The sequence below is a fragment of the Oncorhynchus nerka genome, linkage group LG27, assembly GCF_034236695.1.
Source record: "Oncorhynchus nerka isolate Pitt River linkage group LG27, Oner_Uvic_2.0, whole genome shotgun sequence".
NCBI lineage: Eukaryota > Metazoa > Chordata > Actinopteri > Salmoniformes > Salmonidae > Oncorhynchus > Oncorhynchus nerka.
This window is the reverse complement of record NC_088422.1, coordinates 25,863,254-25,935,342: the sequence shown is the minus strand read 5'-3', so window position 1 is coordinate 25,935,342 and position 72,089 is coordinate 25,863,254. Positions and strand designations below refer to the sequence as shown.

The window sequence follows — 72,089 nt, the reverse complement described above, 5'->3', positions numbered from 1 at the left end:
AACGGTAGTGTACATGTCAGTACATACACACAACAAGTAGGTCACATGGGGGAGAGGAGTTGTGTCGTGAGGTGTTGACATCAGAATGGGATGAGATATTCTGGCTGGGTTTGCTTTATGTGGTTGAGCTAAGTCTTCCATAGTGCAAATTCAGAGGCCCAAGAAAGAGAAGCCAACCCAACAAATGAAATACGCATTCCCTTCACTGTTAGTTCAGTAAGTTCAGTAGTTAGATGGTTGCTCATTGTGTAAAGTCTTTGTTTGTTCCCAGGGTTATTGAACTGTATTGTGTTTCAGAGATCCTCCCCTCATGCAGCCTGTGAATTATTGAGCTGGTTTGGGAAAGCCAGGTGGCTCAACATGAGGAGTATATTTTTAGCCTGTAGTCTCTTGATGGAGGTCTGAGAATGAGGTCTTTCGGGGGGACACTCCCAGTTCTCTCCATTCTCTCTTCCATACTCACCCCCACTCTCTTCTTTTCATCCAATCCCTCCCGTTCTCTTCCTATCCCCTACAGTCTTAGAAAAAAAGGTGCTATCTAGAACCTAAAATCATTCTTCAGCTGTCCCCGTAGGAGAACCCTTTGAATAACCCTTTTTGGTTGCAGGTAGAACCGTTTTGGTTCCAGGTAGAACCCTTTTGGGTTCCACAGAGGGTTCTACCTGGAACCAAAAAGGGTTCTACCTGGAACCAAAAAGGGTTATCCTATGGGGACAGCCGAAGAACCCTTTTGGAAGCCTTTTTTCTAAGAGTGTACTCCCATCTCTGCCATTCTTTCTCCCGCTCCTCTTCTCTTTTCACACATTTTCGAACTATTATTTGTTTCAAATGAGAGGGTATAATGGAAGAAGTAGTGTTCTGATATCAGAATATATGCATCTTGTATGGAATGAATATAGTTCTTCAAGGTATAAAAAAATTAAATATTTAAAATCTGAAAACCTTGAGTCATAAGGTGTTCCTCTATATTCCTCTATACTTGGGGTGGCAGGTAGCCTAGTGGTTAGAGTGTTGGGCCAGTAACTGAAAGTTGCTAGATTGAATCCCTGAGCTGACAAGGTAAAAATCTGTCTTTCTTCCCCTGAACAAGGCAGTTAACCCACTGTTCCTAGGCTGTCATTGTAATTAAGAATTTGTTCGTAACTGACTTGCCTTGTTAAATAAAAAAAATACTAATTGACACAGAATGTTAGCGTTATGGGAGTCTGCCTATTCTGCCTGTGCCTCTTTGTATGGAAGAGGAGCTGTTAAACTTGCAATGGAAATGCCCACAAGAGGCCCTTGGAATAATTCATCGATGCTTTGATAAGGGATAATGGAAGTGGTTAGGTACAATTTCTATACGACAGATCTTTTTAGTGTGAGTATTCACCATCCACAGAGTCCCCCTCACTACTTCATGCCCATCTTTCTCTCCTGTTGCTATCTCTCTCTCTCTCTCTCTCTCTCTCTCTCTCTCTCTCTCCTGTTGCTCTCTCTCTCTTTCGCTCTCTCTCTCTCTCTCTCTCTCTCTCTCTCTCTCCTGTTGCTCTCCCTCTCTCTCTCTCTCCCTCTCCCTCTCTCTCTCTCTCTCTCTCTCTCCCCCTCTCTCTCTCTCCCTCTCTCTCTCTCTCTCTCTCTCTCTCTCTCTCTCTCCTGTTGCTCTCCCTCTCTCTCTCTCTCCCTCTCCCTCTCCCTCTCTCTCTCTCTCTCTCTCTCTCTCTCTCTCTCTCTCTCCCTCTCTCTCTCTCTCTCTCTCTCTCTCTCTCTCTCTCTCTCTCTCTCTCTCCCTCTCTCCCTCTCTCTCTCTCTCTCTCTCTCTCTCTCTCTCTCTCTCTCTCTCTCCCTCTCTCTCTCTCTCTCTCTCTCTCTCGTGGCTGACCAGTGCCCATTCATAATTCAGCTCCTTCCATAATGTATCCTTTTCACTCAATACTCAAATTAAATCAAATTGTATTTGTCACATGCCCCGAATACAACAGGTGTAGATTTGAACGTGAAACGCTTACTTACGAGCCCCTTTCCAACAATACAGAGTTAAAAAGTACAAAAAATGTGCTAAATAAAAAAAATGAAATAGTAACACAATAAAATAACAATAATGATGCTACACTCATTAAAAATTGTGCTATGTAGAACCTAAAATGTTCTTCGGCTGTCCCCATATGAGAACCCTTTGAAGAACCCTTTTTGGGTTCCATGTAAAACCCTTTCTACAGATGGTTCTACATAGAACCCAAAAGGGTTCTACCTGGAACCAAAAATGATTCTCCTATGGGGACAGCTGAAGAACCCTTTTGCAGACCTTTTTTCTAAGAGTGTATATACAAGGAGTACCAGTACCGAGTCAATGTGCAGGGGTACAAGGTGGTTGCGGTAGTTGTTGTAATGTACAGTTGAAGTTGGAAGTTTACATACACCGGAGCCAACTAAATTTAAACTCAGTTTTTCACAATCCCTGACATTTAATCCTAGTAAAAATTCCCTCTTTTAGGTCAGTTAGGATCACCACTTTATTTTAAGAATGTGAATTGTCAGAATAATAGTAGAGAGAATGATTTATTTCAGCTTTTATTTCTTTCATCACTTTCTCAGTGGGTCAGAAGTTTACATACACTCAATTAGTATTTTGTAGCATTGACTTTAAATTGTTTAACTTGGGTCAAACGTTTCGGGTAGCCTTCCACAGTCTTCCCACAATAAGTTGGGTGAATTCTGGCCCATTCCTCCTGACAGAGCTGGTGTAACTGAGTCAGGTTTGTAGGCCCCCTTGCTCGCACACGCTTTTTCAGTTCTGCCCACAACATTTGTATAGGATTCAGGTCAGGGCTTTGTGATGGCCACTCCAATACCTTAACTTTATTGTCCTTAAGCCATTTTGCCTCAACTTTGGAAGTATGCTTGGGATCATTGTCCATTTGGAAGACCCATTTGCGACCAACCTTTAACTTCCTGACTGATGTCTTGAGATGTTGCTTCAATATATCCACAGAATTTTCCTCTCACATGATGCCATCTATTTTGTGAAGTGCACCAGTCCCTCCTGCAGCAAAGCACCCCCATAACATGATGCTGTCACCCCCCTGCTTCACAGTTGGGGTGGTGTTCTTTGGCTTGCAAGCCTCCCCTTTTTCCCTCCAAACATAACGATGGTCAATATGGCCAAACAGTTCTATTTTTGTTTCATCAGACCAGAGGACATTTCTCAAAAAAGTACGATCTTTGTCCCTATGTGCAGTTGCAAACCGTAGTCTCGCTTTTTTATGGCGGTGGCTTCTTCGTTGCTGAGCGGCCTTTCAGGTTATGTCGATATAGGACTCGTTTTACTGTGGATATAGATACTTTTGTATCTGTTTCCTCTAGCATCTTCACAAAGTCATTTGCTGTTGTTCTGGGATTGATTTGCACTTTTCGCACCAAAGTGCGTTCAGCTCTAGGAGACAGAACGCGTCTTCTTCCTGAGCGGTATGACGGCTGCATGGTCCCATGGTGTTTATACTTGCGTACTATTGTTTGTACAGATGAACGTGGACTTGTGTCATGCACAAAGTAGATGTCCTAACCAACTTGCCAAAACTATAGTTTGTTAACAAGAAATTTGTGGAGTGGTTGAAAGACGAGTTTTAATGACTCCGAAGTTTTGACCGAAGTTAAACAATTTAAAGGCAATGCTACAAAATACTAATTGAGAGTATGTACATTTCTGACAGGCTGGGAATGTAATGAAAGAAATTAAAGCTGAAATCAATCATTCTCTCTACTATTATTCTGACATTTCGCATTCTTAAAATAAAGTGGTGATCCTAACTGACCAAAGATGGGGAATGTTTGCTAGGATTAAATGTCAAGAATTGTGAAAAACTGAGTTTAAATGTATTTGGCTAAGGTGAATGTAAACTTCCGACTTCAACTGTAGTTAGGGGTAAAAGTGACTAGATTAACAGAGTAGCAGCAGCGTATGTGAAAGAGTGTGAAAGAGTGTGAAAGTGTGTCTCTCCATGTGTGAGCCAGTGAGTGTGCATAGAGCCAGTTAGTGTGCATAGAGCCAGTTAGTGTGCATAGAGCCAGTTAGTGTGCATAGAGCCAGTGAGTGTGCATAGAGCCAGTTAGTGTGCATAGAGCCAGTGAGTGTGCATAGAGCCAGTTAGTGTGCATAGAGCCAGTTAGTGTGCATAGAGCCAGTGACTGTGCATAGAGCCAGTTAGTGTGCATAGAGCCAGTGACTGTGCATAGAGCCAGTTAGTGTGCATAGAGCCAGTTAGTGTGCATAGAGCCAGTTAGTGTGCATAGAGCCAGTGAGTGTGCATAGAGCCAGTTAGTGTGCATAGAGCCAGTGAGTGTGCATAGAGCCAGTTAGTGTGCATAGAGCCAGTTAGTGTGCATAGAGCCAGTGACTGTGCATAGAGCCAGTTAGTGTGCATAGAGCCAGTGACTGTGCATAGAGCCAGTTAGTGTGCATAGAGCCAGTTAGTGTGCATAGAGCCAGTTAGTGTGCATAGAGCCAGTGAGTGTGCATAGAGCCAGTTAGTGTGCATAGAGCCAGTGAGTGTGCATAGAGCCAGTTAGTGTGCATAGAGCCAGTTAGTGTGCATAGAGCCAGTGAGTGTGCATAGAGCCAGTTAGTGTGCATAGAGCCAGTGAGTGTGCATAGAGCCAGTTAGTGTGCATAGAGCCAGTGAGTGTGCATAGAGCCAGTTAGTGTGCATAGAGCCAGTGAGTGTGCATAGAGCCAGTTAGTGTGCATAGAGCCAGTGAGTGTGCATAGAGCCAGTTAGTGTGCATAGAGCCAGTTAGTGTGCATAGAGCCAGTTAGTGTGCATAGAGCCAGTGAGTGTGCATAGAGCCAGTTAGGGGGTCATTGTAAATAGTCTGGGTAGCCATTTGATTAACTGTTCAGCAGTATTATGGCTTGCAGGTAGAAGCTGTTCAGGAGCCTTTTGGCCCCAGACTTGGTGCTCCGGTACCGCTTGCCCTGTGGTAGCAGAGAGAAAAGTTTATGACGGGTGGCTAGAATCTTTGACAATTTTTAGGGTCTTCCTCTGACACCGTCTGGTATAGAGGTTCTGGATGACAGGGAGCTTGGCCCCAGTGATGTACTGGGCTGTACGCACTTCCCTCTGTAGTGCCTTACTGTCGGATGCCAAGCTGTTGTCGTACCAAGAGGTGATGCAGCCAGTCAAGATGCTCTCAATGGTGCAGCTGTAGAAATACTTCCAGAATCCCTTATTTTTCATGCAAATTAGCAAAAAATCTTTGTCCCTCTGACAAAAACAGAACAAACCAAACAAGCATAAAGAAGAGGAGGGTCAGTGCAGTCCGATGGAGATCAGTCAGCGCTCATTTCCATAGGCCTCTCTGTCTGATTTGATGCTCTGTGACATATTGAGTCTAATTTGTAGCCTAAAGAACTAAACAGCTGTGGCCTATTTTATTGTGCTGTGTTCCGGTGGGTGATGTCACCATTTTTGCCTTGTAAGACTGACCTGTCTTCAGTGGTCAATGTGAAGATGTCAGTAGAATTTCTCTGGACTGCTGATGGAGGAGGAAGGGCAGAGGACAGCAGGCCTGTGTAAAGGGCTCTCCACAGTGATTTCACAGTCTACGCCAACGGAGCTACGGAGCTCTGTTTGCGTCGAGTTCCAAAACTCCAGCCGCACAAAAGTACGTAAAACTACCTCCGTCGGATCCGTTGCGTGGACTGTGTAGAGCCTAGGTTTTCAATACGTCTTCGTCGTAAAGTATAAAGAGTGAGAACACGTAGTACTCATTTGTGCTTTCGATTCCTGACTGCTCCAGGACATAGCATACCTATGTGTTGTGAATGCGTGCATACAGGCCCCAGCCTGTCTGGCCAAGAGGGTGTACAGCACACCATATGTGACAGCTAGACACAACATGGCCAATCAGCTGGGACTGGGGGGGTCAGAAGATGCAGAGTTTGACTGAATATGAATGAAAATGTATGTGGGTCTTGGTAAGAAAGACTATTGATTTGAATGAAACTATGAAATAGGCCTAGTGATCCTTTACATTGGTACTAGTTACTGTATATTAATATGTTGTGTTTCTCTGTCTGTTTTACAGATGAAATGAATGGCAGTAATCTTGGTAAGTACCACAAACACTTTTTAATTGAATCTATTTGCACTTGATGTTTGAACAATCAATCATCCTGAACCTCCATTCTAACCATGTTCAGTCACTGAACACACTTGAAGTATATGAGAATGATAATACCATGTTAGAAACTGCCAGGATTCATCATCGGCACCTCATCACATAAAGCTCCCATCTGGTAAAGTAAACACCAGCACAGTTTGTCTCAGTGATTCAGAGCAAACAACAGGTAAGCTCAGCCCAGTCCAGATGTTGTTATCTCTCGGGTCATTGTGTAACAGTCAGTTCACTTAAACAGGTAGGTATGTGATTGTAAAGATGTGGCTGTGTGATTATCACAGTGATACAGACTCTTGGATAGCCTACCACCAACCAGGCATGGAGGCTTTTTACATTCCTCCCTTCCAGGTGCTGAACACAGCAATGTGACTGGGACATCATCCACGTCAGCCACTTAGCGTCCGCCTCCAAGCCCAGTCAGGGATGCACTATCGGGTGTTCCACCACCGAGGAGAGGGGTTTGGAGGGACTGAAACCAGTCAGACCAGCCTGGCTTGAATGAATCCTGAATCCCTGCCCACCTGATTAGAGGTCTCACCCAGCCAGCCAGGATGTAATGACAGAATTATGTTCTTGCCACTTCCCGTCTGCCCCGGCTGGGCTTATAGTCACGCTAGCCTGGCACAGTATGTCATTAGCTCCCCAACTGTAGCCCAACGAGAGGCAGCAGCTCTGTCATTTTACATCTAAATCACAGGGCTCTCTGGAGATCACAGCAATGCTAAATCGCTCATGTAACCGCCTACCCCTCGCTCACTTAGTATGCAGAGCTTATATATACTGTATTAACACTGCAGAATTACTGTGACATTGATGGAACAGAGGCGAAGAGATGTCAACTAGGCAAAACTGTTATTCTGGATGATATTGACCTACTGTGATCATTCCATCTAACTGATTGTAAAAATATATTGCTAATAATATTAGAATAATTTTTAGATGATTTATGGTTATCATCACAGGGATGATTAACAGGCCAGCTCAGCATCCATCAGAGCTCCAACTAATCTGCTGTGATTAGTCTAAGCCCTCTACGCCAGGTTTGGGAAGGAAGGACTGAGTGATGAGAAACTATTCTCCACTGAGAGTTTTGCTTATTTGTTTGGAATTGCTTGTCAAATGTGTAATTACACTGCCATTGGTTTGGATCCTCCCTATGGTACAAAACTGTCGTCACACGAGTCGCAGACATGCAGGATTCCTTCAATAATGTACATAGGCTCTCATGCAGCTTTTTTTTACGAGTCCTCACCTCCTGAGACCGAGTCAAGACCGAGTACAAATGCATATGATACCGAGACAAGACTGAGACACTCAATATGTTGTCGGAGACCGTGACAGATCTCGAGCACTACAACACTGATTGCAACATAATCAGAATCCTGCTATACAGATGTAGGATCTTAATTTGAGCCAGTTTGCTACAGCAGGAAAATAATCCTACACCAACAGGACATTTTTATTATTATAATAATGAACTGGTATTGTGTAGGGGTTTGATACATTTTTAAGGGTAAATCAAGTCTAAAATGTCAAAGTGGTAAATACTTTGTAATTCATTTAAGCATCAGCTGTCAGAGCAGCTTACGATCATTGCACCTGTACATAGCCCATCAGTAAATAGCCCATCCAACTACCTCATTCCCAGATTGTTATTTATTTCTTTGCTCCTTTGCACCTCAGTATCTCTACTTGCACATTCACATTCACTTGCCTTCGGAAAGTATGCAGACTCTGAGTTTTTCCACACTTTGTTAGGTCACAGCCTTATTCTAAAATTGATTCAACAGTTTTTTTCCTCATCGATCCACATTCAATACCCCGTAATGACAGCAAAAAAAACAAAAAAACTGAAATATTACATTTACATAAGTGTTCAGACCCTTTACTCAGTACTTTGTTCAAGCACCTTTGGCAGCGATAACAGCCTTGCGTCTTCTTGGGTATGACGCTACAAGCTTGGCACATCTGTTTTTGGGGAGTATCTCCCATTCTTCTCTGCAGATCCTCTCAAGATCTGTCATGTTGGATTGGGAGCGTTGCTGCAAAGCTATTTTCAGGTCTCTTCAGAAATGTAAGATCAGGTTCATGTCCAGGCTCTGGTTGGGCCACTCATGGACATTCAGAGAGTTGTCCCGAAGCCACTCCTTCGCTGTCTTGACTGTGTGCTAAGGGCCATTGTCCTGTTGGAAGATGGAGGTCCTGAGCGCTCTGGAGCAGGTTTTCACCAAGGATCTTTTTGAACTTTGCTCTGTTCATCTTTGCCTCGATCCTGACTAGTATCCCAATCCCTGCCACTGAAAAACATCCCCACAGCATGATGCTGCCACCACCATGCTTTACCGTAGGGATGGTGCCAGGTTTCCTCCAGATGTGACGCTTGGCATTCAGGCCAAAGAGTTCAATCCTGGTTTCATCTGACCAGAGAATCTTGTTTCTCATGGTTTGAAAGTCTTTAGGTGCCTTTTGGCAAACTCCAAGAGGGCTGTCATGTGCCTTTTACTGAGGAGTGGCTTCCATCTGGCCACTCTACCATAAAGGCCTGATTGGTGGAGTACTGCAGAGAGGGTTCTCCTTCTGGAAGATTCTCCCATCCCCACAGAGGGACTCTGGAGCTCGTTCAGAGTGACCATCAGGTTCTTGGTCACCTCTCTGACCAGGGCCCTTCTCCCCCGATTGCTCTGTTTGGCCGGGCGGCCAGTTCTAGGAAGAAGCTTGGTGGTTCCAAACTTCTTCCATTTAACAATGATGTTCTTGGAGGCCTTCAATGTATTTTAAATGTTTTTAAATTGACCTTTATTTAACCATGTAGGCAAGAAGAGAACAAGTTCTCATTTACAACTGCAACCTGGCAAAAAAATTAAAAATAAAGCAAAGCAGTGCAACAAAAACAACAACACAGAGTTACAAATAAACAAACGTACAGTCAATAACACAATAGAAAAGATAAATAGAAAAATCTATGTACAGTGTGTGCAAATGTAGAAGAGTAGGGAGGTAGGCAATAATTAGGTCATATAGGCAAAATAATTACAATCTAGCATTAATATTGGAGTGATAGATGTGCAGATGATGATGTGCAATTAGAGATACTGGGGTGCAAAAGCGCAAGAGGGTAAGTAATAATATGGGGATGATGTAGTTGTGTGTGCTATTTACAGATGGGCTGTGTACAGGTACAGTGATCGGTAAGCTGCTCTGACAGCTGATGCTTAAAGTTAGAGAGGGAGATTTTTGCAATCCGTTGCAGTCATTGGCAGCAGAGAACTGGAAGTAAAGGCGGCCAAATGAAGTGTTGCCTTTGGGGATGACCAGTGCAATATACCTGCTGGAGCGCGTGCTATGGGTGCCTGTTGCTATGGTAACCAGTGAGCTGAGATATGGCGGGGCTTTACCTAGCAAAGACTTATAGATTACCTGGAGCCAGTGGGTTTGGCGACAAATATGAAGCGAGGGCCAGCCAACGAGAGCATACAGGTCGCAGTGCTGGGTTGTTTTCCTAACTGACTGAGTATATTGGTTCCTGACTTCCCTAAAAGGTTGCGTATCGCAGGGGCTATTCGATGCTAATGCAGAACGCCACAGGATGTTTTTGTGCTGGTCAAGGGTAGTCAAGTCTGGTGTAAACAAGGGCTAAATCTGTTCTTAGTTCTACATTTTTTGAATGGGGCATGCTTATTTTAGATGGAGAGGAAAGCACTTTTGAAGAGCAGCCAGGCAGAATCTACTGATGGAATGATATTCCAGGATACCCGGGCCAGGTCGATTAGAAAGTTCTGTTCGCTGAAGTGTTTCAGGGAGCGTTTGACAGTGATGAGGGTGGTCGTTTGACCGCAGACCCATTACGCACGCAGGCAATGAGGCAGTGATCGCTGAGATCCTGGTTGAAGACAGCAGAGGTGTATTTAGAGGGCAAGTTGGTCAGGATGACATCTAAGAGGGTGCTCATTGTTACGGATTTAGGGTTGTACCTGGTAGGTTTCTTGATCATTTTTGTGAGATTGAGTGCAGCTATCTATTTTAGGTCACCTAACAGTACGAACTCTGAAGATAGATGGGGTGCGATCAATTCACATATGGTGTCCAGGGCACAGCTGGAGGCTGTGTAGCAGTCATTTTTTGGTACCCTTCCCCAGATTTGTGCCTCAACACAATCCTTTCTCGGCGCTCTACGGACAATTCCTCCTACCTTATTGCTTGGTTTTAAGGCTGTAACGTAAAACGATTGGGAAAAGGTCAAAGGGTCTGAATACTTTCCGAATGCACTGTATAGTGTATCTTTTATAGCCTTTAATATGTTCACTCTGTTGGCTTCATAGGATGAACATACATACAATGCTATGCTTGGAGCTTTCAAGAGCTACTTCAACATTTTGCTTCATATCTCTGTCATAATAGTAAATATACAGGTATATGTTGTTAATTTGATCACTGTTGTCGCTGAGAATTTTCCTGTGCTGCAGGAAATTTGAATGAGCCTCGTGATTTGGTCTCCACTATGACGTAGAAGTACATCTTAACTATAGACTACTGTAGCCTATCAAAATGTATTTATTGTTAGAAAGTATGAACTATTTATCTAATCTTCCTGCTGCAGAAATGTTTTACAAAACAACTGTCAAATTAAGATTTTACATCTGTATGGCTCCTTTTTTCTTACATTATTTGCTTTACTTTAGTTGAAGGTCCATGCTACAGTTGGTGACATAAGCTAATAATGAAGGTGCAGGGCCTGATTATACAATATACATTTATTTCATTTTTTTTTACATCAAGAACATGACCTCTTCCACTAAGATTCGCGTCAGCTTAACTTTGCCCTTTAGTGAGGCATGTTGTGTAAGTAAGGGCCACAACATGAATAATGTTGGTGTTTGCGAGGCAGGCAGGCTGGTCTGAGTGTAAAGCTAACTGGAGCAGGAGAATGGCGCTGTTCGGCGAGGTTCACGGCTGTTATTCTTACAGGCGATGAGCGTGAACGGAATTAATGCCATCTGACAGTTCTGGAGCAAGAAGAGGAGGGCTGGACGGAAAAGGAGGAGAGCGAGAGGAGAACGAGAGAGAGGAGAGGGGGTGTGAGAAGAGAGAGAGGAGGTATGGATGGATGGAGAAGGGGAAGGGAGGAAAGTACATTGGGGAAGTGTTGGATGAGGGAGACAAGGGAAGAGGGAATGAGCTAGATATGGAGAAAGCACGGATGAGCAAGATGGGGGAAGAGAGAGCATAAGCTAGAGAGGGGGAGGGAGCAGGAATGAACTAGATACTGTAGGAACCACCACTGTTCACCACCACAAAGAATGTCATATGGGCTCTATAGATGTTATCATGAAGACACATGAAAAGTAGACTGGAATGTAACTCCAATGCAGGCTGTCTTAACAGGCACGTTTGAAATGCTCTGAGACACTTCAACTCTGACATTTTATCACAGTCAAGCAAATCCAGTGTGGCTAGTATGTGTGATTTAGCTGAGGCCAAATTGAAAATTACTAGCCGGTCATTCTGGAATTGAGCCTCTAAGAGGATTCCTATGATAAGTCCCGAGGTGGGTTCAGTCTAGGAGATTTCTAACTGAGGTGAACATGGTCATTCATAGAATGCTGGGAATACACGTAGGGCTGAACACTGAAGATGGAGAAACAGTGGAAAGAACTATGGGTGAGGGATAGGCAGACTGAGAATAGAGGGGCAAAACAGCTTCCTAATGCTAATGAGGATTATAGAGACAGAGAAAAGAGACATGGCAGGTGAGGGAGAGACCGAGTGAGAGAAAAGAGACATGGCAGGTGAGGGAGAGACCGAGTGAGAGAAAAGAGACATGGCACGTGAGGAAGAGACCGAGTGAGAGAAAAGAGACATGATGGAAGGTAAGTGAAGGATAGACAGAGAGAGAAGAGGGACAGGAAAGCGAGCAAAACAGATAGAAAGAGAGGAGAGGGACAGGGAAGCGAGGGAGGATCACACTGTAATTTGGCAGGCTCCAGGACCACAGTCCACAGCAGACTCCTTTTGTAGGAGGAGTAGCAGACAGAGATCTGCACCCTTCTGTCTGTGAAACCTGTCATTATCATGTTGGCTGAGAGAAGAAAACAACGTATTGATGTCTCATCCTTAAAACACACAAACCCCTCTGCTCCTGAACTCCAGACAGCCCAAATGCTTGATGTCGAGACTATCTCTGTTTTTTAGTGGTTTGAGTGGGGGCCTTGCTTTATTTATAGAACACAGTGTTGTAGGCCTAACCCTACTGAATGTGGTGTAGGTAAGGATCAAGACTAGTCCAGCCTGGTTTAACATATAGAAATTGAACCATCAGAAAATGGTTTATCACATCATGGGGAAGACAATAGCTTTCCATATATTTTTACCAATCATAAACCTCCAAAGCCACACATTTAGTGAGGTAATATTATTTTATACTAGTGATACTATTCCCTATAATAGAGACCGCAATGCTCCTCTCTGAAATAAGCAGTGTGTGTTGTTGATCCAAGGCTTATGGTAAAAGCCAGACTAAAACCCTCAAACACTGTGTCTGTGAGCTGGGCTCATTCCCTGTCATCATCTGTCTCTCTAGCACGGTATACCTGTCTGCTGTAGGTTATCATAGGTTCTGTCTCTAGCATGGTATACCTGTCTGCTGTAGGTTATCATAGGTTCTGTCTCTAGCATGGTATACCTGTCTGCTGTAGGTTATCATAGGTTCTGTCTCTAGCAAGGTATACCTGTCTGCTGGAGGTTATCATAGGTTCTGTCTCTAGCACGGTATACCTATCTGCTGTAGGGGATCATAGGTTCTGTCTCTAGCACGGTATACCTGTCTGCTGTAGGTTATCATAGGTTCTGTCTCTAGCACGGTATACCTGTCTGCTGTAGGTTATCATAGGTTCTGTCTCTAGCATGGTATACCTGTCTGCTGTAGGTTATCATAGGTTCTGTCTCTAGCATGGTATACCTGTCTGCTGTAGGTTATCATAGGTTCTGTCTCTAGCATGGTATACCTGTCTGCTGTAGGTTATCATAGGTTCTGTCTCTAGCATGGTATACCTGTCTGCTGTAGGTTATCATAGGTTCTGTCTCTAGCACGGTATACCTGTCTGCTGTAGGGGATCATAGGTTCTGTCTCTAGCATGGTATACCTGTCTGCTGTAGGTTATCATAGGTTCTGTCTCTAGCACGGTATACCTGTCTGCTGTAGGGGATCATAGGTTCTGTCTCTTGCATGGTATACCTGTCTGCGGTAGGTTATCATAGGTTCTGTCTCTAGCATGGTATACCTGTCTGCTGTAGGGGATCATAGGTTCTGTCTTTAGCATGGTATACCTGTCTGCTGTAGGTTATCATAGGTTCTGTCTCTAGCACGGTATACCTGTCTGCTGTAGGTTATCATAGGTTCTGTCTCTAGCACGGTATACCTGTCTGCTGTAGGTTATCATAGGTTCTGTCTCTAGCACGGTATACCTGTCTGCTGTAGGTTATCATAGGTTCTGTCTCTAGCACGGTATACCTGTCTGCTGTAGGTTATCATAGGTTCTGTCTCTAGCACGGTATACCTGTCTGCTGTAGGGGATCATAGGTTCTGTCTCTAGCACGGTATACCTGTCTGCTGTAGGGGATCATAGGTTCTGTCTTTAGCATGGTATACCTGTCTGCTGTAGGTTATCATAGGTTCTGTCTCTAGCACGGTATACCTGTCTGCTGTAGGTTATCATAGGTTCTGTCTCTAGCAAGGTATACCTGTCTGCTGTAGGTTATCATAGGTTCTGTCTCTAGCACGGTATACCTGTCTGCTGTAGGTTATCATAGGTTCTGTCTCTAGCACGGTATACCTGTCTGCTGTAGGGGATCATAGGTTCTGTCTCTAGCACGGTATACCTGTCTGCTGTAGGTTATCATAGGTTCTGTCTCTAGCATGGTATACCTGTCTGCTGTAGGTTATCATAGGTTCTGTCTCTAGCATGGTATACCTGTCTGCTGTAGGTTATCATAGGTTCTGTCTCTAGCATGGTATACCTGTCTGCTGTAGGTTATCATAGGTTCTGTCTCTAGCATGGTATACCTGTCTGCTGTAGGTTATCATAGGTTCTGTCTCTAGCATGGTATACCTGTCTGCTGTAGGTTATCATAGGTTCTGTCTCTAGCATGGTATACCTGTCTGCTGTAGGTTATCATAGGTTCTGTCTCTAGCATGGTATACCTGTCTGCTGTAGGTTATCATAGGTTCTGTCTCTAGCACGGTATACCTGTCTGCTGTAGGGGATCATAGGTTCTGTCTCTAGCATGGTATACCTGTCTGCTGTAGGTTATCATAGGTTCTGTCTCTAGCATGGTATACCTGTCTGCTGTAGGTTATCATAGGTTCTGTCTTTAGCATGGTATACCTGTCTGCTGTAGGGGATCATAGGTTCTGTCTCTAGCACGGTATACCTGTCTGCTGTAGGTTATCATAGGTTCTGTCTCTAGCATGGTATACCTGTCTGCTGTAGGTTATCATAGGTTCTGTCTCTAGCATGGTATACCTGTCTGCTGTAGGGGATCATAGGTTCTGTCTCTAGCATGGTATACCTGTCTGCTGTAGGTTATCATAGGTTCTGTCTCTAGCATGGTATACCTGTCTGCTGTAGGGGATCATAGGTTCTGTCTCTAGCATGGTATACCTGTCTGCTGTAGGTTATCATAGGTTCTGTCTCTAGCATGGTATAACTGTCTGCTGTAGGTTATCATAGGTTCTGTCTCTAGCATGGTATAACTGTCTGCTGTAGGTTATCATAGGTTCTGTCTCTAGCATGGTATACCTGTCTGCTGTAGGGGATCATAGGTTCTGTCTCTAGCATGGTATACCTGTCTGCTGTAGGTTATCATAGGTTCTGTCTCTAGCATGGTATAACTGTCTGCTGTAGGTTATCATAGGTTCTGTCTCTAGCATGGTATACCTGTCTGCTGTAGGTTATCATAGGTTCTGTCTCTAGCATGGTATAACTGTCTGCTGTAGGTTATCATAGGTTCTGTCTCTAGCATGGTATACCTGTCTGCTGTAGGTTATCATAGGTTCTGTCTCTAGCATGGTATAACTGTCTGCTGTAGGTTATCATAGGTTCTGTCTCTAGCACGGTATACCTGTCTGCTGTAGGTTATCATAGGTTCTGTCTCTAGCACGGTATACCTGTCTGCTGTAGGTTATCATAGGTTCTGTCTCTAGCACGGTATACCTGTCTGCTGTAGGTTATCATAGGTTCTGTCTCTAGCACGGTATACCTGTCTGCTGTAGGTTATCATAGGTTCTGTCTCTAGCACGGTATACCTGTCTGCTGTAGGTTATCATAGGTTCTGTCTCTAGCACGGTATACCTGTCTGCTGTAGGGGATCATAGGTTCTGTCTCTAGCACGGTATACCTGTCTGCTGTAGGTTATCATAGGTTCTGTCTCTAGCATGGTATACCTGTCTGCTGTAGGTTATCATAGGTTCTGTCTCTAGCATGGTATACCTGTCTGCTGTAGGTTATCATAGGTTCTGTCTCTAGCATGGTATACCTGTCTGCTGTAGGTTATCATAGGTTCTGTCTCTAGCATGGTATACCTGTCTGCTGTAGGTTATCATAGGTTCTGTCTCTAGCATGGTATACCTGTCTGCTGTAGGTTATCATAGGTTCTGTCTCTAGCATGGTATACCTGTCTGCTGTAGGTTATCATAGGTTCTGTCTCTAGCATGGTATACCTGTCTGCTGTAGGTTATCATAGGTTCTGTCTCTAGCACGGTATACCTGTCTGCTGTAGGGGATCATAGGTTCTGTCTCTAGCATGGTATACCTGTCTGCTGTAGGTTATCATAGGTTCTGTCTCTAGCATGGTATACCTGTCTGCTGTAGGTTATCATAGGTTCTGTCTTTAGCATGGTATACCTGTCTGCTGTAGGGGATCATAGGTTCTGTCTCTAGCACGGTATACCTGTCTGCTGTAGGTTATCATAGGTTCTGTCTCTAGCATGGTATACCTGTCTGCTGTAGGTTATCATAGGTTCTGTCTCTAGCATGGTATACCTGTCTGCTGTAGGGGATCATAGGTTCTGTCTCTAGCATGGTATACCTGTCTGCTGTAGGTTATCATAGGTTCTGTCTCTAGCATGGTATACCTGTCTGCTGTAGGGGATCATAGGTTCTGTCTCTAGCATGGTATACCTGTCTGCTGTAGGTTATCATAGGTTCTGTCTCTAGCATGGTATAACTGTCTGCTGTAGGTTATCATAGGTTCTGTCTCTAGCATGGTATAACTGTCTGCTGTAGGTTATCATAGGTTCTGTCTCTAGCATGGTATACCTGTCTGCTGTAGGGGATCATAGGTTCTGTCTCTAGCATGGTATACCTGTCTGCTGTAGGTTATCATAGGTTCTGTCTCTAGCATGGTATAACTGTCTGCTGTAGGTTATCATAGGTTCTGTCTCTAGCATGGTATACCTGTCTGCTGTAGGTTATCATAGGTTCTGTCTCTAGCATGGTATAACTGTCTGCTGTAGGTTATCATAGGTTCTGTCTCTAGCATGGTATACCTGTCTGCTGTAGGTTATCATAGGTTCTGTCTCTAGCATGGTATAACTGTCTGCTGTAGGTTATCATAGGTTCTGTCTCTAGCACGGTATACCTGTCTGCTGTAGGTTATCATAGGTTCTGTCTCTAGCACGGTATACCTGTCTGCTGTAGGTTATCATAGGTTCTGTCTCTAGCACGGTATACCTGTCTGCTGTAGGTTATCATAGGTTCTGTCTCTAGCACGGTATACCTGTCTGCTGTAGGGGATCATAGGTTCTGTCTCTAGCACGGTATACCTGTCTGCTGTAGGTTATCATAGGTTCTGTCTCTAGCATGGTATACCTGTCTGCTGTAGGGGATCATAGGTTCTGTCTCTAGCAAGGTATACCTGTCTGCTGTAGGTTATCATAGGTTCTGTCTCTAGCATGGTATACCTGTCTGCTGTAGGGGATCATAGGTTCTGTCTCTAGCATGGTATACCTGTCTGCTGTAGGTTATCATAGGTTCTGTCTCTAGCATGGTATACCTGTCTGCTGTAGGTTATCATAGGTTCTGTCTCTAGCACGGTATACCTGTCTGCTGTAGGTTATCATAGGTTCTGTCTCTAGCACGGTATACCTGTCTGCTGTAGGTTATCATAGGTTCTGTCTCTAGCAAGGTATACCTGTCTGCTGTAGGTTATCATAGGTTCTGTCTCTAGCATGGTATACCTGTCTGCTGTAGGGGATCATAGGTTCTGTCTCTAGCATGGTATACCTGTCTGCTGTAGGTTATCATAGGTTCTGTCTCTAGCATGGTATACCTGTCTGCTGTAGGTTATCATAGGTTCTGTCTCTAGCACGGTATACCTGTCTGCTGTAGGTTATCATAGGTTCTGTCTCTAGCATGGTATACCTGTCTGCTGTAGGGGATCATAGGTTCTGTCTCTAGCATGGTATACCTGTCTGCTGTAGGTTATCATAGGTTCTGTCTCTAGCATGGTATACCTGTCTGCTGTAGGTTATCATAGGTTCTGTCTCTAGCACGGTATACCTGTCTGCTGTAGGTTATCATAGGTTATGTCTCTAGCAAGGTATACCTGTCTGCTGTAGGGTATCATAGGTGGAAGAGATTGTATAATGGTGGTGCCTATTCATGTCTTTGTTTGTATAAGAGCGAGTTGGTTCACGTTGGAGTTATCTGTCTCTTGGTCCACTGAGTTAGTGAGTGAGTGGACCTGAGATGGCTCACTAGTTTTTGTTGTCTCCCTCTGCTGGTGAATCCTCTGAAGTCTGGTCATGTTGAGGCTGTAAAGACCAACCCCCGTGTTGGTTTCCCTGCAGCGCTAAATGGCCCTCCCTCTCTTCCTCTGCTTACGTAATATGACATCATGTGTTGGGTTCCCTGCAGCGCTAAATGGCCCTCCCTCTCTTCCTCTGCTTACGTAATATGACATCATGTGTTGGGTTCCCTGCAGCGCTAAATGGCCCTCCCTCTCTTCCTCTGCTTACGTAATATGACATCATGTGTTGGGTTCCCTGCAGCGCTAAATGGCCCTCCCTCTCTTCCTCTGCTTTCGTAATATGACATCATGTGTTGGGTTCCCTGAAGCGTTAAATGGCCCTTGCCTCTTCTCCTCTGCTTTCGTAATATGACATCATGTGTTGGGTTCCCTGCAGCGCTAAATGGCCCTCCCTCTTTTCCTCTGCTTTTGTAATATGACATCATGTGTTGGGTTCCCTGAAGCGCTAAATGGCCCTTGCCTCTTCTCCTCTGCTTACGTAATATGACATCATGTGTTGGGTTCCCTGAAGCGCTAAATGGCCCTTCCCTCTTCTCCTCTGCTTACGTAATATAACATCATGTGTTGGGTTCCCTGAAGCGCTAAATGGCCCTTCCTTCTTCTCCTCTGCTTACGTAATATAACATCATGTGTTGGGTTCCCTGAAGCTCTAAATGGCCCTTCCTTCTTCTCCTCTGATTACGTAATATAACATCATGTGTTGGGTTCCCTGAAGCGCTAAATGGCCCTTCCTTCTTCTCCTCTGATTACGTAATATAACATCATGTGTTGGGTTCCCTGAAGCGCTAAATGGCCCTTCCCTCTTCTCCTCTGCTTACGTAATATAACATCATGTGTTGGGTTCCCTGAAGTGCTAAATGGCCCTTCCCTCTTCTCCTCTGCTTACGTAATATAACATCATGTGTTGGGTTCCCTGAAGCGCTAAATGGCCCTTCCTTCTTCTCCTCTGATTACGTAATATAACATCATGTTGTTGTTGTTTTTACTGTGTTTAGGGTTGCCACCCGAAAACGGATTTTGTTTCTCAGGTTATTTAATAGGCACTCGCACTAACCATTTATGTTTTTACAGAACTATCTCCATAGTGGATATGAATGTCTATCACTCAATACTGTTTAGTAAGCCAGTGTGTTATCACTTAACTTGCGTTAGCTGGAATTACACTGATAAATAATGTGTGCGTTTCACCACCCCTGAATTACTGCCAGCTGGACACTGTGGAATGTGTGTGTGTGTGTGTGTGTGTGTGCGTGCGTGCGTGCGTGCGTGCGTGCGTGCGTGTGTGTGTGTGTGTGTGTGTGTGTGTGTGTGTGTGAGTGTGTGTGTGTGTGTGCGTGCGTGCGTGTGTGCGTGCGTGTGTGTGTGACAAGCCTTCTGCTACTGTATGTTCTGTAAGGGCCCAACTGGCTAGGAAGTTAGGGGTAGTGTATCTTCATCCATTACTTGTATGACACAAAATGGTTGTCTATGACTTTACTGGTCGAAACAGAGAGTTTTGTTGGCAGTAGTTTTTAAATTCACAAAGTTCTGTTCTGTAAAAGGTAATGTGTTCGTTCTATGATTGATTTGATATTTTGCTTGGGATGAAACAGAATATATTGAAGATATTTGTGTAAGTCTTGTTAAATGGATGATGAATGGATTCTAAAGATGCTCTGTTTTAGGTATCAGTGTTTTTAATGTTTATTAGTGTTGACACTGACCAGTTCAGTTCAGTTTGAAATACCCTCAGGAAGTGCAGGGCAAAATCAGGCTCATTGATCTATGTCATCAGTGCCCTCAAAGCTCATTATTAAGCTGAGGACGCTGGGACTTAACACTTCCCTCTGCAACTGGATCATGAACTTCCTGATGGGCCGCCCCAAGGTGGTAAGGGTAGGTAACAACACATCCGCCACGCTGATCCTCAACATGGGGGCCCCTCAGGGGTGCGTGCTCATTCCCCTCATGTATTCCCTGTTCACTCATGACTGCATGGCCAGGCACGACTACCACGATCCCACGATCACCATCATCAAGTTTGTTGATGACACAACAGTGGTAGGTCTGATCACCGACAACGATGAGACAGCCTATAGGGAGGAGGTCAGAGACCTGACCATGTGGTGCAAGGACAACAACCTCTCCCTCAACGTGATCAAGACAAAGGAGATGATCGTGAATTACAGGAATAGGAGGACCGAGCACGCCCCCGTCAATGTAGTGGAGCAGATTGAGAGCTTCACGTTCCTTGGCGTCCACATCACCAACAAACTAACATGGTCCAAGCACACCAAAACAGTCGTGAAGAGGGCACGACAAAACCTATTCCCACTCAGGAGACCGAAAAGTTTTGGCATGGGTCCTTAGATCCTCAAAAGGTTTTACAGCTGCACCATCGAGGGCATCCTGACAGGTTGCATCACTGCCTGGTATGGCAACTGCTCGGCCTCCGACCGCAAGGCACCACAGAGGGTAGTGTGTACGGACCAGTACATCACCGGGGCCAAGCTTCCTGCCATCGGGACCTCTATATCTGGCGGTGTCAGAGGAAGGCCCTAAAAATTGTCAAAGACTCCAACCACCCTAGTCATAGACTGTTCTCTCTGCTACGGCACAGCAAGCAGTACCAGAGCACCAAGTCTAGGTCCAAGAGGCTTCTAAAACAGTTTCTACCCCCAAGCCATAAGACTCCTGAACAGCAAATCAAATGGAAACCCGGACTATTTGGATTGCCCCAACCCCCCACCTTCTTCTATGCTGGTGCTACTCTCTATTATTATATGTGCTGTTAGAGCCGATTTGGACATATTTGTATAAAAGACTGAACATACAGAGCTCCATGTACATTTGTGTAAATATATTAAATATTAATGCATATGATGAAATATTAGGTACAGTACGTACCTTTATGATTTATATTTACCTGATTGAGATATATTTATTTGTTGTTAGTGTAACTTAGTTTTTGCCTCCCCCCGAAGTTGGGCCTTCGGGGGGAGGAGTCCTTGCTAGACGCGGGAGCGGTATAGTTTTTTGACCAGACAGACAGACAGACAGACAGACAGACCATATGATGTATTTTCCATATCAAGTAATCTATGCTTTAAGTTGATTGGAGAATCATTTCCTTTTCATTTCCTGGATGTCATTGAATGTTTGGCCATTTGGAAACCTTGAGTGTGGACTGTATACGTATGAAACAACCCCGCTTCAGGCTTGGGCAGTGGCTATGGTAAAGAGGAAAGGAAGCATATGCATAGTCACTTTAATAACTCTACCTACATGTACATATTACCTCGAATATGCTTCATTACTGTAATCTGGGAGACGGCGAAACTTGTCTCTGGCTACTACAATACTAGAGCAGGTCTGTTGATGGATCATCAATCTGCTATTTTACTACTACTATTACTGATACTAGTACTACTACTACTGCGAACAATGGTCACTATCCACCCCACCTAAACATGCTAAAATTTGAATGTCTCTGTCCTTGTATTCTGTCTCTCTCTCTATCAGTCTCTCCCTATCCTCTATGGCATTTGAATGTGTTAAGCCTCTTATATGTGACTTACTGAGGTAGTTCATTAGCATCGACATTGGGGGTGGGCTGTGGGTCGTGAGCCTGTGGGGCTGTGGGAGAGTGAACAAGTGGCTGCGGTATTAGCAGGGTGGAGCTCAGGACGGTGGGCTGAGACCTGACTGGACAGGACATGGGTGACCGGTAGTGTGGGGTCCCCAGGAGAGGAGGGTACAGGTTAGAGAATCATTAGGGTAACAGGGTAACAGTAGAGTACGTGGTCCACTGGTTCAGAACTGGACACTTCATAACATGTCTTCCTGGAGAGGAAACTGGAGGGATGAAGGAGGAAAATCCATTGGATGGTAAAGCAAAAAAAACAAAGACAAAGACAAAATAATTCACTAAGAACTAGTTATGGCAGTACACTATACCAAGCAATTCATTGGTGAACTGTTTGATTGGCTGTATGTTGTAATTTTGCTTTATGGGTTCATTTTGTGACAATAAATGGTGGATCATTATTGTGATCACCTGCAGGAACACATAATTATCATTAATATCTTACACTTGTTAAGCATTATCTAGTGGCTCTGTTTTTTTTCCAGTGCACTGTTCCTGGTTTGCTACCTAGAACTGACACCTTGGTTAACTCTACTTGCCTTCTTTTGACAAAATGTTAATTAGTTAATGTCAGTGTGTGTTGTCAGCTTGAAACTGTCTGTGTTTATGCTTGGACGTGCACGTTGGTCCTCTGTGGAAAGTGCCAGAGGCAGAGGGAGGGGAGGCTAATTTGGCCACGGGGAGCATTGTTCAACAGCAGAGAAAATAGGACCATCAGTTCCACTCAGATAACCCCTAACCATCATTGGACCTCAAGCCAAGCTGTGACCCCAGGGCTTGAACTCTGTGGTCATGTGACCAGGCAGTAAAGTGACCAGTGGTGTTGGCTTAGGAGTCTATGCTCAGAGAGAGGACAGTCTGTAGACGGAAGAGGTTGTCTGTCAGAGAGAGAGAAAGACAGAGACAGAGAGAGAGAAGGACAAGAGTCATGAGGCTCCCATGCCCTGTGGCTTTTCTTTAGCGGAATCTGTGCATGAATGGCGTCCCGGCAAACTGGGAGAAGCATGAAATGGATACATGGGAAGGTAAGAGAGGATGGGAGAGTGAAAGGGGTTGGGTCTATAGCCTTTATGGCCCATACTTTAAGCAACCTTACATCAGCATGTATAAATGAGAGAACAGACTAGCATTTAGTTGAAGGGCTAATCAATGGTTTTGTCAAATAATTTTCTTAGTTTCGTATTTTCTTCTTCGGAAACCCATTATGTAATGATATTGTGACCAGTTTGTCACTTTTGTTGCTGCTGTACTTTCCAAGATATACATATATGTAATACAATAAATGACTTGATAGTTGTAGGGGATTGTGTGCTTATATCTGTTATTCCAAATATGTTTGTGTATTTTGTTGAATAATCAATCAATTTTCATGAATTTGTGAATACATATTTGAGGACTGTTCACATCCTTTCAGAGTATTTCGCCATATTTCAATGTGTGTTAATTTGAACGTAGTAGAGTGGGCATTGGTATGTGTAGTTGAGTGCTGTTGTGTACTGCTGAGTGGGGTTAGATATGTATTGATCTGTGGTCTGTGTCTGTGGCCCATCTGGAAAAGGTTTAGTCCCCAGTCAGCATTGTTTATGTGTTGGAGGAGAGGTTAAGATTACTCTACTGGGCAGTGTTAAACCCCTGGGTTAGCCAATTTTTGACTATCTTTCCAAACCTAACGCAGTTTCACTTTATTTCACCTTATTTGAATTCATATCAGCGTGTACTACCTTTCAATTAATATTTTAGATTATATGTGCCATGCAAGAGTCATCAGGGTTTCATTTTGATACAAATCCCTTTTCATGTGTAAGTTAATGGTGAAGGAAATTGTAGTTATTCATTTACAGACCCAAACCAATCCATTCAGTCAGTCCTACTAACTATCATGTCCTTGGACTTTGTAGATGACTCAAACCTTAGCAATGTTCTCAGTCAATGGAACTGTCACATTTCTCTTTCCCAGCTGAGTTACAAATCAATGTAGTGCTTTTTTGGGACACAGTGGGGAGTTTATTTTCAATGTGGAATCAGTTGTTCTTCTTTCAATGGTAAAAGCCTCCATACATTGATTGTGGTCCTCTATTGGTTTCCTTTGAAACCCCAAACCTCTTGAAACATGAGTAGTATACAGATGTGGGATCTTAATTTGACATATATTGTCACAGCAAAATAGTGCAGCAACAGGATTTGAACATTTTCTTGGTTAGGCTATTAGTTGGCCAAAAGTAGGCTACATGGAAAGTGCAAAACTGTTAATATAACCCTGTGTTAGTGTGGGTTTTCATTGAATTTATGTCAAACACCAAGCTCATCTGCGTTTCCAATTCTCAGCAACAAAAGAGTGATTAAGATACTACACCTGTATGACCATCACTCAGTGCTACCATGGTTACCACCAGCCAGTGTTCTATCTAGCCTTTTGAGGGCCCTGAGCGAGTTTTGTAAGTTTACCAATTTTGCCATGGTCGTAGAGAATATTTGGCAGTTTTAATGCAAGTCTTCTGCAGTTGTACAGATTTGACCATATCTGACTGAGTGACTAACAAAATCATTGGGGGCCACCTGGCGGCCAGGGCCCCTGGGCACGTGCCCGGTCGGTATTCGGCCATGATTACTAAAGTTTTAGATAACTGGCTAGACTAACTTACCAATCTAATTTTTTTTGCTGACATGGCTAATTGAGTGACTGTCATTGACTGACAAAACAAGAGAAAAACTGCTAATGCACAACCAAATTTCGAACTTGCACCTTGTGTAAGTGACTGTTTATGTCGCTTATGCCTGGAGCCTACCCTGCTATTCTAGAGACAACCAGATCAAGAGCTCTTTGCTGAGCCCTATGTGTTTGATAATGGTTATCTTGGCATGTGATAGTCATTGTGATCGATTTTCTAGTGGTTTAACAAAAACATAACATAGCCATCAGCTGAGTTGTTCCGTTTACGAATTCTCTGGGAACATTTCTCTCATGTTTCCTATTGTCTCTTATGTGTTGTCTTTTCAGGGAAGGGAGGGGCTACTGTATCCGCTCCCTTTCCGCATGCTAGTCCTATCCTGTCAGCTCTGGAAGTTGTGTTTCTTCTCCAGCTGAAGGAGGGTTAAATCCACTCAGTCTTTCATCATGTAAAGGAGCCCGCTGATGCCTCTCTCTGTCTCTCAACACACCAATTCACTCCTGCCATGGCTCATCCATGCAGGAAGTCCCCTTTCTTACAGATTCTGGGTGGAGGGAGTCTGCGTGTGCTTATGTGTGTGTCTGTGGATGCGGGGGTAGTGGGATAGAGGCTGTGTGTGTGAAGATCAATAACAGTGGGGGAGGTCAGGAACTGTGGCATCTGTACAGGCTAAATATAGCCAATGCCAACGCCTGCTTATTATGGCGTTCTATGGTCTTTCCCCTCATTTCATTTGAACCTTTATGTGAGTTCTGATCCAGCCAAACCAAATCAAGTCCTGCCAGTACCCACCCCCGATGCATACACACTTTAAATCTAACACACACAAAACACCATCTGATACTCCCTATGAAAAAAAGCCATACCTTGACCTGATCACTTTATTGATTGTTCTTAATCCCTTTCTGATGAATCATTTGTTCCTATGCATAGTATGGATATTATTCTAGGTGCTGTTTTTAGTTAGATCAAGTCTATTTAGATAGTCAAGCCCCCCCTAGACACAGGCACACACACACACGGAAATAATAGCAAGTGCTTGATTGCATTATAGTTTGTGTTTTCCGAGACAGGAAGGGTCTGGTAATGGAAAAGATAGGTGGGAGTTAGCCCGTTAGCCTGCTGAGCCTGTTAGACTGCTGAGGCTGTTAGCCTGCTGAGCCTGTTAGCCTCCTGAGTCTGTTAGCCTACTGAGTCTGTTAGCCTTTTAGCCTGCTGAGCCTGTTAGCCTGCCTAGCCTGTTAGCCTGTTAGACTGCTGAGGCTGTTAGCCTGCTGAGCCTGTTAGCCTCCTGAGTCTGTTAGCCTACTGAGTCTGTTAGCCTTTTAGCCTGCTGAGCCTGTTAGCCTGCCTAGCCTGTTAGCCTGCTGAGTCCGTTAGTCTGCTGAGCCCGTTAGTCTGCTGAGCCCGTTAGTCAGCTGAGTCTGATAGCCTGCTGAGGCTGTTAGCCTGCTGAGCCTGTTAGCCTGCTGAGCCTGTTAGCCTCTGTGAAGTCCCTAGTAATACTGAGGAGTGCTGGGGCAAACAGACTTTTATTAAAGGGGGGGGGGGTTAAATGGCCCAATGTTATAAGCGCCTGTGTTGTTAAATACCACCATTTGGTTCATATTAGGTTGTGCTGACTGTTAAGGCTCCACATTAACAAGCACAATATCAAACTGCTGAGTCCGTTAGCCTGCTGAGTCCGTTAGTCTGCTGAGCCTGTTATAAGCGCCTGTGTTGTTAAATACCACCATTTGGTTCATATTAGGTTGTGCTGACTGTTAAGGCTCCACATTAACAAGCACAATATCAAACTGCTGCAAAGCAATGATATTCAAAAATGCTAAATGTCCTATGTTTGCTACCTGTTGGTTGAAACTTAACATTTAGACTCTTATTGAACGCTATAGCAATTATATAATCGCTCAGTCATAGAGTGCCCCAGTCTGTGAAGAGAATCAATTAGATTTGTGTCACAGGTTATGTTGAATTTTGAAATTAGATGAGTGGCTTTTTCTTGGTGGATTTTAGGGGGATCTGTAACTGTAGCCACTTCTAAGAACCCAAGAAGCTATACAGAGAAATAACCAAACACGTCAACGAATATTGATTACATTCCAATATTGAGATCAAAGACCTGTTCAAAAGGGCAGCAGCTAGCCTAGCAGTTACAGCATTGGGCCAGTAACCGAAAGGTTGCTGCTACGAATACCTGAGCTGACAAGGTCAAAAAATCTGTCCTTGTGCCCTTTAGCAAGACACTTAACCCTAATTTGCTCAAAGGGCGCTGTACTACTATGACTGACCCCGTAAAACCATACATTTCACTGCACCTATCTGGTGTATGTCACAATAAAACATGCTATTTATTTGATTATTAAATGTACCTTTAGATGTATTCATCAAGGAACTCAAATTAATGTGTTTGTGGTACAGCAGTATGCCTAAGTTGACAGGTTAAAACATAGAAATGAGAACAGCAGAGCTCAGTATCTATTGTCTCAAGACTTGTCGCTGTTTAGGGCAAAGAGAATGCAAGACAACATTACCATTTATGCTGTTACAGAAACTCAACATTTTTGGTTTATTTGTATACTTAATCAATATTTTGGGAATGAGCTGGATTCACTTTAATAATGTTTAATAATGTTATCTCTAAAAAAATCTTACAAACTAGTGACTAATATAGTATTAAATAGCATAGAATTAACATGGTATCTGGCTAGAATGTAATTACCCAATGCTAATGACCCAGGCTGTAATCCCTGGTAAGATCTCAGCCTGCTTCCCAGAGACAGTACTGTGTGAGGGGGGTTAAATGTTATCCAGTATAGTATGCGATGTCAACATGCCACCATTGTCATGACTATGAGCCAAATCTGCAACTGCATAAATTAACATAACACTGTGGAGACAGGAGAGACCAAACAGCATGGTGGCTGACTGTTGGAAAGGTGCTGATTGGTTCTATCTTCTTACTGTCTCATAGAGATAGAGAGATAGAGTGGGAGAGAGAATGAGTCGGCATGTACTGTACTTAGTTAGGAAAAAGTATGCACCCTTTCCTCTATACTAGGCAGAGGAAGGCCCTAAAAATGGTCAAAGACTCCAGCCACCCTAGTCAGACTGTTCTCTCTGCTACTGCACGGCAAGCGGTACCGGAGCACCAAGTCTTGGTCCAAGAGGCTTCTAAATAGCTTCTACCCCCAAGCCATAAGACTCCTCCTGATCCTCTAGTCAAATTGCTACATTGACTATTTGCATTGCACCCCGTCCCCCCCCCCCCCCCCCCCCCGTCATCTATGCATAGTCACTTTAATTAACTCTACCTACATGTACATAGTACCTCAACTAATAAGGTGCCCCCGCACATTGACTCTGTACCGGCACCCCCTGTATATATTGTTATTTTTTGCTGATGCTCTTTAGTTACTTGTTACTTTTATCTCTTATTCTTATCCATATTTGTTTTGAAACTGCACTGTTGGTTAGTGGCTCGTAAGTAAGCATTTCACTGTAAGGTCTAAGGTCCATACACCTGTTGTATTCGGCACGTGTCAAATAAAATTTTATTTAAAGGAGTGAGTATTGTAGAGAGAGAGATGTAAAGAAGCTCCATTCAACCCCTGCTCCCTTTCAGCTGGACATGATTGTAATGGAAACACAAGACCAAACTGCTGAGTGTAATACCCTTCAGCAGGCCTTGTCCCAGTGTCACCCATTCAAAGGCTCCTCCATTGACCTTTGTCTGACTGGGAATCTGACAAAGGGAAGATGTTGCCACTATATGTCTCTTTTCTCAGCATGGCACAGGTAATAGGACATGGGGAGAGAAACCATGGAGCAAAATCAAAAGAGATGCTCAGTTCATTAACAAATTTACCAAAAGGGGGTGGTTACATTTTTTGAATTTCAATTTTATTCCCCCAGTATAAACAAACCTCTTGATAGGAGCATTGTTTTAATTGCTGAAATAAGATTACTGAAAGGGTTAACTCCAAACGTTACCTTGTGCATCTAGTTCACTAATGTAGTTGTAAGTAGGCCAATATCATTATTGGATCAGTGTGAAACAGGAGTGGTGTTTGGGAATGTCTCTTGTCCATTGACTCTGGTTTAAAATGCTTGCGTTGCATTTCCTGGTTTGCGTTAAAGTTTGAAATGAAACCCAGCCTGACCCCTGGGAAACAATGCAGGCTTTAATGGACCCAGTGGGAGGGCTGGGTGAGGGAGGGGTGAGGTGGGGGTCCCAGGAACCAGGCTGCAGAGAGAGAGGGTGGAGTTCAAGATGAAGCAAAGGCCTGACTTTACAACTCTTCGACTTGTCCCGTTACTGTGGATTTATCACCCTGGTCACATGATCCAGGAGGAGCCGGGGGAAGGGAGGGTGACCAGAACCAGGATGGAACCAATTTGACAGACTGGACCACTCGCTGCCATAGGGGGATGTGAGGCGGAGCCAGAGTTTGACGTGACACATTGAGATCAAGTGTGTGAAGGTGTGAAGCAGGTTGTTTATATGGTGGCCATGCACTTGAAAGAGAGGGTGACATATTTGGCAAATAAGACTCTGCTGGCGTGAATTAAGGAAACTAACGGTCATTGTGTTTTTTTCATTGAAGGATGTCAGGCATTTCACATGGGATGCTCAATGAAATATATGGTTTTGATGCATTCATGTGCTAAAGTAAGACAGACAAATGGCTTATTGAGGAGGAGAGGATCCATAGTGTAAAACTATGTGATCTTAGACTTGCTTTAAGGCAATGAAATATTTTATGTGCTCTCACAGCTTGGGTTGAAGTAAAATAGCTAAACAGAACATGGTGTTGGTGATCTATAACTTATAAGCAAGACAATGCAGAGGAAGAACCGTATACAGTATGCCCCAAAGAAGAGCACCTTTTGGTGGCAGCCAATTTGAGAAACAGAATATAGCTCTCAGTTGAAACAAAGGGCATATGTGGGTCCTGTCTTCTTTTCTGGCAGGCTTAGTGGAGGTGTTGTTCTATTTAGCACACAGCACAGGGGCTTAATGACTGAAGGGCTCTTGATTTAGACCTCAAGCTGAACCTTTTCTGATACCTCCACCCTTCCTTGGGCCACAGGCTTCTGTCCTCATTGTGCTCCAAGAGCCCATTTGAATCAGGCTAAAGTCCCTTCACATGGAATCATTATATAGGACATCAACATTTTCTGGATATAAAGTGCTTGCATGCTGCAATATGTAGTAGTGTGAAAGCAAATTGATGCTCATCGTATCTGGCTGCAGGTATCCTAGTGGTTAAGAGTGTTGGGTCAGTAACTGAATGGTCACAGGTTTGAAACCCCGAGCTGACTAGGTCAAAAAAGCTGTTGATGTGCCTTTGAGCAAGGCACTTAATCCCAATTCCTCTGAATACGAGTGTAAATAGATATGTTGCTAGACTTACTTCTGACAGGCCTTGTTTTTTAATTCAACAGAGTCTCTCTGTACTACATTGTTATCTGTATGGCAGTGTGATAGAAAGTAATTACATGAGTGTTCCACATAGAAGACCAAAAATTGGAGTCGTGTCACTGAAAAATCTATTGCACACTTCAACAACGCTTGTGTTGAGTCAAAGCTCCTCACTGTTTTCAGGGTGGCGGTGTGTTCACGTTATTAACTAATGATTCAATTATAATCTACTGGCGGGAACCGAGTGACCCTATTGTGTGTGTGTGTGTACAGTATGACAACCTCTGAGGAGCTTCCTAAGGAGACAGAATTTAAACCTCGTACCATTTAAATGGTAATCCCACTGGGATTTAGAGGTCTTCAATTCACCATTCAGTATATCTGGGAGAGGCTTTATCCTCCTATACATTCCTCCTGCTCTGGCTAATTAGCTCTAATACATGAACCTTACTCTGGACTCTGAAAGCCCACTCTACTTCTTATAGTAGGCTTAGAGAAATACTGGACAGATAGCACCTCTTACAAATGTAGGATCTTAATTTGATGCAATGCAGGACATTTAAAATGTGTAGTTTATTTGAAGTTTAAAAGGCATCTGAAGTTTGTAATTTAAAAAACCATATATATTTTTATTTCACCTTTATTTAACCAGGTAGGCCAGTTGAGAACAAGTTCTCATATACAACTGCGACCTGGCCAAGATAGAGCAAAGCAGTGCGATAAAAACAACAACACAGAGTTACACATGAGATATGCAAACGTACACAATAGAAAAGTTTATATACAGTGTGTGCAAATGTAGGATTAGGGATGTAAGGCCATAGTGGCGAAATAATTACAATTTAGCAATTGAACACTGGAGTGATAGATGTGCAGAAGATGAATGTGCAAGTAGAGATACTGAGGTGCAAAGGAGCAAAAAAACAAAAAACAATCTGGGAATGAGGTAGTTGGGTGGGCTATTTACAGATGGGCTATGTACAGGTGCAATGATCGTAAGCTGCTCTGACAGCTGATGCTTAAATGAATTACAAAGTATTTACCACTTTGACATTTTAGACTTGATTTACCCTTAAAAATGTATCAAACCCCTACACAATACCAGTTAATTATTATAATAATAAAAATGTCCTGTTGGTGTAGGATTATTTTCTTGCTGTAGCAAACTGGCTCAAATTAAGTTCCTAAATCTGTATAGCAGGATTCTGATTACGTTGCAGTCAGTGTTGTAGTACTCGAGACCTGTCACGGTCTCGGACAATATATTGAGTGTCTCGGTCTTGTCTCGGTGTCAGATACATTTGTACTCGGTCTTGACTCGGTCTCAGAAGGTGAGGACTCGTAATATATTCCCGAGACCAGTGGAGTTAAAAACAAATAATTAGCAGCTTCCATTCAGTCAGGAAGTATTCAGACCCCTTCCCTTTTTTGTTACGTTACATCCTTATTCTAAAATAGATTTTAATCAATCTACACACAATACCCCATAATAACATAGGGAAAACAGTTTTTGCTATTTTTGCAATACCTTATTAGATAGGTATTCAGACCCTTTGCTATGAGACTCGAAATTGAGCTCAGGTGCATCCTGTATCCATTGACCGTCCTTAAGATGTGTCTACAACTTGATTGGAGTCCACCTGTGGTATAATCAATTGATTGGACATGATTTGGAAAGGCACACACCTGTCTATATAAGGTCTCACAGTTGTCAGTGCATGTCAGAAATTAAATTGTAGACCAGTCAGCCAAAAAAGCTTTGAAACAAGAGAGAATTGATATTAGTGTTCCACTGGGTAGAGGTGAGGCCAAATGTATGATGTGAGCCATTTTGATAGATGTGTGGCAGAAGAGATGGGACGCTAAGCCTAAGGGCCAGCGTTTAGATGCCCTCCAAAGAAAGGTCGGTGGACCAAGATTCAAAGGTCAGATTAGGAAGAAATAGGTGGTGCTTGCTTGATTGCGCTTAGGACATTATACATTGAACTTGTTATTACATCTGGTTGGCAAGCAAGGGAATGATTTGTGTCTGGAGTGTATGGTCGATGAAACGGTGGAGCATGTGTTTTGTGTTGTTATATTGTTGTAAGTATGTTGAAGAGAGGGAAAGATTGAAGTGTAGGGTCATTGAGGTTGGACAGGGTTGGGGGAGTTTGGAAGCGATTTTGGGAGTGGGGGAGGGTCTATTAGAAGTTAGTAGGGCTCTTTTTTTCAGAAGAACTGATTTAGGTAGGAGGATATAGAAATGTTGTAAACCGTGATTGACCACACACTCCAGCACAGTAGATGGCGGCATGCACCTTTAATGTTGGTTTGTGGACCGCCATAATATCATAGAAGAGGAAGAAGTGCATGTCAGAGCAAAAACCAAGCCATGAGATCGAAGGAATTGTCCGTAGAGCTCCGAGACAGGATTGTGTTGAGGCACAGATCTAGGGAAGGGTGGCAAAACAATTCTGCAGCATTGAAGCATTGCAGGTCCCCAAGAACACAGTGGGCACCATCTTTCTTCAATGGAAGAAGTTTGGAACCACCAAGACTTTTCCTAGAGCTAGCCGCCAAACTGAGCAATCGGGGGAGAGGGGCCTTAGTCAGGGAGGTGACCAAGAACTCGCTGTGGAAATGGGAGAACCTTCCAGAGGGACAACCATCTTTGCAGCACTTCACCAATCAGTCCTTTATGGTAGAGTGGCCAGACGGAAGCCACTCTTCAGTAAAAGACACATGACAGCCCGCTTGGAGTTTACCAGAAGGCACCTAAGGGACTGTTAAACCATGATAAACAAGATTCTCTGGTCTAATGAAAGCAAGATTGAACTCTTTGGCCTGAAAGCCAAGCGTCATGTCTGGAGGAAACCAGGCACCATCCTTACGTTGAAGCATGGTGGTGGCAGCATCATGCTGTGGGGATGTTTTTCAGCATCAGGGACTGGGAGACTAGTCAGGATTGAGGTAGAGATGAACGGAGCAAGGTCCAGAGAGATGTAAGATGAAAACCTACTCCAGAGTGCTCAGGACCTCAGACTGTGGCAAAGGTTCACCTTCCAACAGGACAACAACCCTAAGCACACAGCCAAGACAACTCAGGAGTGGCTTCGGGGCAAGTCACTGAATGTCCATGGGTGGCCCAGCCAGAGCCCGGACTTGAACCCTATAGAACATCTCTGGAGAGACCTGAAAATAGTTGTGCAGCAATGCTCCCCATCCAACCTGACAGAGTTTGAGAGGATCTGCAGAGAAGAATGGGAGAAACTCCTCAAAAACATACCCAAGAAGACTCGAGGCTTTAATCACTGCCAAAGGTGCTTCAACAAAGTACTGAGTAAAGGGTCTGAATACTTATGTAAATGTGATATCTCAGTTTTTTTAATCAATTATGTAATATAATATCAAATCAAATCAAATCAATTTTTATTTGTCACATACACATGGTTAGCAGATGTTAATGCGAGTGTAGCGAAATGCTTGTGCTTCTAGTTCCGATAATGCAGTGATAACCAACAAGTAATCTAACTAACAATTCCAAAACTACTGTCTTATACACAGTGTAAGGGGATAAGGAATATGTACATAAGGATATATGAATGAGTGATGGTACAGAGCAGCATACAGTAGATGGTATCGAGTACAGTATATACATATGAGATGAGTATGTAGACAAAGTAAACAAAGTGGCATAGTTAAAGTGGCTAGTGACATAAGAATGCAGTCGATGATCTAGAGTACAGTATATACATATGCATATGAGATGAATAATGTAGGGTAAGTAACATTATATAAGGTAGCATTGTTTAAAGTGGCTAGTGATATATTTACATCATTTCCCATCAATTCCCATTATTAAAGTGGCTGGAGTTGGGTCAGTGTCAATGACAGTGTGTTGGCAGCAGCCACTCAATGTTAGTGGTGGCTGTTTAACAGTCTGATGGCCTTGAGATAGAAGCTGTTTTTCAGTCTCTCGGTCCCAGCTTTGATGCACCTGTACTGACCTCGCCTTCTGGATGATAGCGGGGTGAACAGGCAGTGGTTCGGGTGGTTGATGTCCTTGATGATCTTTATGGCCTTCCTGTAACATCGGGTGGTGTAGGTGTCCTGGAGGGCAGGTAGTTTGCCCCGGTGATGCGTTGTGCAGACCTCACTACCCTCTGGAGAGCCTTACGGTTGAGGGCGGAGCAGTTGCCGTACCAGGCGGTGATACAGCCCGCCAGGATGCTCTCGATTGTGCATCTGTAGAAGTTTGTGAGTGCTTTTGGTGACAAGCCGAATTTCTTCAGCCTCCTGAGGTTGAAGAGGCGCTGCTGCGCCTTCTTCACGACGCTGTCAGTGTGAGTGGACCAATTCAGTTTGTCTGTGATGTGTATGCCGAGGAACTTAAAACTTGCTACCCTCTCCACTACTGATCCATCGATGTGGATAGGGGGTGTTCCCTCTGCTGTTTCCTGAAGTCCACAATCATCTCCTTAGTTTTGTTGACGTTGAGTGTGAGGTTATTTTCCTGACACCACACTCCGAGGGCCCTCACCTCCTCCCTGTAGGCCGTCTCGTCGTTGTTGGTAATCAAGCCTACCACTGTTGTGTCGTCCGCAAACTTGATGATTGAGTTGGAGGCGTGCATGGCCACGCAGTCGTGGGTGAACAGGGAGTACAGGAGAGGGCTCAGAACGCACCCTTGTGGGGCCCCGTGTTGAGGATCAGCGGGGAGGAGATGTTGTTGCCTACCCTCACCACCTGGGGGCGGCCCGTCAGGAAGTCCAGTACCCAGTTGCACAGGGCGGGGTCGAGACCCAGGGTCTCGAGCTTGATGACGAGCTTGGAGGGTACTATGGTATTGAATGCCGAGCTGTAGTCGATGAACAGCATTCTCACATAGGTATTCCTCTTGTCCAGGTGGGTTAGGGCAGTGTGCAGTGTGGTTGAGATTGCATCGTCTGTGGACCTATTTGGGCGGTAAGCAAATTGGAGTGGGTCTAGGGTGTCAGGTAGGGTGGAGGTGATATGGTCCTTGACTAGTCTCTCAAAGCACTTCATGATGACGGAAGTGAGTGCTACGGGCGGTAGTCGTTTAGCTCAGTTACCTTAGCTTTCTTGGGAACAGGAACAATGGTGGCCCTCTTGAAGCATGTGGGAACAGCAGACTGGTATAGGGATTGATTGAATATGTCCGTAAACACACCGGCCAGCTGGTCTGCGCATGCTCTGAGGGCGCGGGTGGGGATGCCGTCTGGGCCTGCAGCCTTGCGAGGGTTAACACGTTTAAATGTCTTACTCACCTCGGCTGCAGTGAAGGAGAGACCGCATGTTTTCGTTGCAGGCCGTGTCAGTGGCACTGTATTGTCCTCAAAGCGGGCAAAAAGTTATTTAGTCTGCCTGGGAGCAAGACATCCTGGTCCGTGACTGGGCTGGGTTTCTTCTTGTAGTCCGTGATTGACTGTAGACCCTGCCACATGCCTCTTGTGTCTGAGCCATTGAATTGAGATTCCACTTTGTCTCTGTACTGACGCTTAGCTTGTTTAATAGCCTTGCGGAGGGAATAGCTGCATTGTTTATATTCGGACATATTACCAGACACCTTGCCCTGATTAAAAGCAGTGGTTCGCGCTTTCAGTTTCACGCGAATGCTGCCATCAATCCACGGTTTCTGGTTTGGGAATGTTTTTATCGTTGCTATGGGAACGACATATTCGACGCACGTTCTAATGAACTCGCACACCGAATCAGCGTATTCGTCAATATTTCCATCTGACGCAATACGAAACATGTCCCAGTCCACGTGATGGAAGCAGTCTTGGAGTGTGGAGTCAGCTTGGTCTGACCAGCGTTGGACAGACCTCAGCGTGGGAGCCTCTTGTTTTAGTTTCTGCCTGTAGGCAGGGATCAGCAAAATGGAGTCCCCCGGCCAGAGAAATCATGCAGAAAGTAGCCTACACAATCGCAAAGCAAGTGAATATATTCACATGCGTGCCTCACACATGGCCTAATTTCAGCAGAATATCATAGGAAAACATGATTTTTTGCACTGTTGCCATTTGGGAACTTTTTGGCAAAATTAGAGTATACACACTTCTCCAGGCACCACTACACCAGTGTATAGGGCCGATGGAAGACAGCAGTCACACACAGCATGATGTTAAAGCATAAACAGTCCATAAACTCTGACATAATAAGCCAGTAGGTCCTAATCATAAGAATACAAAACACAACCATTAAGCATTTCCCAATCGAAATTTACAACTATTACTTCCCATTGCAAAAAGCATTTCACGTTTAGCACACAAAATTTGACCTAAAGTTTAAAGTGGAACTCACTGCATTTTAACTACTTTGCAGGTATGAAACAAACAGACAATCATAATACCAGTAAAAAATATTTTAAAAATCCTAGTGTATGCTACAAAACCAACTCAATAAGTCGTTTTAAAAATAGGTTCCATTTGACTCAGCGTTCCATAACTTACACTAAGGCATTGTAGGCAGAATAGATGGATCCAGTTCAATGCATGATTAATATAATTCACCAATACATTTCTTGGTAATCCAAAAAATATTGCTATCAGGTTGCAAATCACAGCTGGCTTGGTACATTGTTTGCTGCCTCCATTCGGGATGCACTGTTTCAGTTTTAATGACTCAATATTATGGACAACAACGGATGAATGTGACTAGCACTGGGAATGTCAACACAATCATACTAGCAAGGGAAAGGATCACAAGTCAGTCATAATGTGGCTAATAGGCTAGCTAATCTATTTATGTAGCAAGCTAAAAACACAGAGCCTAACATTAGCTCGATAGCTAGCTAGCTGCTGGGAGCTAGCAAGAACTTCAACGACTTTTATCCAGTTAGCATATCATGCGTTCGCAAATTCACTACTCTACTCCGATTTCTGAGCACTCTCGTCTGAGTGTACCAGAGTGCAGAACCAGTGATGAATTTCTGAACGCGCAACACACGCTGAATATGACCAGTGTCAGTAAACGTACGGGAAAATAAGTTATAGTTAGTCAAGAACGCTCTAGAAAATATGCTACGGCTAGTAAAATGATCAGAGTGAGGTGTTCTCTCATTTATGTGTGGAAGTAGCTAGCTAGCAAACTAGCCAACTTTAGCCAGTTAGCTTTGGTGCTTGGTTGGGGCAAGCATGCATTGGCAGGCAAGCTGCAGAAGGACGAGGAGACTACAGTTCGCCATTGTTTATCAGTGCAATTTTGACGTCCAACTAACTGAACAACTTTGAGAGGGTTTAATGTTCCTTCGTTAGATTTTAGCTCATCTTGCTCTGGCTAGCATTAGTTGTCCCACCCATTAAGTCAAAATGTGACTGGTTGATTCCACTGTCACTCCAAAATGTTACCCTAATACAGTTGAATGGCAGATCCCTTCATCTAGCTTCTGATGGCTGACCATCGAAATATTTAATATTTGAGATTCTTCAAAGTAGCCACCCTTTGCCTTGATGACAGCATTGCACACTCTTGGCATTCTCTCTACCAGATTATTGAGGTAATCACACTGTCGGTCATTTATTTGGAATTCAATGCACACTTAACCAGCATGGCTACCACAGCATTCTGCAGTGATACGCCATCCCATCTGGTTTGACCTTAGTGGGACTATCATTTGTTTTTCAACAGGACAATGACCCAACACACCTCCAGGCTGTGTAAGGGCTATTTGACCAAGAAGGAGAGTGATGGAGTGCTGCATCAGTTGACCTGGCCTCCACAATCACCCGACCTCAACCCAATTGAGATGGTTTGGGATGAGTTGGACCGCAGAGTGAAGGAAAAGTGCTCAGCATAAGTGGGAACTCCTTCAAGACTGTTGGAAAAGCATTCCAGGTGAAGCTGTTTGAGAGAATGCTAAGAGTGTGCAGAGTTATCATCAAGGCTACTTTGTTAAACACTTTTTTGGTTACTACATGACTCCATATGTGTTATTTCATAGTGTTGATGCCTTCACTATTATTGTACAATGTAGAAAATAGTAAAAAATAAAATAAAATAAAAAAACATGAATGAGTAGGTGTGTCCAAACTTTTGACTGGTACTGTACATGATGAGTTATTCCAGGGACAGAGTCTTGACCACCTTTCACAAAGGCTTCCCATAACTGGACGAGCTTGTATGAGGGGAAAGTTCACGGCTATCTGATGCGCAGGTTGACCAAAGGCCGTCAGTGAAAGACTTAGCTCAGAGCAGCTAGGGTTAATCTATGGGTTCAGGAGGAGGTAGCATTAATCAGGCCCACTATAGCTGAGGTCTCACCAGGCTCCTTCAGGACTGGGTTATGGGACCAACAACCAACCACCCAGCACTCATTACAGTGTGCTAGTCATGCTAGTCATAGTGTAATATCTGAGAATGGCGTAAAAGACCAGAGTTGTGGTTGTTTCTCTCTGTATCTTTATGAAACGTCATAATGCAGTCTCCCATGTTGATCTTTAAACCTTCACATTTATAGGTTTACTGTTCAAATTTGTCCAGTAGTGGTCATCTGTTTTTCAGGAGGGAACCAGTTCGTGTTCCTTTATTTTGGGAATTCTGTTTGAAGCACACTCCCTATTTAGTAATGGATGATGAGAAAGGGGATAACAAACTTTTATTTATATTTATTTATTTCACTATTATTTAACCAGGTAGGACAGTTGAGAAGAAGTTCTCATTTATAACGGTGACCTGGTCAAGATAAAGCAAAGCAGTGCGACAAAAACAACAACACAGAGTTACACATGGGATAAACAACCGTACAGTCAATAACAAAATAGAAAAAAGGAAAATCTATATACAGTGTGTGCAAATGTAGTAAGATTAGGGAGGTAAGGCAATAAATAGGCCATAGTGGCAAAATAATTCCAATTTAGCATTAACACTGGAGTGATAGATGTGCAGATAATGATGTGCAAGTAGAGATACTGGGGTGCAAAGGAGCGAAAATAAATAACAATAGGGGGATGAGGTAGTTGGGTGGGCTCTTTACAGATGGGCTGTGTACAGGTGCAGTGATCGGTAAGCTGTTCTGACAGCTGGTGCTTAAAGTTAGTGAGGGAGATATAAGTCTCCAGCTTCAGTGATTTTTGCAATTTTTTCAGTCATTGGCAGCAGAGAACTGGAAGGAAAGGTGGCCAAAGAGGAGTTAGCTTTGGGGATGACCAGTGAAATATACCTGCTGGAGCGTGTGCTACGGGTGGGTGTTGCTATGGTGACCAGTGAGCTGAGATAAGGCGGGGCTTTACCTAGCATAGACATATAGATGACCTTGAGCCAGTGGGTTTGGCGACGACTATGAAGCGAGGGCCAGCCAACGAGAGCATGCAGGTCGCAGTGCTGGGTAGTATATGGGGCTTTGGTGACAAAATGGATGGCACTGTGATAGACTACATCTAATTTGCTGAGTAGAGTGTTCGAGGCTATTTTGTAAATGACATCGCCGAAGTCAAGGATCGTCAGGATAGTCAGTTTTACGAGGGTATGTTTAGCAGCATGAGTGAATGAGGCTTTGTTGCGAAATAGGAAGCCGATTCTAGATTTAATTTTGGATTGGAGATGCTTAATGTGAGTCTGGAAGGAGAGTTTACAATCTAACCATATACCTAGGTATTTGTAGTTGTCCACATATTCTAGGTCAGAACCGTCCAGAGTAGTGATGCTAGTCGGGCGGGCGGGTGCGGGCAGCGATCGGTTGAAAAGCATGCATTTAGTTTTACTAGCATCACTACTCTGTACGGTTCTGACCAAGAATATGTGGACAACTACAAATTCCTAGGGACTGGGTTATTGGCTCTGGCAGCCAAAACAACCAAATACTCCATCTAAACTTGAATCCATCTAAACTTGAATGCTAAATGACTTAAATGTAAATGTTAAATGTTGAATCGATTCTCAGTTGCGGTAGGGTTCTAGAAAAATAAGATCTCTTAACTTTCATATTACATCAAAATAATTTCACAAATGCAAAATATACACTTACTGTACACTGTTTTAACAGTATTTTTCAGTGACAACACATTTGTGGTGTCAGTCTTCCGTTTACACACATATCTAATAAGCACAGGTAGTTAACTCTGTTTTCCGTAAACAAGCACTGAAACATGGAAATGTGGCCGTGTGGGAACTCTAACCATATAGAGATGTGTAGTAATTTAACATTTTTTTTTTAGAAAATGATTTCTCACTGATGTGAAAGATATGGTCCTTTTGTTTCCAAAACCGTATCACAAGCGATGCGTGTTAACGTTTAGAGCCAGCATTGGGGCTCTTAACAAATCTCCCCCGGCCAGAAGATACTATCGTCAATAGGCGCTGAAGGTAGTTAGCGTCTATGAATGGGCTAGTGCTACCCTATCCACTATCCACCAACACCCATCCACCAACACACAACACACCCCTCAACCCCCGCACCATCCCCCCTCATAAAAGCTCTGAACAGATGGTTGATACCATGGTTACAGTGAATAGCCCAGCGGAGCAAAGGCTGCTTCCAGTTGGAATGTGTCCATGTGCTGATCTGTAGCATGGCTGGCTGAGCTCACAAGATAACACACAACAACTCCACCCTCACTGGCTTAGCTTCCTAACTATGATATCAGTTACCAAGACAGCCCATCCCAAGTTCTGTTGGTCAATTATCTATTACATGGGGGTTTATCGGCAGACTCAACAGCCTTGGTTTGTCAAATGACTGCCTCGCCTGGTTCACCAACTACTTCTCAGATAGAGTTAAGTGTGTCAAACCTGGCAGTCTCTATGGGGCAGCCAAAGGGTTCAATTCTCGGGCCGATTCTATTCTCTGTATATGTCAATGATGTCGCTCTTGCTGCTGGTGATTCTCTGATCCACCTCTACGCAGACGACACCATTCTGTATATTTCTGGCCCTTCTTTGGACACTGTGTTCACAAACCTCCAGACAAGCTTCAATGCCATACAACACTCCTTGCGTAGTCCAAGGACCGTATAAGGTTCTTGGACTATACGGAGTAACATTAGGCTCCTTTAGTCCATTATTGGGCTAGGGTAGCACTAACACTGTGGACAGCAGAGAGTGGGGAATTTAGGTTCATTTATTCTCTGCCAGCATGGTGAGTTTTATCATCTAGCCTAGAGGTACATGGGGATTTTTCCAGTTAAGATTTTAAACAGCGTTTTTGGTGTCCTCGAAGTGTGCTGGTCTGGAGATTGTGCAGTTTCTATGGTGATTAGCAAAGTAACTAAGAATGTCAGGAGTTCCCAGAGGATTGTAAGTCATACATTTCAAGCTAGAATCCTTAGTTGCGACATCCATTTTTGGACAGGTGTTGGTGGATAGGTTAACACAAATTAATAACATGTACCCATTGATTCTTGAAGAATATAACTTCTAAATGCCTCATGAGCTTATTAGCTCAACTGTCGTTCCCCGCCAGAACCCAGAATATAAGCCGTAAACATCGTAAATGTAATCAAACACTGTATATCGTCTCAAAATTATAGTTTTGATATCATCAGCTCGGTCTAGCTATTTAGAGAAACAGGAGTGGGGATGCCTCTGTTTTTATACAAAGCTGAGGGAGGGCCTGGGGAAATGTAACCACTCAAATTCATAGACAGGGCTATGGAGGCAAGGACTGGCCAGACATGATATCAAAGTTATAGTTCTAAACATGTTTTGAGCCTATAACGTGTTTGTTTACATTTACATTGTTTACAAACATTGGAGTATTAAAACAAGCCAATATTCTGGGTTCTGATGGGGTACGGCAGTTAAACTAAGCTCATTAGGCATTTCTAAGTTATATTACTCGAGAATCAATGGATGTATATCATAAGTGTATAGGTCCATAAATAGATGTAGCAACTAAGGATTCTAGATTTAAGTATATCTCTCTACGATCCAAACTCCAACACACACACCCACTGGAACATATGCAAACACAGACACGTACAAGCAAGAATGCATGCATGCATGCACATACACACCTATTGTCACTATATAGAGATGAATGTGAAGCTAAAGCTATTTAGCATCAGTGGTATTGGTATTTGGCGCTAAGGGCTACTGTAGTAAGCTACACTATATATACAGAACTATGTGGACACCCCTTTAAATGAGTGGATTCGACTATTTCAGCCACACCCATTGCTGACTGACGATTCTGTGCTTCCAACTTTGTGGCAATAGTTTGGCGAAGGCCCTTTCTTGTTTCAGCATAACAACGCCTCGGTGCACAAAGCGAGGTCCATACAGAAATGGTTTGTCGAGATCAGTGTGGAAGAACTTGGTTGGCCAGCACAGAGCCCTGACCTCATCCCCATTGAACACCTTTGGGATGAATTGGAACGCCGACTGAGAGCCAGGCCGAATCGCCCAACATCAGTGCCTGACCTCACTAATGTTCACGTGGCTGAATGGAAGCAAGTCCCTGCAGCAATGTTCCAACATCTAGTGGAAAGCCTTCCCAGAAGAGTGGAGACTGTTATAGCAGCAAAGGGGGGACCAACTCCATATTAGTGCCATTGGTTTTGGAATGAGATGTTTGACGAGCAGGTGTCCACATACATTTGGTCATGTAGTGTAGGTATATTGTCTGTATACTGTTTTCACATCTGGGTCTCTCATGGCCACCACATGTTGTTAAGTTGCTAACACTGTGTAATTGAACCTATTATTTTTGAATGTGCTTCATTTGGGACATCCTGTTCCACTACTTCCTTGAAGGCAGCCCCTCCTTCTAGCCTCTACCCAAGCCCCCAAATATCCCCCAACATATGTTCCAAATGACTGCCCTCACTTGGCCCGGTCTTTACAACATTTCCCATTTTGAAACGCTCAGCAAAAAAAGCTGCTCCATGTATCCTTTGAGGAAACAAGTTGAAGGCTGAAATATGAAGTCTCTGTTAATGGTATATGCACTGTGTTTGTCTTCTAAGACAGCTGTGCTATGAAACTACCAGTTGGAGAATCAATAAGCAGTTGGTCTGATATATTTAACAAGCTCAAATTAATTCCATTCTCACAAATTCCAGCATGTTCACTGATATGTAGACTTTATGTGGGCTTGCGTTTCAATGTAATCTATATTTATTGAAATCGGAATGAATCCCGTCAGGTTTCACTGAGTGGTGTTAGACTATAGACACTCTGAAGAGTTTACGTGATGCTGTCACTGTGTCCATCTCAGAGAAAGGAGAGCCTGTAAACTAATCACCAGACAGGCCAGCGTGTGTCACTTTAGCCTGGTCCTTTCTCTTCTCAGACATACTAAATAAAACATCCAAGATGTCTGCACTCTCTGTGCTCATTCTTCCTCACATTCAACTGGTTACACACTGGTTGGCGACCCTAAGTTACAGTATGATGGTTAGAGCTGTATTACACATCTTACATTTACATTTTAGTCATTTAGCAGACACCCAACCTCACTAATGTTCTTGTGGCTGAATGGAAGCAAGTCCCTGCAGCAATGTTCCAACATCAAGTGGAAAGCCTTCCCAGAAGACTGGAGGCTGTTATAGCAGCAAAAGGGGGACCAACTCCATGTTAATGCCCATGATTTTGGAATGAGATGTTCGACGGTCATGTAGTGAATGTGTCAGATATCTGTTCTGTCTTCTGCTCTAACCAGTCATTCTGTCTCTTCTGTCAGATGATGCAGCTGACCCACGTGTTTGCCTCATCTGTGGAGACCGCGCCACAGGCCTGCACTATGGCATCATCTCCTGCGAGGGCTGCAAGGGCTTTTTCAAGCGCAGCATCTGCAACAAGCGCGTGTACCGATGCAGCCGAGACAAAAACTGTGAAATGTCGCGCAAGCAACGCAACCGCTGCCAATACTGCCGCCTGCTCAAGTGTCTACAGATGGGAATGAACCGCAAAGGTAAGGGGAGACCAAAGAGGCAGATTGACAAGCGGATGAGAGCCACACATTAGATTTTACTGTACTAGAACCATAGATTGTTCTAGAAGCACAGATTAAATTAGAAGAGCTCCAAGAACTTTCAGCTCTCAATCAGACCCCCAGCTCTGTAGTTATGTAGCTAGTGCCCTCTGCTGGATTGACTGGGTAAGTGAATGTTCTCGTTTCACTGTACAATTTCTTGATTTTCTCCTGTGGCACAATCATAGCAGCCACCACCAGGTAGAGCCATAGTACAAACGTTGCCATCACAACCCCCTAGGAATTGGACTTTGTGTTATGAAACCCAAACATACTATTTTAATTGTACTTTGTGTTGTGTATGCCCTGCACCTCTTCCCCATATATCTTGTTGGGGTGCTTATGGCTGTTATTTGTGTTTTCCAGCAATCAGGGAAGATGGGATGCCAGGAGGGAGAAACAAAAGTATCGGGCCTGTCCAGGTAAATATTCACTGTGCACTCTACTACAGCTAACTATTAGATTCCAACAGTGCCTTTGATATTTCAGAATTTTTCAGAATTTGAATCCTTTCCATTTCAGTTGAATTATCTTAGAACCCATTGTTGACAGTGATTATTTTAATGTTCATATTCACTTATAATTTCATTAGCTGGCTTTGAACAAGGTAACAAGGTAATCAGCATCCCTTATTGCTTGCAGCACCAGTCATTATTTAAAATGTTCCATCTATGCCATTAATATTAGATGGAGAATTAGTCATGCTTTTCAATAGTCATTTAGGCATAGCCAAGATAGATAGAGTAATTGCCTTTAAGACTAAATTATATTGCTTTGAAATGCATGCATGTAAAGTAGTGAGTATGTGAAAGAATGCGTATTGGTGTGGATTGATCGTCAAATCTCATATCAGGGAAAATGCTTTGAAGGAGATTTGAAGGAAAGTCTGAGGAGCGGGGTTTTAAAAGAAAATACTCCTTTTCAATTCACATTTCATCCTTGCCTTACAGTTCGTTACGTTTCTGGTAACCCAACGTTCTTGTTCCGCAGCTCAAATTCACTGTAAATGTCACAGTAGCCACTATCCAGTAAGCACAAACTATTCAACAGTGACATATGCTTTTCTTCTTAAGCATATTACACTATTGAATAATGCAACCAAACCATATTACAGTCTTGAATAAGGCAACAATGTGCAGACAATTAAAGGGTTTATTTTCTCGTTAGTAGGCTTCACTCAATACATTTTAGCTTCAAGACATAAGCACAGAGTTGCTATAACAGCATGTCTTCATCAAGTCACGTTAGCCTATCAGAAATGAACAATTAACCCTCTCATATGAATATAAAAGTATAATAGGCCTACCTTACAACATTACAACAAACCAGGTTTCATTTTTATCCTGTTTTTATAGCTTAAGCTATGTATTTATAGCCTAAAATAAGACCATTTATTTGTCTTCTGAGAAAATGTGATCAAATTTGTTTATTTTCAGACTTTGGGTGGCTAGGCTACTTAGGCCTTTTTAATTCCAAATTATTGACTGGAATTAATCAACCCACACAATAGTGATGACGTACCTTTTTAATACGCTACACCTAGGGTCCGGAGTTGGTTAGGTTAGCCTACTACCAGATCAGGAAAAACTCTGGGCCCCGGGAAATCATATTCTCCCTCCTACTCTGGAACCTGTGGTTCCACCTCTGAAATCACCACACAATGTTACAAATGAAAAAGACAAAAACAGATCCTATTTGTATGATCTACATTTGACATGTTTTTGGTGGTGGGGATGGGCTTCCATAGTTTTATGTGGCTCAGTGCAGACAGAAGCTACTGCAACAATTTCAGCATGTAGCAGGCTGTTACTGCAATTTCAGGTAAAAACTCAAGGAAACAATTCTGAAACATTAGGAAAATGTCTATACATTTCAGCTGTTTCAAAAACATTGCTCTGCTATTACCATTTATGCTGTAGGAGTGTTGGCTCAATGAGACAATTCTGTTTACACTGCCCTGCTTTAAGGAGGGCAACTGTTGGGCGAGTGTTGTGAGCTACCTCAGAGGTAGCGGTTGAGACGTTGCAAGTACACAAGTTTACATTTGAGTAATAGGAGCCGATGGTATTTTTAAAGAATGTGTAGTAAGTGTGAAGAGGCTCTTAGTCTTGATATGCTAATGCTCTGCAAATGGCTTTGTAGATTATGTTCTCTGTATAGTGTTTATGAAGTGGTAAGGACAGCCATGGACAGCCATTTGTTGGTACCTTATCCTTGTGTGTGTGTGTGTGTGTGTGTGTGCGTGTGTGTGTGTGTGTGTGTGTGTGTGTGTGTGTGTTTCCTAGGATAATTATACCCTGGATAACAGTGTTATGTTAATCAATTCAGATGTCTCTTACTCTCACCCTCAATCTACCCCTCTCTGCTCTTTCACTCTCCTTCTCTCTCTCTCTCTGTTCTCCCTCTCTCTCTGCTCTCTCTCACTCTCATTCTCTCTCTCTCAGATCACAGATGAAGAGATAGAGCGGATCATGTCGGGACAGGAGTTCAAGGAGGAAGCCAGTCTGCCGGAGCACACCTGGAGCAACAACGGTGACAGTAGTGACCACAGTTCTCCTAGCAACGGCGCCTCCGAGGGCAACCAACCTTCACCTGCTTCCACTCTATCATCCAAGTGAGTTAGCAACTCGTCTACATGAGGGAGCATCGTAAACATTGTCAGCAGTTAGTCCATGTATGAGATAATTAACTGCCCCTGACATTGTACCACCTCATTACCTAGTTTTTGCCAAGTTTGCTACCGAAAGAATGCCTGAATGCAATCTATTTAGATTTAGCAGCGATATCTGTAGATTGAATTCAGCCCATTATCTGCTGTTTTTGGAGACATGCATAGTGTCTATCTGCAAGCAGCAAGGCCAAACATAGTAGTATTTACATCTCTCTGTGTAACCATCAATTTATCTAAATCAACCATGTACTCTGATTATGTTAGATGTGCATAGAAACAGTTATTCATAAAATCTCACCAACTGAGGCACACATGAGATACCAAAACATAATTGATGGCATTTAGTGTAAGTACAGTATTTATTTGAATGAATATCTGACTATTGTGTTTTCTCGGTACAGTCGTTCTTTAGAGATGGGTGGTGGCTACACAGCTGCTGTCAGGGACCAGTACATCAACGCCCCCATGAACACCCCCTACCAGCTGCTACCTCACCTCTTTAGCTACGCTGCCCAGTCAGGCCTGCTGGCCCCCCAGCCCCGCAGCCTCTACCCCCAGTCACACCCCCTGGTGATGCAGCTTGTGGCTGCAGAGGACCTGGCCCCACTGGCCACCCCCATGCTGATAGAGGAAGGGTGAGTAGTCCTGCTTAACCTGACATTTCTGCTGAGCAATGGAAGTGTGGCATGTATTTCACATAACAATTTCAGCAGACATCTATTCGGAAATGTGTTTTAGAAATGTGTGTTCCATTTTACAATATACATTTTCTGACCATGTGACCAGGTCAGCCAAAGCTCCTGGCCCAATACAATAATATGAACAGCATGCTGTTATGAATCCTGTTGATATTCACATCCGCGTCTCTGTCTCCCTGTTATGTGTGTCAGGTACAAGGTGACTCAGGTGGAGTTGTTTGCGCTGCTGTGTCGTCTGGCCGACGAGCTGCTGTTCCGTCAGATCTCGTGGATCAAGAAGCTGCCGTTCTTCTGTGAGCTGTCTATTGAGGACTACACCTGTTTACTCAGCTCCACCTGGCAGGAGCTGATCCTGCTGTCCTGCCTCACCATCTACAGTGCACAGATCTTTGGAGACCTGGCTGACGTCACCGCCAAGTACACTCCCTCTGATGAGGAGCTGCAGGGGCAAGTACTGCCAGGCAGTAGGATCACTGTCAGTGTTAAACAATGACACTGGGGGTGACCATACCCGCCGGCCATGCGTTCATAGGTTTATTTTGCTATCAATGTATGGAAAGAGACCATTTATCTGAGAGCCCCTACTCTTATTTGGTGTTGGTGTTCATGAATCAGAGGTTACAATGCAATATTGTTCGCTCACCTAGGCTTATGTTATTGTAGTATTTTTGGAGGTGTGATGGTTGAACAGGGCTCTAAAGAGAGGGGATCATGTCAAAAGTTGAGTTGTGTTTCCTTCTGCAACAACAACCTCCTATAGTAGCCATCATTCCACACTGTCAGTTCACTATCTTTAAAGGCAATGATGTCTCTACCATTACACATATTGGCATTGGACGTGTGCCAAATGAACTGGCCCGTGAAGCAGACAACTCCTCAGGACTGTGGCTAGCACAGTCTGGGCCATTATGAAATACAGGTCCGTCCTAGATTGGCCATAATACTGTGGGGGCTTAGTCGTGTGTAAATCAGACCAGAGTTATCTGACCTTATGGCACACTTGCTCCTAATTTTCTATTGAATTTACGGCTGGGTTGTGTTGCAATAGCCCATTTTTCTGCAGTTTTCCCATTCAAGGAGAAGGTGTCTGACTAACTATGGAAGTGCTAAACGCTGTGTAGGCACATGTACTAAAGATATTAGATAAAGAGACCCGGATCTAAGGGGAGCTGTAGTGTAGAGACAGGCATGGAGATTGATGAGATCAGTTATTCAGTTTGACATGTTTTAGTATCTGCTCCTTAAAGCCATGGCCACAATTTTCACTGGGGATGGGGGGACATGCTCCCCCCCATTTCCTGAAATTGCATTTTTGTCCCCCTCTGTTTTATCATTGGAATGTGATACAAAACGAGGCAACAGTTGGCTTTAGGACCATGCGGATGTCTCTGAGCGGTCAGGTAGGCTGTTTGGAGTGTTTATCTGACTGAAAAAAAAAAAAAACATTATGTCCCCCCGCATCTAAAACCAAAGTTGCTCCCCTGCTTGAAGCTAAAGGAAATGTTTAGTTAGTGAGATGAATGTCCTTAATCACTTGTAGGGGATCAGACATAATCCACTTCTCCCCATTTAATTTCCCCTTCTTATTATGAATCAACTTTCACATTATCATGATTCTACTCTCTTTTAACTTTTTCTTCCTTGAAGTCTTGCACTTCTGTAGCGTGTGCGAGTGTGTGTGAGAGCTGGAAGTCTTGTTGATTTTGTGTTCTTTGTGTACGTTTTGTTTTTGTGTGTGTCACATTTCACAATATCACCATGTTTTTGTATGCGTCCCCCCCAAGGTTCAGTGAGGATAGCATGGAGTTAATGGAGAGGCTGATCTATCTGTTCCGCAAGTTCCACCAGTTGAAGGTCAGCAACGAGGAGTACGCCTGCATGAAAGCCATCAACTTCTTGAACCAAGGTAACACACACACATGCACAGCCAGCCAGACACAGCACTGTTCCAACAGGACTTCAACAACTGCTCTGCTGCTCAGATGCTTTGTTAAGTCAAAAGAATGAAAACGTCACACACACTATACATATAGCTAAGGTCCTCAATGTGTTCCTGTCTGTGCAGATATCCGCGGTCTGACTAACGTCTCCCAGTTGGAGCAACTGAACAAGCGCTACTGGTACGTGTGTCAGGACTACACCGAGTACAAGTACCCTCACCAGCCCAAACGCTTCCCTGAGATCATGATGTGTCTGCCAGAGATCCGTTTCATGGCAGGTAAGTTGGTGCATGGGGTTTGGCATGGAGGGCGTTGTATTTTATGACATGCTAATATAAAGGTCCATAGCAAGGTAGGCGATAGGATAATTGTTCTGTACTCACACACTGTAAAAAACCTGTTTCTTTCCAGGGAAGCTGGTGAACGTTCCTCTGGAACAGCTCCCCCTCTTGTTTAAAGCAGTTTTGCACTCCTGCAAATCCAGCTTCATCAGCAACAGGACAGGAAGTTCTCCCTGTATGCCTACTACTGGTACCTCCCCCGGGAACTGAGCCCCGCACCCTGGCCCCAGGACCGCCCTTTGACAAGAATCTTACCTGGGGGGTGGGGCCAGGGACTGGTCCCCCTTCCTGTGAATGTGACAAGCAATTTTTGTTCTCTATATATTTATTACACGACAGAGCTGAATGTATGCTGATTTACGCTGTGCACATGCTTCTGTACAAACTAAATGCACATAGATGCATTGGTCTTTGGAGTTTACAAATATGTATCCGATTGCTCAACGTGTCGGTGTTGCCATTGTTAGAACTAGATTTTTAAGATTTATTTGATTCGGAATGGGGACGGGTATAAATGAGTTGACAAGTGTTTTGAGACTACCTCAGGAAGATGATGTTGCTATTTTCAGGTACCTTTTTCTCGCTGTTTTGAAATGAAGAGGTTGCCCGGTCTAAATCAAATCCCTGTAAATGCTGTAAACTCCTGAATCATAGAAGATAAGTCGGCCTTTACCATTACATTGACCAAAGGCATTGCTGCATATTCATTTGAACCAAAGATAGGAAAGCATTCAACCCTGCAATCAACAAATGAATGTCCTGAATTTCCCACTAGTTCTGGTGTATTTTCTCACTTCTTGTAGTATTTTTGTACCCTCTTTCATACAATCCACAAACAGACATCCTGTAGGGATGGCCTGGTCAATGTAACATTCCTTGTCTTTCAGTGAGGTGAAATTTTGTTGGATTGTGGGATCTTCATAGAAAACAAGCATACAGGTATTTTCTACAATCATAGACTGCAGAGCAAATTTAGTTGCATAGTTGCAGGGGTAGGGGAAATGTGTTATTAGCTTTAATGATATTTTTTTGACCAAAGTGATATGCAAAGTTTTTTAAGCAGCACCCATAGATTAGTGATTAGTCGATAGCTCAGTGTAATGGTTTCTTATCAATGAAGGACCAGGATAAGAAATGAATCAATCTGTTTAAGAGCCAGAGGGGAGACTCTCAGACAGACAGTGTAGCGCGTTCTTATCTTAACCCCTAGGCTGAGACACCACAAACAATGGCTCCACTCTCTTCTCTCCTAGTCCCTGTTGCACCCATCTATTCCTTCAGACATACAACCCATCTTGGCTTTCAGCCCTCCACTGGTACTTCCTTGCCCAAACCTGAGCCTCTGCACATGCTCACTGGGTTGATGGTCCGATCTGCACAGTTAGGCTACAAGGAAATGCTGGCTTGTTCATTTGTACTACTACATTTGTAGACAGTGTTGGGTTTAGAATGCTCAGGTGACTGTATTTTGACTGCAACAGAGGAGAGATGGAGGAGACATTAGGGGCATGTCTATTAATCTGGTCTGGGTTGACAGACTAGAGGTTACTTCTGGCTTGCACACATTGTTTAAAAAAGCTATATAAAGAAATAGGTTCTTTATTTATGAAGTATGAGATGATCATTTCAACCAGCCGTTAGCCGTTTCATAACAACCATTGTTTAAAATGTGGAGCAATGCAGTCCTTGCAACGACTCTTTTATGCATGCTGTGGTGAGGCAGGAGACATTCCTTGACTATTACCATGGCAAAGTGCCCACCCCGCATTCTCCTCTCTCCCAGGTCCTAGTGGACCGGTATTTAAACAGGGTAAAGTGAGTGTTATGTATTGCATTCATGAGTTACTCAGTGATCACTATGCTGATGTACTTGTAGGATTCTTAATTGTAGAATTCTGGACATTGTAGGTCCTTTTAGAAAGTGTTTCATTTTTCATTTTTCTTCTGTTTTATGAAAGTGGCTGTTGTTTACGGGCTTGTTTTAAGACTTTAACTGTTGCTCCCAGTTCAGTGTTTAGCTTATTTGTCGGAAGATGGTCGGAGACAGGACTTAACATCAGCAAGGTCAGAGAGGTCTCTTTTCCACTCTGAGCATAACCAAGCTAACCTCAATCAACAGGTGGGCTTACGATTGCTGCCTCCATCACTGGGTCTAGACTAGTCTGTCTATATCTTCTTAGCCTTAACACTGTACTACACTGTACCATTTAATGTCCTGAACCACACTTTGAATACTTTCACCAATGCAGTGTTCTTTGTTTCAGTAGTTTCAATTAGCCACCTTTCCATGTTTTGTTGTGATATATTTCATGTATTTTGTTTTTTGGAGTGGAAAAAGACCCCTATCATTTGTTTTATTTTTAATTATTTCTGATGGATGTTGGATGTGATTCTATCAACTTGATGCCACAGTTCCAAAGGAAATAATGTTCATGGTATTGATATTACAATTCTAAAGTGTTTACGAATTGATAACTTTTACTATTACCATAAACACTGATTTGATGAATAGAATGATATATGCAGAGAGTGAATTAACCAATGGCAGGCCCCTGTGAAACCGGTAAATATACAGTGCATTCAGAAAGTATTCAGACATCTTGACTTTTTCAAAATGTTGTTACTTTACAACCTTATTCTAAAATGGATTCAATTGTTTTTTTTTACTCATCAATCTACACACAATACCCCATAATGACAAAGCAAATGTATTAAAAAGAAAAAACAGATATCACATTTAAGTAATTATTCAGACCCTTTACTCAGTCCTTTACTCAGTACTTTGTTGAAGCACCTTTGGCAGTGATTACAGCCTCGAGTCTGTATTTGAGATGTCAGATCGGGTTCAAGTCCGGACATTCAGAGACTTGTCCTGAAGCCCCTCCTGCGTTGTCTTGGCTGTGTCCTTAGGTTTGTTGTCCTGTTGAAAGGTGAACCTTCACCCCAGTCTGAGGTCCAGACCGACTAATCTCCCAGTCTCTGCCGCTTAAAAACATCCCCACAGCATGATGCTGCCACTACCATGCTTCACCGTAGGGATGGTGCCCGGTTTTCTCCAGACGTGAGGCTTGGCATTCAGGCCAAAGTGTTCAATCTTAGTTTCATCAGACCAGAGAATCTTGTTTCTAATGGTCTTAGAGTCCTTTAGGTGCCCTTTGGCAAACTCCAACTGGGCTGTCATGTGCCTTTTACTGTGGAGTTACTTCCGTCTGGCCACTCTACCATAAAGGCCTGATAGGTGGAGTGCTGCAGAGATGGATGTACTTCTGGAAGTTTCTCCCATTTCCATAGAGGAACTCTGAAACTCTGTCAGAGTGACCATTGGGTTCTTGGGCACCTCCATGACCAAGACCTTTCACCCCCAATTGCTCAGTTTGCAGACAGCTCTAGGAAGAGTCTTGGTGGTTCCAAACTTGTTCCATTTAATAATGATGGAGGCCACTGTTTTCTTGAGGACCTTCAATGCTGCAGAAATGTTTTGGTACCCTTCCCCAGATCTGTGCCTCAACACAATCCTGTCTTGGAGCTCTACGGACAATTCCTTCGACTTTATTGCTTGCTTGGTTTTTGCTCTGACATGCACTGTCAACTGTGGGACCTTATATAGACAGGTATTTCCAAATCAATTGAATTTACTACAGGCGGACACATATCAAGTTGTAGAAACATCTCAAGGATGATCAATGGAAACAGCTCAATTTCAGGTCTCATAGCAAAGGGTCTGAATTCTTATGTAATTTGTTTTTGCTTTGTTATTATGGGGTATTGTGTGTAGAATGATGAGCATTTATTTTTTGAAATCCTAATTAGAATAAGGCCGTAATATAACAAAATGTGAAAATAGTCAAGGTGTCTGAATACTTTCTGAATGCACTGTCTATGCATGATTTCTGAGAGTTTACCATCAGTAAACAAAGCCCGGGAACATTGAAGTGTTCCAGTCATGGTGGGGAGCAGCCAGCCACTGGTCTGGGGGGCTTAGTACACATGGCATGCCTAAACTCAGGGATCAGATCTTCTTAGGGGACATGTGTGTGAGACCCTAGCCCAGTGCTGCTGTCCCCATACAGTTTCACTATGGCCTTCATACGGAAATATAGAGACTCTTAGTGGCAGATCATTCCTAGTAGTCGTTTTTTAAATCTAACGTCACATTGCTACCTACCTTACAGCCACCTCCACAACTGTTTGCCACTTTCATGTTTTGAAATAGATGTATTACATTCTCGTTAGTGTTCTATTATTTTCTAGAATGTGTTTTCACCGATAATGGATATGTCATTTGCAATTGCTATACTGAAACTACCTCTTTTTTTGTGTCATCACGTATTTTACTTTCACACAGGTAATGCTTAATAAAAAATCATATTCATTGGTTTCAATAGCTAGGTTCCCATCCAATTGGTACTGATTTTGTTGCAAATATTCTAAAATCCGCATAAAGAAAATATGCGCATTTCCCACCAGTGGTGTTTCCTCCAAACGGATTTGCGGTAGTTCACAGAAAATGTACTTATTTGCTTAAATTTTCATTTACCCCCAAAAAATCTACATTTCAAAGTGTTTCTATCGCATTTTCAGCTCTACGGATAGTTTTGTCACAAAAACTGTTGTGCTAAATGGCAGATGTGACTATTCTGGTCGTGGAACCTGTGCTCTAGCCAACAGCTCGCACATACAGTGCAGTTAGGCTGTGCGGATTATGAGATTATTATGGATTATTAAGAGCGAGAATATTTTTATTTGTCAAACGACAGTCAAGCATCGATCATCATGTCAGACCCTCAATATTTATTGGAAAGGAGTGTAAAGCTCACCTTTAACACTCCATCACACATGATTTAATCTGTAGCCTAATAAACTGCATGATTTCCCGAGTCGTAGCGGGAGGACCACACACCATATCATTGTGTGACTCCAAGTTAACTTTCGGTATGATGGTCATTATATCAATATTTGTGCATAAATGCGTTTCCACCACCATTTCTTGCATAATGAATTTTACTGACACGAAAAGATCCCACCATGTCGAACTAACAAATTATCTGTCGGCATTTATAAAATTGTACCGAAATGTCCTGTTTCCATCACAGCTGTCAGGATTTTTTTTTATACCGTATGACTTTACTCGCCTAAAACATTTGAATGGAAATGTGGTTATTGCACCAATGTTCTGTTATTTTGTGTCTCTTATTTTATCCAGTTACCACTCACTGTTACTTATTGTGCATGTGAATGTTGCCTCATATGCTATTCCGTGCTACCTCAGGAAAAACTGTCGCCTAGGCCTTAGTGGGTGGGAGTTAGTTTGACCACCTTGCCACTTTACATTTACTCTAACCGCTTTTTAAAAATCTGTGATCATCATATATTTTCCAACATCGATTATGTAATTAATGACATCATACCTCACTGATCAATGAAAACTGATCTTATTTACCACCTTGTCATGATTACCATACCAAAGAATTTCGACAGGAATCTAAACTTGAATCAGTTTACTTTGTAGTGTCATATTAATAAGTATTGTATTCCAATCAATGTATTGTGTTCCTTCACTATATTGATATAGTTGTTTTGATGTACCAAACAATCTACTTGTGAAGTGTAAAGAGTCAAATGATCAGTATCATGATTGATATTTATAACGCTGCTTGTGAGTGATTATCAATTAGAATGTAACTTTGGCCAAACTGCCATTTACTGTTGTTCACATGTTTTTCCTCACTCCTCTCAATAATAACTGGTGAATGAGTTGTGTGTTTTAAAAGTGTTTTAACAAGCTCATTCAGTGTTATAACAATGAATTCACGGAGGCTCATCAACGAGCCCACAATGGGGAATGTCTAAGGCAACCAGAAGAGCAGATAAAATCAGAATGTATCTCTGGGATCTTAATGTTTTTCCATTGAATGTGAAGATACCACTAGATATGCAGGTGAAACACATGACATTTGTATCTGCCATGTTTTTTGTTTGTTATTTTTTTATCTTTTGAAAACCCTTTCTCCTCGTCTTGTTACTACCTGTGATGAATGTGATCCATACGTGTTCAATGCATGTTTAGAATGTGTTAGGATTTGAAACCAAATAAATGTGAACGTTATGCAACTGTGAGATTGTTGTCATTTCAAGCATTATTTGAGTGCCATGTAGAACCCTTTACACAGAGTGTTCACCATGGAACTCAAAAGAGTTCTACCTGGAACCAAAAGGGTTCTCCTATAGTGACTGCCGAATAACCCTTTTGGAACCCTTTTTTATAAGACTAGTGTTTTTGGAACGCACAAGCTAGTCAGCAGATTTTGGATGGGCCTAATCTGTGTGTCCCTGATCCATCCCCCAACATCCAGTCTAATTTGTTTTGCGACTATTATTCACACACACAAAAACAAACTGTTCCTGCATGTCAAATCAGATAGAGAATGATCTGTACCTAGACAACGTGAATTATGATCATCTACATTTAGGTGTAACTAAAGTGCAGGAACAGTCACAGTATACTGTACCTTTGGTAGAATCTAAATGCTAAAGCTATAGGGATTAATGCAATGCATATATAAATGTTAAGCAATTCATATTTACTATAATAGGTATAAGTTGTCCTTACTATAGTCAGAGAAGAGGAGGAGAGAGGAGAAACACATGATCAGCAGATTCATGGTCTTGTTTAGGAGGTTGATCGATAGTTTGTATTTGTATTTGTAGTTATTATGGATCCCCATTAGCTGCTGCCTTGGCAGCAGCTACTCTTCCTGGGGTCCAGAAAAATTAAGTCAGTTCTACAGTTTTAAAACATTACAATACATTCACAATAGACTTCACGACACATTAAGCGTGTGCCCTCAGGCCACTACTCTACTACCACATATCTACAACACAACATCCATGTGTGCATGTGTGTGTATAGTGCATATGTTATTGTGTGTATACATGTGTCTGTGCCTGTGTTTGTGTCTCTTCACAGTCCCTGCTCTTCCATAAGGTGTATTTTTATCTGTTTTCTTAATCTAATTGTACTGCTTGCATTAGTTACTTGATGTGGAATAGAGTTCCATGTAGTCATGGCTCTATGTAGTACTGTGCACCTCCCATAGTCTGTTCTGAACTTGGGGACTGTGAAGAGACCTCTGGTGGCATGTATTGTGGGGTATGCATGCATGTCCGTGCTGTTTGCAAGTAGTTCAAACAGACAGGTCGGTGGATTCAACATGTCAATACCTCTCACAAATACAAGTAGTGATGAAGTCAATCTCTCCTCCACATTGTGCCAAGAGAGATGGACATGCATATTATTGATGTTAGCTCTCTGTCTACAGCCGTTCTGCCCTGTTCTGAACCAATTGCAATTTTCCTAAGTCACTCTTTGTGGCACCTGACCACACGACTGAACAGTAGTCCAGGTGCGACAAAACTAGGGCCTGTAGGACCTGCCTTGTTGATAGTGCTGTTAATTTTAAGAAGGCAGAGCAGTGCTTTGTTATGGACAGACTTCTCCCCATCATAGCTACTGTTGTATCAGTTTGTCTTGACTATGACAGTTTACTACAATCCAGGGTTACTCCAAGCAGTTTAGTCACCTCAACTTGCTCAATTTCCACATTATTCATTACAAGATTTAGTTGAGGTTTAGAGTTTAGTGAATAATTTGTTCTAAACATAATGCTTTTAGTTTTTTAAATATTTAGGACTAACTTATTCATGCCACCCTTTCTGAAACTAACTTCAGCTCTTTGTTAAGTGTTGCAGTCATTTCAGTTGCTGTAGTAGCTGACATGTATAGTGTTGAGTCATCCGCATACAGACTCAAAGCCAAGTGGCATGTCGTTAGTAAAGATTGAAAAAAGTAAGGGGCCTAGACAGCTGCTCTGGGGAATTCCTGATTCTACCTGGATCATGTTGGAGAAGCTTCCATTAAAGAACACCCTCTGTGTTCTGTTGGACAGGTAACTCTTTATCCACAATATAACAGGAGGTGTACAGTCATAATGCATACATTTGTTCCAGCAGCAAACTATGATCGATAATGTCAAAAGCCACACTGAAGTCTAACAAAACAGTCCCCACAATCTTTTTACATCAATTTCTCTCAGCCAATCATCAGTCATTTGTGTAAGTGATGTGCTTGTTGAATGTCCTTCCCGATAAGCGTGCTGGCTATTTCAATCAATAAAGTTTTTTTTACTATTCTTGGGTAGCCTGAATGACTTTTGCTTCCCTCCAGGCTTGAGGGCACAAACTTTCTAGTAGGCTTAAATTGAATATATGGCAAATAGGAGTGGAAAAATTGTCTGCTATTATGAGTAATTTTCCATCCAAGTTGTCAGACCTCGGTGACTTGTCATTGTTGGGGCAGCAGGGTAGCCTAGTGGTTAGCGCGTTGGACTAGTAACTGGAAGGTTGCAAGTTCAAATCCCTGAGCTGACAAGGTACACATCTGTCGTTCTGCCCCTGAACAGGCAGTTAACCCACTGTTCCTAGGCCGTCATTGAAAATAAGATTTTGTTCTTAACTGACTTGCCTAGTTAAATAAAGGTAAAATTAAATTGTTGATAGACAACAATAATTTTTTCTCCTCTTTCACACTCATTTTACAGAATTAAAAATTATAATGCATATGTTTCATAATTTGGTCAGATATACTTAGATGTGTAGTGCCGGCGTTTGTTGCTGGCATGTCATGCCTAAGTTTACTAATCTTGCCAAAAAATCAATAAAGTAGTTGGCAATATCAGTGAGTTTTGTGATGAATGGGCCGTCTAATTCAATGAATGAATGGAGCTGAGTTTGACTTTTTGCCCCAAATTTCATTTAAGGTGCTCCAAATCTTTTATCATGTATCTTTTGTTTCATAGTATATCCTCTTCTTCTTTTTATTCCATTTAGCCACGAGTTCTCAATTTGCAGTACGTTTGCCAATCGGTTGTGCTGACAGACTTATTTGCCAGTGGAGCTGCTGCTTGCATCATGTGTGTGATTGTCAGTGGACCTGCTGCTTGCATCATGTGTGTGATTGTCAGTGGACCTGCTGCGTGCATCATGTGTGTGATTTGTCCAAGGAGTGGGCTATAGGAAAGGACCCACTTATCTGCTCAAGGCTACGTGAGGTGAGGCAAGGTGAGGTGAGGGGCATTTGACAGGCTTTTCTAACAGCAGCCCCTCTTCTCTCCCCTGACAGGATTCCCCCCCCAGCCTTCACTGACTGACCTCCACTCTCAGGTCCATTCAAGTCTGAGCGTGTGGAGTCCCTTTCAATGGAGACGTATCATGCAGGGATAACAAAGGATTTACATTAGTTAAAATATGTGTAGTAAGATCTATCTCTCTTCAACATCAGATTTGCAACTTTTCAATTTACACTATCCTTACTTTAGCCTCAGATGTGGTGTGGCCAAAGCCACATTCCTGCTTCTTGTGTGAGTGCGCCTTTTAGCATACCGTAAATAGTCAAACAAAATAAGGATAGCAATTCAAACTATACAGGAGGTTCTCATCTAAACTATATTTCACTTAACATTGCACACTTGATTAATGCAATGATTCACAAATGTGTGGATATTTTAAATGCCTTTCAATGGTAGGTAGCATAGACATAACCACATGTAACATATGGATTTGCAATAGTATACACACCAAAGGTCCCAATGCAAAGTTACACCCTTACGTTTGTAATGTTCAAAAAACAGAAAACATCTACCCACAAAACACAGGTGGGAAAAGGCTACCTAAGTATGGTTCTCAATCAGAGACAACGATCGACAGCTGCCTCTGATTGAGAACCACACCAAACACACAGAAATAGAAAACATAGAACACAAAACATAGAATGCCCACCCCAACTCATGACTACTGGTTTCAATTACATTTTCAGCCAACTTACAAGCAAATACTATATGAATTTACTGCTACAAATCGTCACGCAAGTTTGCTAGCCAACTAACATGCTAATGTTAGCCCCCATCAGCCTACTTAAGTTACCTTAGCACTGCATGAGTCAGCCAGTTGCTATGAACACCTAGCTTACAGCTACATTAACCAGTTATCAAATAATGTTACCGGTATATCTTAGCCAGCGAGCCAGTCAGCTAAAGTTAGCTATTTTAGACTGCTAGCTAGTCTAGCCAGCTAACTAGACTAGCTAGCCAAACACCACGGTCAACATAGTGAACTAGTAAGCCAGAGAACAACACCAACTAGTCTAACACAGGCAGGAACCCACAAACACAAAAAAATCCAGCAGATATAAAGTAGAGAGAGCGGAGACTTACTGATTGACGGCTGAGTTAGCTCAACAACAAAAAAAGGCACGGAGAGAGGCGCTTCTGAGAGAAGCTCCAGACAGATGGACATGATCACAACAGCACAGTCAGATATTGTAGTGTGCTAGTACTAAGCCAAGATTGATAAACGCTGTTAGCCTATTCACGGAGCCCTGATGTGTGGAGAATCTGATTGGTTGTTTACAACACACCTCCTCATGATCGGTTGATTGTAGCGCACCACTGCCAACACTCAGTCTGCATGACTAGTGGCTAACATTAGCCAGCTCGAGCTAGTTAACACATAGTAGATTCTCCATATGACTTTGACAAATAGAGCATTGTCGGTAGTTTAGAAGATATCCAGAAATTAGTTAATAAATATGTAAAACCCCCTAAACATAACTATGTTTGTAGTTATAGGTGACCAGATCATGACAACAACGAAGTTACTAAGTCATTCACCACACTGTTGTTAATAGGGTGAGTAAAAACACATGCTTCCTACCCTTTAATTTTAAATTTGGCTAACAGAGAAAAAATATTGTCTACTGGTATTAAGGTAATTAAGTAATTATTGCAGGCACATGTGGTGTGGAAGAGCAAAAATATTGTCTACTGGTATTAAGGTAATTTTTGCAGGGATATGTGGTATGGGAGAGCCATTGTCTTTACACTATACCACTCAGAGGTGGGTATGTGGTGTCAATGTCCCCCACATTAGGGGCCTCTTTCCGCTACACTACTTTGACGACTCATAAGAGTCCCAGGAAATATACTTTTAAAGTGTAAATGGCGGATCAAGATTCTACCTCCGGAGGTAGTGTGAAGATCTGCATCTTTACATTACACAAGTATCTTTCCTCCGACTAGTACGTGTTGTGTAAGTAGTGTAGTGTAACAAGGCCCTTAGAGGGGGAGATTATGTGTATAGCTAACATAATAACAACTCTCATCAATACTTCCATTTGCATCTACCACTCACAATAGAGAAATGGGTCATACCATGACAAATGCAGTAAACACAATTCAATGCATTATGATGACACTATAAAATCCACAAAATCATCAACATTGTCAAGACCAAAACATTCAGAACCAAGTTATAGTATAGTAACATTCAGTAGAGAGGAGAGATATATTAATTGGAGAGTGGGGGGTTCATTTCAGGCCCTGGCAGCATTAGGTTTTGGTCAGCCCACTGTAGCAGAAGCTGCCCTTTAGAAATGCCACCCTCTGAGCCATGTTTTCTTATCAGAACTAAAAGTCCAATATCCTCTCTCTTTGATTAACACCCAGAGGTTTGATAAACACAGAGTTAGAGCTGATATGGAAGAGCACAGTACCACAGATTCAGGGGGAGGGCTACTTCTTTGATTGAGATGTAAAGACCACACACATATTCCCCCTGCAACTGCATTATCATTTGTTAATTTTGTTCGCTCAATGCCTTGACAATGTAATATGAATAATTTTACCATAATAGGAATTGTATGGTATCAACCCCATTACACCTGTCTGTGCTTTAGGTTAGGCTCATTTACGTCACACTTGGAGACATGTCAAGGCTGGGGCCGACCCACAACCAAAACATAGAGAGATACAAGTGAAGGGAGGGAAAGGTGGGTGGAGAAAGTGAGGTAGATTTTTTTTTAGGTGTATAAAGACATAGATGAGAGAGAGAGTGAGAGAGTGAGAGAGAGTGAGAGAGAGAGAGTGAGTGAGAGAGAGTGAGAGAGAGAGAGAGAGTGAGTGAGAGAGAGAGAGCGAGAGAGAGAGAGAGAGAGAGTGAGAGAGCGAGAGAGCGAGAGAGAGAGAGAGAGAGAGAGAGAGAGAGAGAGAGAGAGAGAGAGCGAGAGAGAGAGAGAGAGAGAGAGAGAGCGAGAGAGAGAGAGAGAGAGAGAGAGAGAGAGAGAGAGAGAGCGAGAGAGAGAGAGAGAGAGAGAGAGAGAGAGAGAGAGAGAGAGAGAGAGAGAGAGAGAGAGAGAGAGAGAGAGAGGGAGAGAGAGAGAGGGAGAGTGAGAGAGCGAGAGAGAGAGAGAGAGAGAGCATTTAAGGACAATGGAGCATGGACTGTAGGAAATGGCAGAGGCATTAGAGAAATGTGAGGGAACAAGGTTACATTTTTCTGGAAGTGTGTCAGTTGGTGGAGGGTGAGGAATGGTGGGACTGTTATCGGCAGGCAGTGGGTCTGGAGTGCTCCAGGGTCAAGGGGACACAAGATGAGAGGGGTGGAGAGGGGGGAGACGAGAGAGAGGGGTGGAGAGGTGGGAGACGAGAGAGAGGGGGAGAGGACCACACCTGGAGAAGGCACGATTCAGGAGCGTGGCAGAAAGGACTGAGGCCAATAAAGCCAAGTGGACACTGACAGGCCTGTACCATCAAGGCCGGAAGATCCTTTAATCTCCATAAGTTCCTTCTGGTTGTTAAAGGGGCATTCTGCAGTTAAAACAATAAAAATCACACTCAACCACTGTTTTGTTAAAAAGCTGAGGGATGGGGCTGGAGAAATTCATAGACAGAGCTATGAATGCATGGACTGACCATCCATGATATTAAAATGATAATTTTTACCATGTTTTGAGGCTATATCGTGTTTGATTACAATGATATTGTTTACAAACAATGGAGTAAAACAATCTTATATCTTGGGTTCTAATGGGGTATGACAGTTGAACTAATCTCATGAGGCATTTTTATTCTTCAATAATCAATGGGTAAATATACAGTACAGTGCCTTCAGAAAGTATTCACACCCCTTGACTTATTCAAAAATGTTTGTGTTACAGCCTGATTTTTTTAAAATCCTCACCTATCTACACACAATACCCAATAATGACAAAGTTAAAGCATATTTGGGGATTTTTTGGGGCACATCTATTGAAAATGAAATCAGAAATATTTAATTTTCATAAGTACTCACACTCCTGAGTCAATACATTTTCATGCCAATTTAAGTCAAAACTGTGACTAGGCCACTCAGGAACATTCAATGTCGTCTTGGTAAGCAACTCCAGTGTATTTTAGGCCTTGTGTTTCAAGTTATTGTCCAGCTGAAAGGTGAATTTGTCTCCCAGTGTCTGTTGGTAAGCAGACTGATCCAGGATTTCCTCTAAATTTTTTGTCTGTGCTTAGCTCTATTCCATTTTTTTAAATGAAAAAAAAAAAAACTTGCTAGTCGTTGCCGGTGACAAGCATACCTATAACATGATGCAGCCATCACCATGCTTGAAAATATGAAGAGTGGTAGTCAGTGATGTGTTGTGTTGGATTTGCCCCAACTATAATCAAATCAAATCAAAGTTTATTTGTCCCGTGCGCCGAATACAACAGGTATTTACAGGACCTTACAGTGAAATGCTTACTTACAGGCTCTAACCAATAGTGCGAAAAAGGTGTGTGTGTGTGTGTGTGTGTGTGTGTAGGTAAGTAAGTAAAGAAACAAAACAACAGTAAAAAGACATTTGAAAATAAGAGTAGCAAGACTATATACAGACACCGGTTAGTCAGGCTTATTGAGGTAGTATGTACATGTAGGTATGGTTAAAGTGACTATGCATATCTGATGAACAGAGAGTAGCAGTAGTGTAAAAAGAAGGGTTGGCGGGTGGTGGGACACAATGCAGATAGCCCGGTTAGCCAATGTGCGGGAGCACTGGTTGGTCGGGCCAATTGAGGTAGTATGTACATGAATGTATAGTTAAAGTGACTATGCATATAAGATAAACAGAGTAGCAGCAGCGTAAAATGGGGGTTGGGGGGGGGGGGGGGCAAATAGTCCAGGTAACCATTTCAGGAGTCTTATGGCTTGGGGGTAAAAACTGTTGAGAGGCCTTTTTGTCCTACACTTGGCACTCCGGTACCGCTTGCCATGCGGTAGTAGAGAGAACAGTCTTTGACTGGGGTGGCTGGGGTCTTTGACAATCTTTAGGGCCTTCCTCTGACACCGCCTGGTGTAGAGGTCCTGGATGGCAGGCAGCTTATCCCCAGTGATGTACTGGGCCGTACGCACTACCCTCTGAAGTGCCTTGCGGTCTGAGGACGAGCAATTGCCGTACCAGGCAGTGATGCAACCGGTCAGGATGCTCTCGATGTTGCAGCTGTAGAACCTTTTGAGGATCTCAGGACCCATGCCAAATCTTTTTAGTTTCCTGAGGGGTAATAGGCTTTGTCGTGCCCTCTTCACGACTGTCTTGGTGTGTTTGGACCATTCTAGTTTGTTGTTGATGTGGACACCAAGGAATTTGAAGCTCTCAACCTGCTCCACTACAGCCCCGTCGATGAGACCGCTTTGTATTCAGGACATACATTCTTTACAAACTTCCTTCTTTCAACTCTGTCCTTTAGGTTAGTCACATTCTTGTCACAATGTTTTTGATCCATCCTCAGTTTTCTGTTATCACAGCCATTAAACTCTGTAACTATTTAAAGTCACCATTGACTTCATGTTGAAATCCATGAGTGGTTTCTTTCCTCTTCGGCAGCTGAGTTAGGAGGGACACCTGTATCTTTGTAGTGACTGGGTGTATTGATACACCATCCAAAGTATAATTAATAATTTCACCATGCTCAAAGGGATATTCAATGTCTGCTTTTTTGTTGTTGTTGAAGGCACGGTTATTAATTTAAAAGCCCCAAAAATGGATGTACCAATGCCAGATTGCCCCTTTAAGATGTACCTATGTTTATAAGGAAATAATGATTGAAAATGAAGTCAGATCATGGTGGAAAAAAACTGGATTCAAATAATATGTTAATATTGTTAAAGATATGCTTGGCCTGTCACTCTCATGAGAGAAAAAATCGATTTAATTTTTCATGAAAGAATTAACACAATTCTGTGATAAGAGCTAGGTAAATTAGCTATTTGTTTGTGTAAGGGGATTATAAATACAAATAGCAATTGTTTTAGATGATTTTTCCTTTTGATTCCTGGAGATGAATGTGAAACCAGTCATGGAAGCAAACTGAAAAGCATATCAACATGACAGGTATTTCTGCCCCTTTCCCACAGTGAAAAAGCCAATAAAATATCGTGACCTTATGCATTGTTTTAATTATATGGCCTTTTTACTTGCGGTAATGAAACTTGGACACGCAAGCCAAATGGGTAGGCTCCTGCAGCCTGGAGCATGTGATGACGATGCACAGCATGGCGCAATGACAATCGTACAAGATGTAGCCTTCTTTTTGTAACAGACATCACGGATGTGACAAATGGCAAATATTTCTTATGTTTAATCAGACATCTTTTGATTGTTTTTTTCCATTAAAACGATAACACACATTAATAAAATTCGTCGTGGCCAAGATTTTCAAACGTTCATAGATGACCAGCAGGGTCAAATAATAATAATCACAGTGGTTGTAGGTGCAACAAATCAGCATCTCAAGAGTAAATGTCAGTTGGCTTTTCATAGCGATCATTCAGAGTATCTCTACCGCTCCTGCTGTCTCTAGAGAGTTGAAAACAGCAGGTCTGGGACAGGTAGCATGTCTGGTGAACAGGTCGGTTGTCCATAGCCGCAGGCAGAACAGTTGAAACTGGAGCAGCAGCACGACCAGGTGGACTTGTGGAAAGCAAGGAGTCATCAGGCCAGATAGTCCTGAGGCATGGTCCTAGGGCTCAGGTCCTCTGAGAGAGAGAGAGAGAGAGAGAGAGAGAGAGAGAGAGAGAGAGAGAGATTCACACAGGACACCGGATAAGACAGGAGAAATACTCCAGATATAACATACTGACCCTAGCCCCCCATCACATAAACGATTGCAGCATAAATGCTGGAGGCTGAGACAGGAGGGGTCGGGAGACACCGTGGCCCCGTCCGCCGATACCCCCGTACAGGGCCAAACAGGCAGAATATAACCCCTCCCACTTTGCCAAAGCATAGCCCCCACGCCACCAACTTACCATCCTGAGACGAGGCCGAGTATAGCCCACAAAGATCTCCCCCACTGCACAACCAAAGGGGGGGCGCCAACCCGGACAGGAAGATCACGTCAATGACTCAACCCACTCAAGTGACTCACCCTTCCTAGGGACGGCATGGAAGAGCACCAGTAAGCCAGTGATTCAGCCCTTGTAATAGGGTTTTATGCAGAGAATCCCAGTGGGCGGTTCGTTGCTCCAGTGCCTTTCCATTCACCTTCACACTCCTGGGTCAGACTACACTCAATCATAGGACCTACTAAAGAGATGAGTCTTCAGTAAAGACTTAAAGGTCGAGACCGAGTCTGCGTCTCTCCATAGAAATGGAGCTCTTTAGGAGTAAGCCCTGCCTCCAGCTGTTTGCTTAGAAATTCTCGGGACAATTAGGAGGCCTGTGTCTTGTGACCGTAGCGTACGTGTAGGTATGTACGGCAGGACCAAATCAGAGAGATAGGTAGAAGCAAGCCCATGTAATGCTTTGTAGGTTAACAGTAAAACCTTGAAATCAGACCTTGCGTTAACAGAAAGCCAGTCTAAAGAGGCTAGCAATGGGGTAATATGATAACATTTATTGGCTCTAGTCAAGGTTCTAGCAGCCGTGTTTAGCACTAACTGAAATTCATTTAGTGCTTTATCTGGGTAGCTGGAAAGTAGAGCATTGCAGTAGTCTAACCTAGAAGTGACAAAAGCATGGATAGATTTTTCTGCATCATTTTTGGAAAGAATTGTTCTGATTTTTGCAATGTTACGTAGATGGAAAAAAGCTGTTAGTCAAAAGAGAGATCAGGGTCCAGAGTAACGCCAAGGTCCTTCACAGTTTTATTTGAGATGACTCTACAACCGTCAAGATTAATTGTCAGATTCAACAGATCTCTTTGTTTCTTGGGACCTAGAACTAGCATCTCTGTTTGTTCTAGTTTAAAAGTAGAACATTTGCCGCCATCCACTTCCTTATGTCTGAAACACAGGCTTCCAGGGAGTGCAATTTTGGGGCTTGTTTCATCGAAATGTACAGCTGTGTTGTCATCCGCATTGCAGTGAAAGTTAAAATTATGTTTCCGAATTACATCACCAAGACGTTAAATATATAGGTAATACTAATAGTGGACCTAAAATGGACCCTTAAGGAATGAAATGTACAGTTCACAAACCATCTACGGAGACAAACTGATATCTTTCCGACAGATAAGATCTAAACCAGGACAGAACTTGTCCGTGTAGACCAATTTGGGTTTCCAATCCCTCCAAAAGAATGTGACGATCGATGGTATCAAAAGCAGCACTAAGGTCTAGGAGCATTAGGACAGATAAATAGCCTCGGTCTGACGCCATTAAAAGGTAATTTAACACCTTCACAAGTGCAGTCTCAGTGCTATGATGGGTTTTAAAAACCAGACTGAAGCGTTTCGTATACATTGTTTTGTCTTCAGGAAGCTGTGCAACAGCTTTTTCAATTTTTTTGAGAGGAATGGGAGATTCAATATAGACTGATAGTTTTTTATATTTTCTGGGTCAAGGTTGGGCATTTTCAAGAGAAGCTTTATTACTGCCACTTTTAGTGGGTTTGTTACACATCCGGTGGATAGAGAGCCGTTTATTATGTTCAACATAGGAGAGCCAAGCACAGTAAGCAGCTCTTTCAGTAGTTTAGTTGGAATAGGGTCCAGTATGCAGCTTGAAGGTTTAGAGGCCATAATTATTTTCATCAATGTGTCGAGAGATATAATATTTAAAAAATTGAATATCTCCCTTGATCCTAGGTCCTGGCAGTGTTCTGCAGACTCAGGACAACTGAGTTTTGAAGGAATACAGATTTAAAGAGGAGTCTGTAATTTGCATTCTCATGATCAAAGAAGTTCATGAATTTATCACTGCTGAAGTGAAAGTCATCCTCTCTTGGGGAATGCTGCTTTTAGTGAGCTTTGTGTCAGTATCAAAAATACATTTTGAATTGTTCTTATTTTCCTCAATTAAGTTGTAAAAATAGGATGATCGAGCAGCAGTGATACTGCACAGTACTGTCTTTCCAAGCTAGTTGGAAGGTTTCCAGTCTGGTGTAGCACCATTTCAATTCCGGTTAAGTGGTTAACTGATTGTTGTACTCTGACGTGCTCGGGTAGGTGGAGGGAGTCTGGAAGGACACCAGACTCCCTCCACCTACCCAAGCACGTCAGAGTACAAAAATCAGTTAACCACCTAGGAATCTTTGGGTTGTCCAAGAATTTATAGCACGACTTTTGATGATCCTTGGTTGGGGTCTGAGCAGATTATTTGTTGCAATTGCAAACGTAATAAAATGGTGGTCCGATAGTCTTTATTCCAGTGAGATTGCTAAAGCGAACACCGCCATGTTTAGTTTTGCCCAACCTAGATCGAGGCACAGACACGGTCTCAATGGGTATAGCTGAGCTGACTTCACTGACTGTGCTAGTGGCAGACTCCACAAGCAGGCTGGCTAACAGCCTGCTGCCTGGCCTGCACCCTATCTCATTGTGGAGCTAGGGGAGTTAGAGCCCTGTCTATGTTTGTAGATAAGAAGAGAGCACCCCTCCAGCTAGGATGGAGTCCGTCACTCCTCAGCAGGCCAGGCTTGGTCCTGTTTGTGGGTGAGTCCCAGAAAGAGGGCCAATTATCTACAAATTCTATATTTCGGGAGGGACAGAAAACAGTTTTTAACTAGCGATTGAGTTGTGAGACTGCTGTAGAGCTCATCACTCCCCTTAACTGGGAGGGGGCCAGAGACAAGTACTCGATGCCGACACATCTTTCTAGCTGATTTACACGTTGAAGTTATGTTGCGCTTGGTGACCTCTGACTGTTCATCCTAACATCGTTGGTGCCGATGTGGATAACAATATCCCTATATTCTCTACACTTAGCCAGCACCATCTTCAGATTAGCCTTAACGTCGGTAGCCCTGCCCCCTGGTAAACAGTGTATGATTGCTGGATGATTCGTTTTAAGTCTAATACTGCGTGTAATGGAGTCGCCAATGACTAGGGTTTTCAATTTGTCAGAGCTAATGGTGGGAGGCTGTTGATGGAATTTATAGCTTTAAAGGAATGATTAGAATACTCCACTCAGAAACCATATAATTGTAGAAATTGACTAGAATCATAAAGTTATAATTAATGATGTGTGTAGTTTTAGTCAGTCAAACAATATGTCTATTATAGTGTCTTGAGCACATACTGTATGAGCAAGATTCGGGGCCGACCTTGGCTAGGGGCCACTGAGAGATTGGGGAGAGGACAGGGAGTGATTCTCATGGTGTTTCAGACCCCATAACGGGAGGAGTAGAGACCAGAGAAGGCTCGGCCTCTGACTCCGACGCGATGCTTAATGGGGAGAACCAGTTGAAAGTCAATGTCGGCTGAATGAGCGACACCGTTTGAGCATTCCTACAGCATTTCCTTCCAGAAGCCATGAGAAAATTGTCCTGCTGCAGGGACTTTGCGGGGGGATTTATACTACTATCTGTACTTATTGGTGGCACAGACGCTGTTTCATCCTTTCCTACACTTAATTAACCTTTTCCTAATGATTGCGTCTGAAGCTAGGCTTGCAGCACAGCTATCCTCGCCGTAAGGCGATCGTTCTCCTGTATATTATGAGTACAGCGACTGCAATTAGAAGGCATAATGTTACTACTTAGCTTCCACTGGTGGAGGTCCTGATGAACCACATCCAGATAAAGCGTCCGGGGTGAAAAAGTTTAATGGAGAAGTTGAGAGAGGGAAGAAAATAAAAATATAAAACAGTAATTAAAAAGTAAAAAAACGTAAAGTTGGCAGGTAGCAAAGTAAGGTTAGCAACAAACCACACAGCAGCACGTAAACAAGTCTACTAGTTGTGACCGGAAATGACGTCCGACACTTCTTAGGCATCTCACAGTACGGACATTGCAATTTATTGCCCTGGCCACATCTGCAGACCTCAGGCCTACTTGAAGCATGCCTAGGGCACATTCACGCAGATGAGCAGGGATCCTGGGCATCTTTCTTTTGGTGTTTTTCAGTCAGTGGAAAGGTCTCTTTAGTGTCATAAGTTTTCATAACTGAGACCTTAATAGCCTTCTGTCTGTAAGCTGTTAGTGTCTTAACGACCGTTCCACAGGTGGATGTTCATTAATTGTTTATGGTTCATTGAACATGGGAAACAGTGTTTAACCCTTTACAATGAAGATCTGTGAAGTTATCTGGATTTTTACGAATTATCTTTGAAAGACAGGGTCCAGAAAAATGACGTTTCTTTTTTGCTGAGCTTATAATCTTCTTGCATCCACTTCAAACAGACATCCATATGAATACGAAATAGTTTATTTTTTCTCTATCTAAAATAGAGTACGACATAAACATAACGGGGACTAAACCCAAAACAAACACGTACATAGAGTTGAAGTCAGAAGTTTACATAGACTTAGGTTGGAGTCATTAAAACTTGTTTTTCAATCACTCCTCAAGTTTCTTTTTAACAAACTATAGTTTTTTGCAAGTCGGTTAGGACATCTACTTTGTGCATAAATAACACAAGTCATTTTTCCAACAATTGTTTACAGACAGATTATTTTACTTATAATTCACTGTATCACAATTCCAGTGGGTCAGAAGTTTACACCATGGTTTTAAAAGCTTCTGATAGGCTAATTGACATAATTTGAGTCAATTGGAGGTGTACCTGTGGATGTACTTCAAGGCCTACCTTCAAACTCAATGCTTCTTTGCTTGACATCATGGGAAAATCAAAAGAAATCAGCCAAGACCTCAGAAAATAAATTATGGTTCATCCTTGGGAGCAATTTCCAAATGCCTGAAGGTACCACATTCATCTGTACAAACAATAGTACGCAAGTATAAACCCCATGGGACCACGCAGCCTTCATACCGCTCAGGAAGGAGACGCGTTCTGTCTCCTAGAGATGAACGTACTTTGATGCGAAAAGTGCAAATCAATCCGAGAACGACACCAAAAGACCTTGTGAAGATGCTGGAGGAAACAGGTACAAAAGTATCTATATCCACAGTAAAACGAGTCCAGTATTGACATAACCTGAAAGGCTGCTCAGCAAGGAAGAAGCCACTGCTCCAAAACCGCCATAAAAAGGCCAGACTACGGTTTGCAACTGCACATGGGGACAAAGATAGTACTTTTTGGAGAAATGCGCAACATAACTTCAACGTGTAAATCAGCTAGAAAGATGTGTCGGCATCGAGTACTTGTCTCTGGCCCCCTCCCAGTTAAGGGGAGTGATGAGCTCTACAGCAGTCTCACAACTCAATCGCTAGTTAAAAACTGTTTTCTGTCCCTCCCAAAATATAGAATAATAATGACCATCGTTATGTTTGGAGGAAAACAGGGGATTTTTTTTAACCTTTATTTAACAAGGCAAGTCAGTTAATTAAGAACAAATTCTTATTTTCAATGACAGCCTAGGAACAGTGGGTTAACTGCCTGTTCAGGGGCAGAATGACAGATTTGTACCTTGTCAGCTCAGGGGTTTGAACTTGCAACCTTCCAGTTACTAGTCCAACGCTCTAACCACTAGGCTACCCTGCCACCACTATGCTTGCAAGCCAAAGAACACCATCCCAACCGTGAAGCACGGGGGTGGCAGCGTCTTGTTGTGGGGGTGCTTTGCTGCCGGAGGGACTGGTGCACTTCACAAAATAGATGGCATTATGAGAGAGAAAAATTCTGTGGATATATTGAAGCAACATCATGAGGAAAGGAAAATTATAGTGATATATTTATGCAAGATCTCAAGACATCAGTCAGGAAGTTAAAGCTTGGTCACAAATGGGTCTTCCAAAAGGACAATGACCCCAAGCATACTTTCAAAGTTGTGGCAAAATGCCTTAAGGACAACAAAGTCAAGGTATTGGACCGGCCATCACAAAGCCCTGACCTCAATCCTATAGAAATCTTGTGGGCAGAACTGAAAATGCCTGTGCCAGTAAGGAGGCCTACAAACCTGACTCAGTTACACGAGCTCTGTCAGGAGGAATTGGCCAAAATTCACCCAACTTATTGTGGGAAGCTTGTGGAAGGCTACCCAAAATGTTTGACCCAATTTAAAGAATTTAAAGGCAATGCTACCAAATACTAATTGAGTGTATGTAAACTTCTGACCCACTGGGAATGTGATTAAAGAAATAAAAGCTGAAATAAATCATCCTCTCTACTATTATTCTGACATTTCACATTCTTAAAATAAAGTGGTGATCCTAACTAACCTATAACAGGGAATTGTAACTTGGATTACATGTCAGTGATGGTGAAAAACTGAGTTTAAATGTATTTGGCTAAGGTGTATGTAAACTTCCGACTTCAACTGTATGTAACACAGGGCTGTAACCCAAACAAAGAGCGAGGTGTAAACCATTAATAAATACATGGGATGAGACCCCTAATAACAAGTGCACACTAACACAGAAACACGAAAGCAGATACAAGACGAAAATGACATGGAACAATAATCATCAAGGACAATGGGGAACAGAGGGCACATGTATACACATACTAATCAGGGGGAATGGGAACCAGGTGTGCGTAATGAGACAAGACAGTCCGGAGTTGGTGGTAATGATCCAGTCCAGTAATGCCTAGAATTCCGGTGATGTAGACCTCCGGAGCTGGTGAACGGAATGAATGAGTAGCGGTACCGG

At 42.9% G+C, this 72,089-nt stretch overlaps 1 protein-coding gene across 1 annotated transcript; it reads left to right on the top strand.

Moving 5' to 3' along the window:
* Positions 1–22,300: 22,300 nt before the first annotated feature.
* On the top strand, positions 22,301–55,356 carry LOC115111456 (nuclear receptor subfamily 6 group A member 1-A-like). Its single transcript, XM_029637508.2, has 9 exons — positions 22,301–22,611; positions 43,299–43,529; positions 43,956–44,011; positions 46,034–46,203; positions 46,662–46,895; positions 47,151–47,405; positions 48,743–48,864; positions 49,024–49,176; positions 49,310–55,356. Exons 1-9 carry the CDS (start codon positions 22,560–22,562, stop codon positions 49,447–49,449), a joined length of 1,413 nt encoding a protein of 470 aa, XP_029493368.1. The 5' UTR covers positions 22,301–22,559; the 3' UTR covers positions 49,450–55,356.
* The last annotated feature ends 16,733 nt before the right edge of the window (positions 55,357–72,089 follow it).

What these genes read in the sequence shown, in the direction of transcription:
- LOC115111456 (XM_029637508.2), top strand. Translation starts at nt 22,560, where the DNA reads ATGAATGGCGTCCCGGCAAACTGGGAGAAGCATGAAATGGATACATGG. An exon ending in GCTTCCACTCTATCATCCAA is followed by an intron (nt 46,204 to 46,661) that starts GTGAGTTAGCAA and finishes TTCTCGGTACAG; the next exon opens with TCGTTCTTTAGAGATGGGTG. An exon ending in CATCAACTTCTTGAACCAAG is followed by an intron (nt 48,865 to 49,023) that starts GTAACACACACA and finishes CTGTCTGTGCAG; the next exon opens with ATATCCGCGGTCTGACTAAC.